This window comes from Alosa pseudoharengus, unplaced genomic scaffold (assembly GCF_046254945.1).
Source record: "Alosa pseudoharengus isolate Yale_2024_CS ecotype anadromous, Long Island Sound unplaced genomic scaffold, YU_APseudo_1.1 YU_APseudo_1.1_scf_6, whole genome shotgun sequence".
Lineage (NCBI taxonomy): Eukaryota > Metazoa > Chordata > Actinopteri > Clupeiformes > Clupeidae > Alosa > Alosa pseudoharengus.
The window spans coordinates 19084034-19150866 of NW_027468848.1; the positions used below are offsets into that span (position 1 = coordinate 19084034).

The 66833-nt window shown below is 44.1% G+C and overlaps 3 protein-coding genes across 6 annotated transcripts in view; all 3 read right to left on the minus strand.

The window, feature by feature from the left end:
• Positions 1 to 16728: 16728 nt before the first annotated feature.
• Positions 16729 to 32642, minus strand: hira (histone cell cycle regulator a). The gene is made up of 25 exons (XM_076270373.1): positions 32450 to 32642; positions 31593 to 31655; positions 31268 to 31378; positions 31008 to 31098; positions 30674 to 30768; positions 30453 to 30548; positions 29840 to 30000; positions 28983 to 29150; positions 28559 to 28672; positions 26982 to 27052; positions 26704 to 26809; positions 25951 to 26169; positions 25532 to 25617; positions 24531 to 24698; positions 24051 to 24215; positions 23626 to 23830; positions 23287 to 23418; positions 22139 to 22287; positions 20676 to 20837; positions 19918 to 19976; positions 19385 to 19490; positions 18682 to 18804; positions 18157 to 18320; positions 17817 to 17905; positions 16729 to 17310 (listed from the first exon to the last, which is right to left on the minus strand). The coding sequence occupies exons 1-25, from the start codon at positions 32484 to 32486 to the stop codon at positions 17194 to 17196; spliced, it is 3057 nt and encodes a 1018-aa protein (XP_076126488.1). The 5' UTR covers positions 32487 to 32642; the 3' UTR covers positions 16729 to 17193.
• A 1186-nt stretch (positions 32643 to 33828) lies between these two features.
• On the minus strand, positions 33829 to 59853 carry gak (cyclin G associated kinase). Of its 2 annotated transcripts, none has more exons than XM_076270910.1 (28): positions 59505 to 59853; positions 57264 to 57325; positions 57014 to 57073; positions 56797 to 56911; positions 56101 to 56243; positions 55280 to 55405; positions 54538 to 54627; positions 54101 to 54236; positions 51273 to 51385; positions 49309 to 49384; positions 48095 to 48218; positions 46250 to 46299; positions 45979 to 46127; positions 45283 to 45405; positions 44494 to 44627; positions 43041 to 43235; positions 42041 to 42158; positions 41845 to 41924; positions 40202 to 40395; positions 39841 to 40002; positions 39146 to 39589; positions 38759 to 38911; positions 38389 to 38532; positions 38129 to 38215; positions 37599 to 37853; positions 37282 to 37430; positions 36747 to 36923; positions 33829 to 36584 (listed from the first exon to the last, which is right to left on the minus strand). In XM_076270910.1, exons 1-28 carry the CDS (start codon positions 59644 to 59646, stop codon positions 36483 to 36485), a joined length of 3903 nt encoding a protein of 1300 aa, XP_076127025.1. In that variant the 5' UTR covers positions 59647 to 59853; the 3' UTR covers positions 33829 to 36482. The 2 variants fall into 2 exon arrangements, with proteins under 2 accessions (XP_076127025.1, XP_076127024.1); XM_076270909.1 differs by having other exon boundaries at positions 37590 to 37853.
• A 3331-nt stretch (positions 59854 to 63184) lies between these two features.
• The window catches only part of sh2b3 (SH2B adaptor protein 3), a 32923-nt gene continuing 29274 nt past the window's right edge, over positions 63185 to 66833 (minus strand). For all 3 annotated transcript variants that reach the window (XM_076271010.1, XM_076271009.1, XM_076271008.1), the window contains 2 exons: positions 65357 to 65528; positions 63185 to 64336 (listed from right to left, as the gene is read on the minus strand). In XM_076271010.1, the coding sequence (XP_076127125.1) occupies positions 63933 to 64336; positions 65357 to 65528 (576 nt within the window). In that variant the 3' untranslated portion in view covers positions 63185 to 63932. The remainder of the gene's footprint in view (positions 64337 to 65356; positions 65529 to 66833) is intronic.

A 66833-nucleotide genomic window follows, 5' to 3' on the forward strand; every position in this document is an offset into this window, starting at 1 on the left:
AATGCTTGGAAAACGAATGATTGAAGACCCACCAATTCTAGTACTACGTGGTGATTGAGAGAACCCAAAAGGTATCAAACTTGCATGTAACATCGTGTTAGTGCATTTTGACATTGTAAACGTTATTGATGAAGAGTGAAACGCAGTTTGCAGTAAAGCTACTATTCATTGGTTACATTTGGGTGCCTCCTCTGTCCTTTGGTGCCCAACGCAAAGTGCGTGATGCGCGTGGTGGGAGCGGTGGCACTGCCAGGCTACACAATCTTTTTCTGCATTTCTATCCCTTTATTCTCTTCAATTCAAGTTCACAGCACAAAGCTGGCATGCACAACAGCATAGTTTGTGTTTTATCAAGAATCAAAAAGATTAGCGTGGCACTACTTTAGATGTTTCATTAATTTACTTGTGCTATTTCGCGAGCTGAGAGATCTTTCGGTTTCGCGCACAAAGTGCACTAACTATTATGTTCTTCATAGCCTTGTCTCTGACAAGCTGAAAATAATGAGCGTAGGCTTATGTCCATCCAGCAAATAGAGTCCGCCTGCGAGTCTGCTGCAGCCACAGTCATATTCAACCAGTATCAGGAGATAACGTTCTACTATTTTGCGCGGATTTTTTCTCCTCTGTTGTTCTCGCGTGGTGTTTGCGAATATGTATCAAAACAAAACAAGCGCTTAATTTTGGGTTAAACTGCATTGTAACGCGCGTTACTGAAGTTTGTACCGAGTAAATATTACCCAATTTTTTTTTGTAATGCCTTACATTACCGCGTTACCGCAAACAGCAATATATTACAGTAATTACATTACTTTTGTAACGCATTACTCCCAACACTGGTTATAGGCTACTTACACCATAAGGCACTGTGCAAGATGCAAAAAAACAGAAAGACACAGGAATACACAATTGGGCTATAGAAGCATCAATATGTTGTTGGTTGATAATGTGTTGCACTGTGCTTCAAGCTATCTTTTACAGCATAAGAAAGCTTTTGTGACAATGTCACACCTCTCTCTCTCCACTGTTTAACTGTTTGCAATTCTCTGAGGACATCTGACCCAATGGCCACTGTGGTCAGTGGAGCCGAACTTCAAGTCAAAAGTATGAGCTGCAGCATGGCGTTAGAAATCAAACTTTATGACATAATCTATTAACGTAACATTCAATCACCTTCCTTTAATACATACCTTTGTAACTGAAACTACTCTTTGACATTCAGTGAGTGACAAAGGTGGCTTGGAAGGATTTCACCTTTTCTGAATGTAAATGGTGGATTAACTGTCCTCGCCTTTGCTGTCCACTTCACCAAAAAAACAGAATTATGCCTACAGGGCCACCGTACAGGACACCATGAACGGTGCTGCAGAGATGATAGGACAGGTGAGTAACACCTCTGACACTCAACAGCTGGATGCAAGGACTTTATATTGAATCAGCACAGTCAGAGGTGTAGTAGGACTCTATATGAATCAGCACAGTCAGAGGTGTAGTAGGTCTATACAGGCATGCCAAGTTAAACTGATTTGAGTTGACCTGTCTCAGACTTTGTGAAAGGTGGCTTTGAGTTTTTTTTTTTTTTTCATGCCCTGAAATTAGTTTTTAGTTCATGGTGGTACTTCGTTGGCATCCACTATGCCTGTGCATCCAACAGGGACTGAACCCCAAAACAGAACTATTAGTTGTGAATACATTAAATTAGTGTTGCTCCCTTTTCTAAAGTAAATATTAAATTCTCAATTTGCATCCTAATGTCGTCTCTCCTTTGCCAAGATTATATGGCTCTCTACCTCCCTCTTGTGCCAGGAAAATTCAATTTAAAAAATAATCCCGGTAATCTCAGGATGTTTTAGATTCTGACATATTTGTTTACCTCGTCGGAAAGAGATGATTTCATCTTAAAATGGAAGTGGATGTTTTTCTTCTCTGTCTTATAGTGTTACATTGTTTAGCTAAGTGCTACGAGCACAAAGGGAAAACATAGGCGTCTTAGCCTCACGCTATTGAACTGGAACTGATTGAATGTCGATCCTCTTCTCCGTACCTGTTTACTCCAGCCAAACATATTCGTCCTGCTGAATAAACCTGATGGGATAACCCGGCATTCGTGACCACTGACCGGAGAAATCTCACGACCTAAATCGAACAAGCAAGGTGATTAAAAGTGTTGGCTACAGAAATGAAATAGCCTATGAGTAGCCAACCAGAAACAAAACAGAAACTACAAAAGCTTTTAGATAGAATTGGAGAATATGAATGTAATCAGATGCTTTCATCCAATGCATGAATGAATGGGGGTAGGCTCTAGGCTATAGGCTACTTTTATCACCATGTGAACTTCTTTGGAATTTAATAGCCTACCTTACTTCTGCCAGTAGGCTATAGGACGCGTAAGTGTAGTTGAGCAACAGAGGCTAAACATATGTTTGTTTGTGTGTTTAGTCAGCAGTCTCCTAAACGACGTAAACATTTGTTTCACTGAAATGTCAGCGGTCAGCTCAGTTGACATTTAATAATGCTCAAGGACAGTTCCTACTTGGTGGAAATTGTGTTAAGAGAAGGTGTCAAATAGATACAGTATGATCGATTACCTAAATGTTAACAGAAAATGCTACAGGAGGACAATATTCCATCAACTAAAATGTTGTTCTACCTAAAAGCTCCCAACTGGATGCTTTGATGTTGGTATTAAAGGCCCCATTTTTATGTTTATGAACTCTCATCTCAGTGGAAGTTTTGACACTCCTTCTGAGGGTTTTCCGGCTTCTTTCCACACCAAAGTAGGCCTACCAATGTTTTATTCATTTTGATACTCAAGAGTGGTCTAAACGAAACAGCCTGACAGGCACGCATAACATTACAACCCCTAGTTTCCAACCTTATCGTCAGTGGCACCAAGCATCAACCTGTAGTTTCACAAGGTATCACGAGGCAGTCAAAAGACTCACTTAAACAGTTATAAAGAACAATTCAAATCAAACTGTGTGTGGTCTGAATGAAGGCCAAAACCCCAGACTCCTTCCAGCACCCTCCATTTGCCTTTGGTTTTCGGCGTAGAGGCCAACTCTTTACACACTGAGGCCATTTGCGCCTCTCTCTAGTCTGGGCTCCTTCCCTTGCCTCGGGCCCAGCACTGTCCACTGGAGAGCAGTGAAATGAAATGGCTCCTATAAGTATATTGTCTCCAGCTTAAGAAAATAGAGGTTCCTGTGGAAATCCAGTTAGCGGGATAAAGGTGCGATGGTGAGAGCCGCCCCCGCCCTCGGCCCCCCCTGCACGGACCCCTCGCTCCCCCGCCCCCAAATTAGAGCCTAAGAGGGTTTTACGTAACAGCACTTATATTGATTACCGCCATAGATTCTCCCAAGTCATTGCCAGAAGAGAATCTCGCATTCAATTACAGAAAACTTGTTTCATTGATTTTTCATCTGTGTCCCAGTCCAGCTGTGTGTGTCTCTCCCACTGTGTGTGTGTGTGTGTGTGTGGTTGAGTGTGTGTGTGTGTGTGTGGGTGGGTGGTTGAGTGTGTGTGTGTGTGAGTGTGTGTCTGTCCCCATTCCCCTGTCCTTGAAATGGAGAAGGCTCCACTAGTGTATACCTAACAAACAGATGGTCCTTAATAGGCCTTTCTTGTAGCAACGTGCAATTTACCGCGTGGCCATCAAGCACGTGTGTCACCCTCCATATCCACCATCATCAGGTGTCATGCGGATTGAATGAGGGGCATCAAATGTCCCAATCTCCCACTGCCCCCAGGTAACAGAAATGGAACTCATCTAACAGACTCTGCTGAGCTGTACAATTGAAGGATCCCTCGACAACAGTGTAATTTAATTCCAGAATTATTTCATTCAGTATTGTGTTGCATTTAAACAAGAGAGTGGGTGGTCCAGATGGAAGGATGGGTCAATAGATCTGCTTAACACAGAATAGCATTTTCTTTTTTAAACCGACCTTGGTATGAAATCCTACAGTAATAGTAGTAAGGACATGGAGACAGTTGTTTTCAGACTTTATTTTGTGTTTTGACTTCCTCATTCAGATCATTATTTAAGGTCAACATTCCTGTGTCCTGAAGAAAACTAATCATCATTGGGATATTATTTCAACAACCTTGGAATGGCATAACCTTTGAATTATATATATTTTTTTATGTTAATGCTTCCCCACCATATATTCTTCTAATATAATTGCTGAAAAATGTTCCATTTAGGCTGTAGTTAATTATTTGTTTAAGGAACTTGTTTACCTTCACCACTTGCACCAGATCTAGATTGATATGTAGATTCACACCCTGTAGGCTGCTAGTGATGCTACTATGCATTGGTTGCTACTCAGCTCACATTTTCTTCGTCTAGATTCAGATATGATGCGCTGTATGTAATCACTCCCCCCACTGAGAACTGAAACTTGTATCCAATATTTCAAATATTTCTTTTTACTTTCTAATTCCTGATACACAATCCGACAAGTGCTTTTGAGATACATTCTGAGATTAAAATTCAAATACTGGGTATACAGTATGTATATGTAAAATGCACTGATTTCTCCCTGGAAGAATTAATGTCACTGGATATTACATTAGTGGGGTAAAATATATTAAAAGTGCAAATCCCTTGAAATGCAAACAGAGGCAGAGCGTATTTAAAGACCTTGCACTGGGGCCCACATGCTATTCAGATTATATATTTCTTCATGCTTATTCTATTTAGACTCAGGCAAGGAAAAGCACCCCCCCCCCCTCCAAAACACATACACATGCACACACACTCCTCTCTCTCTCTCTCTCTCTCTCTCTCTCTCTCTCTCTACCTGTGGTCCTTCCCTTCTGTGCTGAATCACCAATGAGGCAAATGAAATGGCTGAGGCTTAGGGAGGAATCCTGCTGCACCTGGGCTTCGCCTGCTGCAGGGGATGCACCACTCTAGCAGACCTCACATCCAGAGGAAGACATTCTGTGTGGCTCAGTGAGTTACAGCCCAAGAACATGGCCTTCATGCCTTCATGCCTTCATGCCTTCATGTCTTAATGCCTTCATGTCTTCATGTCTTCATGCCTTCATGCCCCTCATGCCTTCATGCCTTCATGCCTTCATGCATTCCTGCCTTCATGCCTTCATGCCTTCATGCCTTCCTGTCTTCATGTCTTCATGCCTTCATGCCCCTCATGCCTTCATGCCTTCATGCCTTCCTGCCTTCATGCCTTCCTGCCTTCATGCCTTCATGCCTTCCTGCCTTCATGCCTTCATGTCTTCATGCCTTCATGCCCCTCATGCCTTCATGCCTTCATGCCCCTCATGCCTTCATGCCTTCATGCCCCTCATGCCTTCATGCCTTCATGCCTTCATGCCCCTCCTGTTGGACTGTTCTTGTTGTTGTTTATTTGTTTGTTGGTTTTATTGGGGAGGACTAGTGGACTGTTGCATCTGTATAGTTAGGTCATAGAGAGAGAAGAGAGGCACTAGAAAACAGCAGACCATGGCCATATCATTATGATCTCTCTCTCTCTCTCTCTCTCTCTCTCTCTCTCTCTCTGTATGTCTGCAGGGTTCTTCATTAATTTTATTCGTTGACTAATTAGCTGCTTTCAGACACATCCTCCACAGTATATGCGGATCTTTGTCATATATGGAGGTCAGACTCTTTGGGTGATTCAGATATAATGCTTACACAGAATCGCCGCGTGGTTGAAAAGGTTGAACGTGGTTGAACACGCACATGAACAAAATCTCCGCATGTTCTTCGCTTTGTTCAGACATGAGCTCATTTACATAATGTCCGTCGGAAATACTAAGAGGGGAGTAGTGTATAAGATCCGGCTAAGTTCAAAGTTCCAATTGTCCGTTATGTTGTTCAGATACACGGCCCAACCATTTGACATCCGCAGAACATGCGGACTTACACCTATGTCTGAAAGTGTGTGTCTGTGTGTGCCTTTTCCCTACTGAATGACATCTGTATGTTGGAAATCAATATGCTATCTATTTCTTTATATTAGACCATAGGACTGTATGTTGTGTGCAGCATAGTGGATTCATACATCCAACACCCAAGAGCTCACCTCAGATGTTTGTGAGCAGCATTCCATTAAAACACCCCTTTTTTCCCCTAGCATAATTTACTTCCTTTACTTGCAGCTGTTAAAAAAAAAGCAGGTCTTGTCGTAGACACTTCAATAGCAAATAAATAACGCTTTGATCACTGCGGCTCTTAGAAGATCAGGCTTATCAGTCTGTCTGCATGACTTCAGCGTGGAGGCCCAGCTCACCTGTTCCTCCTGTTTGCCTTTGGAGCAGCGGAGGAGTGACGCCCCAGGAGCATATTCAATTAGAAAGCCAAACTTTCTGTTTGCCTGGGGAGATGTGACACCCCGGGAGTCGGAGCAGCTTAAATCCGAAAGCCAAACTTTCTGCACACCGTGCAAGAGTGAGGATGGAGGTGCAGGCTATTTACAGGTTTTACTATTTACAGGTTTTATAGTGAAGCATATCAAAACAAAGAGGTACAAAATACAGCACCTCTATGATAAAAGTTTATTGCAATATGAGAATTCTTGTAGGCCTACTAGTGCACACAGTGATATAAGAGCAACAGTGGCAAGTTCCCCCCCAATTCCTATAACGCTGTTAATGTTTTTGTGACATGCAACTGTCTGCTATGTATCCTCTCTCAGTCCATCACCGGGGAAACCAACAAAAACAACCTCCAATGAGCCTGGTTCAAAATCACATCCACTACTCTGGGATTATTGCAGCACTGATTGTAAAGCACATGCAAAGCAGGCTTCGGGTCCATGGCGGGTCAGCGATTATACGCGCCGGACGCGAGATGTTTCCATTAAACTGAACAACACCGCTGGGGCCTGTGCAGTGTGAGAGAGAAGGGCAGTGGTGTGTGTGTGTGTGTGTGGTCAGAAGCTTGTGAATTCCCTGTGCAGACACTGGTAATTACTGCCATGGTAATTCTCCTGACAGTACATCATTATGGATGCTTAGCAGTCAGCGCATGATATTCAGAGAATAGAGATATTAGATTATGAAGTTATTGTTTTAATTGTTTGGTAAGTAATGTTTTTGGGCGATGTTGTTAACCCATGTTCGTCAGATGTGTTATGACTGGGAGTATCTGCATCAGCAGCTGCGCATGTCATTTATTTCCTTTGCCAGTAGGCCCATGCATCCTAGAGTTGATTTAGTTTTCCTTTATTTTTTTTTATTTTTTTTTTGGAAGAACAAAATGTCAGGCTGCTGCTTTCTAACCAAAGCACCTTCCTGGTTCTGTGATGAGGAGCCCAATTCCCCGCTGTAGCTATCCCCCTCACACTCACAAGCATCCACATGATGGATCTGTGCTCTCTCTGATTACTGATACTGTAGGTCTGCGCACCGTGCCACAGCGGAGCCTGAGCCGTAGCCTGAGCGGCGCAGACGGAGAGCCAGACAGACAGGGTGTCAACTGGCACTGTTTGTTTGTTGTGGGCTGGTGACTTAGATTGCTCATCAGCGAGTTCCAGCAGAACTCGGCACATGGGATAATTGAGTGTGATTGCATTTGAATGCACATCCTCCATTCTGCTGATTAGCTGCTGGGGAGTGTGTGTGTGGGGGGGGGGGGGGGGTAGTATGTGTTATGTGGGTGTGTGTCTGCCCACGGAGTTTGCCTCAGATGGGTGACTCATGTTTCTTTCTTTTCTCTTCTTTTTTTGAAATTCATTTGAGAAAGCTGATGACGGTGACAAGTGAACAGGGCTCCTTATGCATGAACTGGCAGTATACTGTGAGATATACATGTGTTCATACTGCTTTATGGAGGAGTGTGTGTTGGGGTGAGGGGTGAGTAGATATTGTTTTTACAATCTCACTATACTTGTTTTCCTGGATGGGAGGGCTCCGTCACCATAAAAAAGTTATTGGCATAATTGGTGAAAATGGCTTAATTTCTTCAGTGACTGACATGAAAAGGGGGGGGGGGGGCTGTTTCCACGGGTCATGGAATTTCTGGAATATCATGGAATTATCATGGAAAGTCAGGGAATTTTTGCATTTTTGGGCATGGAATATCAGGGAATTTTATTGTAGCAGTTTAAAATTGACTTGCCAAAATGCACTAATATGAATATATTTCCACTCAGAATCAGTGTATGTCTGGTTATTAGCTTTACTGCTTGCTCGAGTAGTTGTAGTTAATCCAACGTTTATTCAATGCCCATTTATTAAATCTCCCGCTCTAAAAAAGTAAAAGATTCTTGAAAATTACGTGGCTGCTCTGAAATATTTGCTCGGTCTATTGTACCATTCATTATAAGTCATGGAAATTCATTTTTTTGTCATGGAAAGTCAGAGAAAAGCCATGGAGTTTTAGATTTGCCTTAGAGTGAGAGCCCTGTGATATTTCATGTGCCAACATTGGCACAATTGTTCAAAAGTCAGAGAGTCCCAAATAGTCTCTGCTTTCAAATGTTATGTTTGATCAGAGGCTGCTGCTTTACCATTCTAGACACGCAGGGGGGAAAAAACGTGTATAATTTCTCAATATTCCAGGATGCAAATTGTATAAAAAGATAAATTGGCAGGCGTAATAGGACTCAGGGAATGATGATTTGCAATGAATATTGCATATCTGAGTAGTAACACAAGCGCCTTCAAAACTCACCATTAGCTGGTCTTCCAACAGATGACAAGGGCCAGGCGAGCCTGCCCAGCACAGAGAGAAGAGCAGCCCTCTGTGCACTTGATGAGGTTTTCATATGTACTGATTGCCGCCATGTAATCACAGTATATTCATTTTAACAAGTGAGATTGCCCCATCACAGTATACAGTACATGACTACTTAATTACTTTAACAATAAATGTACATATGAAACAAAAATGCATAGAATATAACAGCTTGCATCTTTCATTCTCAAATTCATCTAAATCACAAACCTATCTATCTCTATTTTTTATTTCTTTTTTTGGGGGGGAGGGGGTAAAATCATGGGTGAATTGGTGCAAAATCAAATTTTTCCCTAATTACTCCAGTTTTCATTTCTTAATTCTTTTCTTGTCTAATGAAATATGGCACCAAGCTTAAGTCCCCTGGAACACATCTGCCAAAATGGTGGCCACAACTGACAACAGAAAGCTGCGTCCCCCACCTCCACACACACACACACACACACACACACACACACACACACATCCCGACTGAGCAGACTGGCACCCAGATTGTGCGAGCCTGTGCTGTGCGTCGCCCGGGCTGCTGACGGACAGACGAGCAGACGCACCCAGACGGACAGACACACTTCACAGATCCTAGTTTGTATTTACACTTGGAGGTCTCTGGAGCATCAGTGGCCACCCACACTCCCTCTGCAAAAGGAACGTTCCGGAAAAATCGCAGCTTTTCTGCTCTAGACCACAATCCCTGCCTGGAAACAGGACTTGGAACGGCATCCTCGGCAGGCTCTGTCCACTCCAGCTTAACTGGGAAAGCTGCGGGATTAGCCGTCAAATGGGATGGCGATGGAAGTAATGCCGTTGTTCATGTTTTGATGAATGCCTGCGACAAGACTGTGTCCTGTTGTTTGATTTCATTTGGTTGGCAAGGTCCCATTAGATGTGGCTCAATAGCCTTCACACACTTTGCAATCCCCAAACAACACACACACACACACAGAGGCTCCTCTGATAGCCATTGTGTGTTATGTAGTCCTGTCAGAGGACAGTTGTGTGTATGTGTGTCTGCAGTGGGGGTGATGTTGAAGCTGTTTTCCCTGAGGCATCGGCTGTGCGATATATCCAACCTAAATCATTTCCCTCAGAGAATTTACAGTGTCACAACCGCCACTGACAATGCTGAGAGGGGAAAAAAAAACCTCTCTTGTTTTCAACCTTGAGAAGGATGTCATTGCTTGGCTCTTATCTTCTGAGGGGATGGTGGAACAAACAGAAAATCACTTTAATAGTGATGGACTGGGACGCGTGTCATCCATTTCAGATTCAAGGTTCACCGGTCTCCATTCATAGCACACACCCTAAAGTTCCCCCTCACATGGCATTAGTTGCATTGTAGCTAACATCAAGTCTTGTGCCAAATGAAAACAAAAGTGTTCAGATGATTCAAATGTCTTAACAACTCAAGACTGACTCTAGCCTATCTGAGAGACAGAGCAGGTGTATTATCCTAACACATTGCAAAATGACTGATTATAAGTTTATGATAGAGCAGGTATATTATACTATAATATATTGCCTGCACATTTGTTTTTAAGTGCCAAATTTCACTTCCAGGGTGAAATACGGGAGGCACTGTGCACCCCAGCTTGTTTGAACTGCCTGAAGCTGTTCCATTTCCAAACTGAAAAAACAGATAATTAGGTGGGCCTGGCTATGAATTGTATATCACTTGACTACATGACAATTATTCTACAATCATCCCATCACTGTGCCTAATAGTGAAATGTGTAGGTAGGAACAGTGGAAACTATACTTGGCAAAACATATTTCGGCACATTTGCCTGTTTTAATGTTGACAGGCACCTGGTCATATAAATTCGTATTTAAATATGATTAGCTTGATCTGCTTCTATCTGGCATTGAATATATCACTATCACCTATACTATCAATTATATATGCCATTAACATATACCATTACTTGAACAAAAATTAGAAATACACTTTCTGTGGTATTATTTGTGTTACAAAATGCCACAAGGTGACAACAAGTATACAATTTAAACAAAACTATGAATTATTATATTAACTACGAATTGTTATGTGTAGACTGTCAATATCAGTTGCACATCCGAGCTAATTTTTATTTTATTTTCAAGCTTCTTAGTTTAATCAGAATTCATCAGGCCAGGAATACTGCCTTGTTAATGATAAAAAGATCACTCTAGTCCTTTCATAAAGGTGTACTGTGACAAGAGCTTCCCAAACAAGCTTCCTTACATCCTTAATCAATATCACAGTTGTCAGATATCTGTCCCATGCATTTGTTCAGATCGGTCTTAGTTTTGAGACTTGATGACAGCATTTTTCTAAGCCTCGCAAAAGTGTGATAACTGTAGATAGTCTAGAACGCCTTCATTACAGACCCAGATGGTTTTGAATTGATCACCATCCAGGTTGGAAGGCTTCAGTCACAACAAATCTTTCAAACAAATCAGCAAATTCACAAGCTGTTTCAATTTCTAAAGTTGTCCTCCGAAAAACAGCAGATATAATTTCCTTCTGCATAGGGACAGTCAGGCACAGTCTGCATGTCCTGGTTAAGCAAGATTGGTAAATAAAAAGATTAAAACAGTGTTAAACATTGGTCATTATACAAATGGTATTGGGCTTACAGTATGACCTTTAGGCAAGGTTAAACAGGTCAAGCAATCATGCGTGTGTTTCATTTCATGACATAATCAAGATTGAAATCATTGCAACACTGATAGGGGTGGTACAACTGTATCACAAACATTGCTCACACATAGACTGAAAATATGTAAGATGGTTTTCCCTTAGGTGGGGAAGGGTGGGGGGAAAACTGTAAAAAATGTTGTAAAACCACCGGGAAATTAAAAGTTGAAATGTTGTGTTATAATTATGATTATGGTGTCACAATATGGTTGCGAGCTGCTCTTTAATGGAAATGGCCCAAGGCGTTGCGGGGCAGCAAATGATTGAGACAATTTGTTACCAAATTAAAAGGGCGCAGATTGGTGCTAAGCAAGCTGCACATCACATTTCCGTACAGCCCCAAACACACGTCGAAACGACCTACAGGCGCTGTTGGGTGAGTAGTGAGCACGACAGAAAGTCACACAACAGGCTGCACAGTTAGGCAATCTTTGGAACATGGCAGAAATCCAGAACTCATGTTACAGTCGAGTGTTGTGGCATGTGTTCTGGATTTCTGCCATGTTCCAAAGATTGCCTAACTGTGCAGTCTGTTGTGTGACTTTCTGCCTCTGTCTCATTTCAGTCACAACCACATTCATTGAAAACAATTGTGAAATATGTGAAGCTATACACTCTCATACCTGCAGAGATGCATGCACTTGTATTCATGTAGAACAAAGTCAGCTAGATTGTGTCTGAGGTTGTTTCTATCTTTCTTTCTTTCTTTCTTGTGCGCCTTCTATCTTTCTTCCCTTTCTTTCCTTCTTCCTTTTTTTCTTCCAATCTTCTTTCTTTCAGTTTTACCACACTTGTTTCCTTGACAACACGTCTGTTGTATGAGTGAGTGAGCTGTCACTGTGGCCCTCATCAATCCGCTGAGAGGACAAATGGAGAGGGACACCGACTGCAAATAGAGAAGCTTTTGTGTGTGTGTGTGTGTGTGTGTGTGTGTGTGTGTGTGTGTGTAGGTTTGGTTGAAATGCATGGGTGTTTGTATGCCTTCATGAGTAAATGTGTGTGTGTGCTTTTGGCTGAAATATGCAAGTGTGTTGGTATGCCTTTATGAGTGAGTGTGTGTGTGCGCGTGTGTGTGAGTGTGTGTACTGTAGATAGAGGCCGTAGGCGGGTAAATTAGGCTGTGCAGACTGCCAGTCATGGTGAGCCATCACTGGGTGTCCCATCCATTTGTACGCCTGTCTCTTGTTTTCTGCTCCCTTTCTCCCTCGCTTCTTTCTCTTTTTCACCCCTCATTCTCTTTCTTTCTCTTTTTTCCGTCTTTCTGTCATAGTCAGCACACATCATCACCCACACAGGTACATTATTCTCCTCCAACTTTGCAGTCAGCTATCTTATGTCAACTCCTTCCGTCACAACGGACTAGATTATTACGTTCCGTGAAGATACACAACAATCAACAATCTATCAAACCCATTATGGCAAAAATTCAGGAAAAAGGAGTTGATATGGCAAATAGCAATGTGAATCAGAGAGGGGGGGGCTATCAGGAGTCATTTTTATTGTTGATGAGGGGAGGTGTGAGGTTTGCACATTAAACATATCCAGGCTGGATAGAGAATGACTGTCTAAAGCTCATCTTCCTCGCTTGAGTGGAAACTGTGGAACTCAAAAGCAATCCTTGCATCATCTTGTCAAATGGCCATTCACACGCACATCAATATCCTCCACGACACTGGCCTGACAGTCTTAATGGTCCATACCCGAAACGAGAGAGAGAGGGGAGAGAGAGAGAGAGAATAGGAAAAGGAAATGGAGAATGAGAGATAGATGGAGAGATAGACAGAGAGAGAGAGAGATAAAGAGAGGGAGAGAGAGAGCCTTCTGTACAACACAGCAGTGTCTCAGTGGATGCCTGAGCCTAAATAAAGGCAAGGTAAAAAAAAAAAAAAGAGAAATAAAATAAAGGCGAATGTGGTTACAGCAGCTGTGTCTCACCTCCAGGCAATCCCATCTTCCCCTCTCCTGCTCAGTTGGAGCGCGAGAGAGAACCCCCAGAGACGGCGCGGGGCAGGCCATGTGATCTCACGCCTGTCGGGGCCGTTTTTCCGCGCTCTGAAGAGGCCGCGGAGAGGTGTCCAGGTGCTCAGCCGCCGGTGGATGAGGTGACGCCGCCACGCTGCGCTGGCTTTTGGGAACAGTTGTTCCTGACAACGGAGGTGAAGTCATTCACACTTCAACATTCAAGAGAAGTAGGGGAGAATGTTGGAATTCACAACCACTAGTCATCAACACAGGAAATGTTGCAAGGCAGAACAGATTACACACACGATAAATGAAATGTATAAACATACATTCTGTTTGTAAACATACATTTTACCATTTCAATCCACTTGAGTGATTGGATTTGGATTTTTCATTTTGTAAAAATAAAATAAATATTCTGAATACATTCTTTTTCTGTCGACTGTGTGGACATGGTCAAATGCAGATATGTTAGAGATCTGCGCCATTTGAGGGCTGAGAATGGGATCCTCAGACAGGGGCAGGTCCTCAGTAGACCGCAGAGTGTGCAGAAGGCAGCTGGCTTTGCTAATCAAATAGTGATTACACAGAGCTGCTCTCGTGTCACACAGAGCACTGCTGCCCGCGGAAAAGTTTCCTGTATCACTTACTCACCTCACTCTGTCCACCCTGGGGGGTGGGGGGGCATCTAATGGACCTGCATGGACAAAATGGAAAGTCCACCGCCACAGACCAAATAGATTCAAAGATATGCATCTTATTTGGGGGGGGGGGGGGGTGGGTCAACTGGTCACAGTCAAATTTGTTTCCTGGTGTTTTCATTGTTCGAAACAGATTTAGCATCAGACTCCAAATCCACCAAATCTCTGCTCCTTGCATAGAACCACATAAACCCTATATTTAGCAGTCAGCAACATTCTCTAATGTAATGCAGATGGACTACAGTCTAATGACTTCACGTCTGAAATTTGTAAAGACCACCCCCCCACCCCCATTTTAATATCAAGGTATTTAGCTCTTCGTTTCTCCCCCCCATGTCCGAATTTACAAAGCTAAGGATTGTCCTTTTTATTGTTGGATGGAGAAACATACTCTACTTCTTTTTATGTAACAATCTATTTTTATAGCAAAGTCTGCATTTGGTCCTTATTGATCCGTTGGGATGCCTGCGCTGTTTCAGATAAGTGTGTGTGTGTGTGTGTGTGTTGGTGTTGAGGAATGATTCAGGTGGTGGGTCTGCTATTGTTGCTATTGTATTTGCTATTGTATTCTGATAGTAAATAATATAGGGAATATATACTCGGGTTGTAGTACAACTGTGATAATAATGATTAAGTCAGCTCTCTGGGGTGTCGACCACACATGGTCAGAGAGTGTACGAGATATTAAAATGGTCAGTCCTCTTAAATAATTAACCGCAGCCCAGAATGTTAAGGCAAAATCCTTTTTTATCATTTTTGAAGATTAAAATTCTGATGGTTGAGCAGAAGTCGCTGCCTAATTTCCAGACGAGGTTATTTTTAGTAGTTCGGGAGGATGAATAATTCAAAGAACTGCAATCGCTGCAGGTGTTCCGGAAAACAGTAGCACTCACCCTCGCGCATACACTGGCTCCCACGTTATTGACAGGTGAGCCAGCGTTTACTGACCTTGTCATGGAGTCCTTGCCAGAGTGTAGGAAGGCTCAGCTCTGTCTTGGGCAGCTCAATGCATCCCCAGTACCAGCATGGCTCTCTACTGCCCTCCTGTGGTCATCAGTGACACTCAGCCTGAATAGACTGACTGAATACACAGAATTGATAACAGGGTATAGAAATCAAAGTGGCCTCAAATAATGACTATTACTATTACTACTAGCTACTATTTCAAATGGTCATATAAAAAAGGAAAATGTTGGGACTTAATTGTATGTTTCTCCAACGTTGATGCCATAGAAGCTCATGAATCACCACATAATCATATTTTGTATCACTAGACATCTCTTCTTCTACCGTTTGGATGACTCAGATTAACAGGGGGAGGAAATGAGAGGTACATTAATCTGAGGGTAAGACACAACAAATCCCAGTGATTGAACACCTGCATGGTGCAAGCACTAAAGAAATTAATCAGTTTTATTAAGTAGAACTATAGCGATGTGGGCAGGCCTATGTGGATAATAGTGTTGCCTCCTGTCTGTTGGTGTCTTCGCACCTCTTACCCTCATTCAGAGTTTCCATACAACAATCATATGACTCTAAAGGGAGGAGCACATTTTAGTAAACATTTGTGGAAACGAGGCATGACACTGTTTTAGCAGGCAACACCACCTGGCCAATCAAGCAGCTCTGTGTCCAGTCTTCACAGACAATCAGCCAACAACCATCATCCCTTGAAATCCTGCACTGAACTAGTGCTGTCCTGTCCACTCCACTGATGTACAGCCCACATGGACAGCATGTTGTGTTTTTGGGTTAAAACATTGAAAAAAATACCAAGAAATAGCAACAGAATGAGAAGGCAACCATTTTGACAATGTCAATAAGGCCTATGCTCTGGTGCCCAGATACCCACCTAAGTTAGCTTGATAATTTGGCAACGATGGGCCGTATCTCTTGTAATACTATTTGTACATCAGTGGAGCTGTATTATCAGCTACAGCTACATGCTAATCAGCTACAAACATGCTATAACCAGCAGGACTCCCGCCATTCTGTTGAACGGTCTCTCGTGGAATACGCTAGGAATGGAAGCTGAACTGAACTCCATGAAGAGCACCACGGAGCTGTCTCAACTCCTGACGTGATATGAAGTGACGCACACACAGAGTGTCTTCAAAGCACAGGCCATAACATTGGTCAATTGTTTATTTTTTTTTTTCTAACTGTTGCTTTGCCCCCATTTCATAGAAAACTGGAAAAAAACAAAGAAAAACAAAGAAAATGTCTTATACAAACATTTACAAATGTCTAACAGAGAGAAGCTGTACAAAGAGGAGAGGGTTAGGGCAAGAGTGGAGCAAAGGGCATAGTCTGTAGACTCCAGGGAACAAGTCCCACCCCCACAGCCACCCTTTAGTGCGGTCACGAGTGTCCAACAGTGTCCCGTCCTGGCACTTCGAGCTCTTCTCATGGGGCAGGAAAATGGGGGGGGGGTCCTTTCTGGCCCGGCAGGAGGCGATGGCTCAGAACACCTCCTGGAGCTCCGCTTGGACTCCCCCCACCACCTCTAATCGCTTCCATGTCGGCGCCCGAGCGTTTCCGTGGGGGCATCTTAACCAGGGTCTGATCGTCTGTGTGTGGGGGGGCAGAGCTGCATGGGGGTGATGGTGTGGATGTGAGTGTGAGGGTAGGGATGGGGGCGTTCGGGCAGGCAGAGGGGTGACTGATGACGAGGGGGGGGGGGGGGGGGGGTCTTAGCAGAGTCTGCTCAGTACAACTTATACAGGGATCATCATCTGTCAATTCTATACATCATTGGCACCATTTTCTTTGTACACATTTTATTAGACAATAAAAAAAGAAGAAAAATGACCATAGTTTAGTATTATCACCATTATCATTATTCTTATTATTAATAATAATATCCTCATTATTACTATTCAGAGAAATAATTTGAACCAGGTTCATCACCATCCTATGGACAGTGCTTTCCTTTGGGTCAGGGAGGCTGGATGGGAGTAGGGGAGAGGGGGGACGAGGCACATATCCCAGGAGAGAGCACCAAACGCGAGCGGGTCTGCCGGCTAACGGGCCCAGGCTGTCAAACGCGTGGGGGGGTGGGGGGGGACAGGTTTCTTTTTTTTTTTTTCTTCTCCAAGACTCTTCAGAGGAGAGACGGCACGACGGAGGAGAAGAAAAAAGTGCTATTTGTTCCGGAGCAGCTCCAGCTGGTCCTGGTACTCGGTGAAGAGCCTCTGGAAGCGCAGGTTCTGGCCGATGACGGGGAGAACCTCGTGTAGGAGATCCCTCTTCCGCTGGCCCTGAGGGGGGGGGGGGGGGCGCACAGGAGGAACACACAGGGGAAAGAGCAGTTCAGTTTTAGCCCACCGCAACACACAACAGTAAACACACAGAGCATCAAAAGCATCAAAGGGCATCAGTGGCTCAGCTGGGATGTCCTTCCGAATGTGCGGAGAGTCCAGCACTCACACATTTGGGATTCAGAACAATGCATTCTAACAACCCACCTAAGGCAGATCCAGAGAAACACCAGCAATGAAATGCTTGGCATTTTGTGACAAGTAGCACAAGTAAGAGAATTATGTGGCTTGTTGTTTGTCGTTTTTTTTTTTGAGGAAAAGCTTCAAGCGGAAATTCCACTTGCGGCGTTGACGATGCATGACGCCGCTGAATATGAAAGAATATTACCAGAGAAATAAAGGACCTGGCAAACAAAGATTGGCCCTTTGTATTTCACGCTTTGTAAAGGAAACCGTGACTTGAAAGGCGCGAGGAGAAGAGGAAGGGAGAAGTGTGTGGTTATTACCAGAATAGTGGGCTCCCAGGAGCTGCCAGTGGATTTGTGGACTGGTCCCAAAAGGTCTTTACACAGCTCACGCAACCGCTGCTCATAGCCTGAAATTCACAATAGACAGGAATTACACATGTTGAAATATATCCGATATCTCGTCCGCCCGCCCGCCCGTCCGTCCAACACACACAAACTTAAGCACTCGAGGTTTAAAGTATATTCTCTATTTTAAGTCTGACCTCCATTTTTTTTTTTTTTAAAGTGACAATCTTTTTCACTGTATACTGGCGATCAAACCCAACGATGGCGTTCCACCACGGCCCAAATCTGTGCACAGGAGGCACTTCCGACTCACCCTCGTTGACGAGGAAGCGTGTGTAGACGATGAGCCAGTGGCGGTACTCGGTCGCGGAGGCGAGCGTGAGGGCCGACGCCAGCTGGTTCTCCAGGAAGGCCAGGGTCATGCCCTGCTGCAGGTGATGGGGAGTGGACGACAGTCTGGAGGCCAGGCGACCAGCGCTGCAGACGGGTAACACACAGACACACACACACACACATTACAATGTCAATAAGTCAAACAGGTTGGCGGAAACAGAATCGGAGACAGACACACACTGCCAAAAAGCACATGACCCAGAAGTCCCTATGCAATGAGACCAGGACCAAGGAAGCCCTGTAACCTGAACATGAATATGGACTTTAAAAGGATTTACTTGCGTTTGCAGAGAGACACAAAAACTCATATATGCATATCTGTATACACACACACACACAAACATACATTGCAAAGACAACAGAAGGGCATGTAAACCTATGTACACATGCAGATACATGAGTCTGGCTGCATATGGCAGAGATATGGGGCTGAGGAGGCGTGTACCTGATATTGCGGCCCTGCATGATGGCCAAGGGTCCCGTGGAGCCCAGAGCATCCTGGGAAGTCAGACAGTTCCTGAAGTCGGCACACTGTACCAACGAGTCCTGCTTGTCAGCAATCAGATTCCTGAGAGGGAACACATAGTGTGTTAGTGTGTGTGACTCTGATTGTGTGTGTCAAAGAGAGAGGGAGAGAGAAAAAGAGAGAGAGTGTGAGAGAGAGAGAGAGTGAGAGAGAGAGAGAGAGCAAGAGAGAGACATTTGGTATTCTAACCCACCACCTAAAGCAAGTCCGAAGCAACAACATAAATGAAATGTTTGCTACGTTGTGACAACTAGTCCAAGTAATAAAACGTGGCTTGCTTTGGTAATTCTATTTATCTAGGAGGTGCCTCGAGACGCCATTCCGCTTGCAGCATCGATGGCGCATGATATTGAGTAAGGAAACAATATTACAAACAGAATTACAGATTCTTGCAAATGAAGAGTGTACTCGCTCAAGGCTACCACAGACAGCTAAACACAACACACATTTCACCCCTGTCTCCCCGCTCCCTTCCAGTCATGTTTCATCACAGTGACTATTAACAGTACATGCTCACAGGGTTTCATTTTCAACCTCCCCCTCCCATCATCTTTAATTAAATGCTGTATCGGGGGAAGTGGTGTGTGTGTGTGTTGCGTATACTCGGCGGTGCGAGCCTTACCAGGTCCCCAGGGAGGAGCTGAAGCAGTAGGACTTCCCGTTAGAGAGGCCGATCACAGGAACGCCCTGCTGGGTGAGCAGGGACTGGGTGACACTGGTGCCTGAGCCTGCAGGGAGCACGGTGGACAGGAGGATGAGGGGGAGGAAGAGGAGGAGGAGAATAGGGAGGAAGAGGACAAAGAGGAGAACAGGGACAAAGAGGAGGAGGGGAACGAGGAGGAATGAGAAGAAAAATAAAAACGTGGGATGAAGAAAATGACACGAGGGAATCAATCCAATTCCTCCAAAACCACCTTGTGAGCAGCACCCACCTCCAAAACAAGCCTGTCTTAAGAGGGGATTAGACTACTTGGCGTGCCATGCCAGGGATAACACATCCACGCCAGCTAGCAGCTAAATATATATCTGGGGCCCTTCCACTACCCAGAAGCCAGCTATGGACTTACCCCAAATGAAGACGAATTGCATTTGGACAAAAGAAAAACACACACACCACCAGTGATGTAAATTCTCGGTTTCTGGACGATCACTCACCTGAGAGGATGGTGTGCAGAGATTCGTTTTTGACAAGTGCCATCTGTTTTTGCACATCCCTGTATTAAACAGAACACACAGCCAGACAGGCAGACTGTGAGAGAGTACAAACTGCACAGCACATACCGTCTGATGGTCCTTTCAAGGACAAAAAACGATTAATGAAACCGCCGTCTGTCAATAAACATGACTACCATGACGGCAGCGTTAAATAAACTAGGACATTTACAAAATGCAATTTATTTTGAAAGCGTGTAAACAAGAATCCCTTTCAACTAGTAGTATAGTACTAGAACATAATGAAATCATGCACATGTAAATATCATTTGATACACATTTCTAAGAATACAGACATATTTTGTAAATAAATCCTCAGACTCTAGCACTCTGTAAAGCGTTATGTGACGTGTAATGTTTTGGCGCTCTATAAGTGAAATTAAATTGAAGTTGAATTTGATACACATTTCTAAGAATACAGACATATTTTGTAAATAAATCCTCAGACTCTAACACTCTGTAAAGCATTATGTGACGTGTAATGTTTTGGCGCTCTATAAGTGAAATTAAATTGAAGTTGAATTTGATACACATTTCTAAGAATACAGACATATTTTGTAAATAAATCCTCAGACTCTAACACTCTGTAAAGCGTTATGTGACATGTGTAATGTTTTGGCGCTCTATAAGTGAAATTAAATTGAAGTTGAAATTGAGACTCTTTCGTCGTGCGGCGATGGCGGTGGTGGTGTGTTCCTCACCAGACGGAGAGCGTGGCGGCGGCCGTCAGCGCCATGGCGAACCAGCCGGAGCAGTGCAGGGCGGAGATGGGGGCCGGCAGCAGGATGGACGGGATGAGCCGCCGGCCACACGACGAGAAGATGGACAGCGTGCGGTCCTCGCATGCAACCGCCACCACCTCACTGGACACAGCGATGGGGAGGAAGGGAGGAAGGGCAGAGAGAGAGAGAGAGAGAGAGAGAGAGAGAGAGAGAGAGAGAGAGAGAAAAGGGAGAGAAGAAGGAGAGAGGGAAAGGATTACCCAGGTGATTTATAATGCAGAAGTAAATGGGGGAAAAAACGATCAGGAAGTAAAGTTGATCATGATCATCATCATCATCACCACCATCATCATCATCATCATCACCACCATCATCATCCATATAAACAGCTCCACCCAAGTGTAAGTGTGGAGGGCTCTCTAATGGCACTCATTTCATATGAACTCAGGGGTGACGTCCTCCGTCTAGCCCAGAGGCTGCTGCATGGCCTCTCATTGGAGAGCTGCCTTGTGCATCAGGTCCCTCACTTGAAGCTGCGCTTCCTTAATCTCTCTCCTCTGAGCAAGGAGGCAATCTCCTTCAGCCGCCTCAACAAATCAGTCATTCGCCATCTCCTCTGAATGCAATTACGCCCGTTTTACCCACGTATTAAGACTAATTAAAGCGAGGGGACCGGCTGCTCTAAAGCACGTTCCTGGTCGCGTCGGAGTAACAGGGTAGCACAATCAGGCCTTTGCAGTCTTGCAGTTCATTTCCTGGCTAATTAATTGTCGATTCATTACTGGCAATTAAGCTGAGATTATGTTAGGGCTTTTAGTGACACCTTGAGTTTGCAGAGTTCTTAAGAGACATTAGGCAGTTATCAGGCCTCTGTGATGTTCCAACCCTACATCTCTCCAACCCTACACCTCAGAGGCCAAGCACAACTGATTTATGAAAATGTCTCCATCAATGAGAGTAATGACTGATTTGTTCATTTAGTAAAGAACAGTAGCATGTTGATGATGATGATGATGATGATGTAACTCTAATCTGCACAAAGGGAACTTTTAGGTCTCCAAGGCAGTGGCACACAGCTAAACAGCTGGTGAGGGTTCCCTTACAGCACAGCCTGCTATTGGTCTCTATCTGAGAGAGAGAGAGATTCATAGCAAATCTGAAGTATAGTATTTACCTTAACATACAAAGAAATCTATAATTAAAATCACTATCATAACCACATCCAACACAAATCTGGAACAGTTTGCCGGTATAGGGAGCAACTTAACTTAACAAATGATCATGAGAAAGTCTATCAGCAGTGTTGGGTCCTGATACACGAGGTAACGTCATCTATTAAATTATAATAATTTACTACCTCCATTAATTAACATCACATAATAATTGAGCTAGTGGTCATGTGTGGACATCACCCCCCCCCTCCCTCCCTGCGGGATGCTCACAGGCTGCCGCTGGCGATGAGGATGCGGCTGGGCAGCAGACCTTCCCACTCACGGCCGTCTCTGGTGCAGCGCACCTGGCTGAGCCGCGCCCCGGCAACCGACGACACCTCGTTCTCCACCTCCAGGTACACGGAGGGGTCCGCACTCACCTGCGCTCAGGACAGAGAGGGAGCGAGCGAGAGAGACAGAGAGAGAGAGAGAGAGAGAGAGAGAGACAGACACAGACACACACGCACTTTAGCTGAGAACAGCTGAGTTCTGTACTTCTGTTTTGAACATATTAATGACATAGTTTATGTAAAGATTTAGACTTCAAAATAAGAAGCAAAAGCTTAGTTAAACTTTTCCATTTTACAAAAGATTAAATTTCATCCGTCTAGTCATCTAAATAAGCACATTTCAGCTACTCTATGTGTCGGTAACTATGTACTTAGCATAAATGCACACCCATCTCAAATTTTCAAGAATGATCTCAATCCATGAAGCCGTCTTTACTTTTCACTGCGGAGAGCTACTGGGGCAGAGTGCTTAGCCCACCATGTGCAAATGGACTGAAAAAGTAATTCCATGGAAATGCATGGATTCCAGTTGCTGCTACTGGAAACAACTGGAATCCATGCATTTCCACGGAATTATTTTTGGAATCTGATCCCTTATCATACCTGTTAATTCGTACTCGTCGCTCGACTTATCGTGACTAAATTCAAGATGGCGGCGAAACGGTAAACTTCCTGAAGGTACTGTCTGTATAAATCGTCTTGTAAATAAACTACCAGTGCTTTTTCAAAGTTCTCAATGACTCGTTTTAAATGTCAAGGCCCTCGGAAGTCTACCAATGAAGTATGAAGCTACTTTGAGCCTCGTAAATGGTGTAAAACAGTGATTTATTTGCATGGCTAGGCCGATGCCCGAGGCACCCCCATCGAAAACCTGTTGGTAGCATCGGCTAACTAGCGCCAGATTTCGGAGTGCAGGGGACAAGCCAAGATGAGCTATGGGACAAAAGTTCACACTCGGTATCATGTTTCAACACACTTTAGGTCAATATCACACCGAACATCTCCTTTAAGTGTGTGAGACAGAACAGACAGTTCCTCCATGTGTGGAGGCAGAGAGCAGGATGCCCATGTCAGGGCCCATGAGCTGACCTGATGGGTGAAAGACTTCTGTGCTGACGGGGTGGTGAGTTTCAGCAGCACAGCGGGCGGAGCGGCTACTGCTGCTGCTGCTACTCCTGCTGTTGCTGCTCGAGCCGGCTCCTTCTCCACCGCCACAGGAGTCTGTGGGCAGAACAAGCAGACATAACCAATCGGGCAAGGCCAATATATCCAGCCACATCAGGCAACCTAACATACTCAAGGTAGTTTGTGGCTCTGGGCCACAAAGGGAATCAAAGTGTTTATGAGAAGATAAGAAACTCAGGCCATATAACTCTACTAGTTTACAACTGTAGCTGTAGTTAAGGATGCTGGGCTATGCCACACTACCTGTGGGAATGGCTGAGACAGGGGCATCATCATCTTGGTGTCTTTCCTGGGCCGGCCCTTCTTCCTCTTCTCCACCACCTCCCCTCCTTCCATCTCCACCTTCCTCTTGGGCGCCGAGAACGACTTCATGGCCATCTTCTCCTCACTGTCACTGCTCGTGTCGTCCTTCAGCTTGGAGTCCTTCAAAGTGCTGCTGTCTTTAGCTCTGAACACACACACACACACAACTTAAAGTGTCAATGTGTGAGGTGTTCACTGTTTAACAGTAATGAATACCAACCTGTATAATGGCATCTAACACACACACACACACACACACACACACACACACACACACACACACACACACGCGCACACGCGCACACACGCACACACGCACACACGCACACACGCACACACGCAGACACGCACACACGCACACACACCTGTCCAGTGGGGTCATGCCTACAGGAGTGGAGGTGATTGTGAGCCCTGGCGTGGCCTTTGACCTTTCGGTGAACCTTGAGTCCAGAGCCTTCATGGGCTCCATCTTGGTGGCGGGGGGGAACAGGCCGGCCTTCATGCCGATGGAATTAGTAGCCAGGGGGGCACTGCAGGGAAAGTGAGGAGACAAGCAAGAAGAGCTATGGTTTACACAGTTTCCATTCATGAGCAGGAGTATTTATCTTCATATACAAGATGACGGTACACAGTGTTTGTCCAATCCTTCTCCTGTACGCTTCCGGCTTTAAAAAAACGTTCGAGCCTCTTGATTAGCTGAACATGTTTGATTTGTCTAATCAAAAGCATTCTAATGACCCTGACCAGGTGAGCTTGGAGCAGCGGCCGACAGGCTGACGATATGCAGGGCTAGGTGGGCTCCAGGTGCGGCCCTGTGGTTTCAGCTGGCCAGCGTGGGCACTCACCCATCTTTGTTGTCCTCGGCGCCCTTCCCCGGCGACGTGTCCTGGAGCGGGCGCAGGCCCAGGGAGTTGGAGGCGTTGGACTCGGACGAGAGCTGCGGGGTCAGCTGGTTGGACATGCTGGAGCCGGGCAGGATGGGCGCGCTGTTGAACAGGGCCGGAGAGAAATCCCTGAGCAGAGGAACACATGGACAAAAGATGTCAGGCTGACGCTCAGAAGGCAGAGCAGGACGAGCAATGGGGTTGTAGCCAGGCCAATGTGCACGTGAGGAGTGCCGTCCTAGTGGCTCATAGGTATGTAAACATATGAACGTCCTCACAGGCTTATCACTCAGCATCCATTTTGTTACTACCCCTCCGCAGTTTTCTGGGTAAACAATATCAGGCTCCTTCACAAATGGTGAGATATAGCTACTCGCCTCTGAATGGTTACAGACATTGAAAGTACATCACATGAATCCGTGTATGAAGTGGACAAATATTTTTGAGGCCAAAAATTATTTATGAATCGTGTTTAATTTTGCTGGACTTCCAGTTCCAAATCCGCTATATTTAGTATTACAGACTCCCTGTACATTTTACCAACACTGATTTGTGTCCGCCCTTATAATCTGTCAGAGCATATTTATGGAATAAATTATGGAACTGATGGATGTCAAGGTGAATGGACAAAACAAACTGATTCATCTATAAGTAACACAGCAGGCAAAACTGGCTCTTAACTAAATAAAACCCTTAAACAGAAATTGGGGAGCTTCATACTCTTCTAAAAACAAATCATTCTATGCTATCTATTTCAAAGAACATCACCAATGTTTACTGAAGAGGGATCATACTATGATTGGCACCTTTTAATGGTATATACACTGACATATGTGCCATAACAAGGGTAGTCCTTAATACTCTACTAAGGTGGCCTGTCTAAACTATTTAATCCTGTCTCAGTAGGTATGTGTGTATGTGTGTGTGTGTGTGTCCCACCCTCTAAAAAGCAGAAGTTTTACCCTGTGTCAAGCTGTGCGATGCACAAGGGGGTAATCCTTCGCCGGCCATCTGCTGTCCTGGTCTCCACTTGCTTCTTCAGCAGATTCTGTCAACAAAACACGACACGACAGAACTTTGGGTGCAAGCTCAAGGTGGTTTCATTTAAATGTTTGTTCTGTCCTTCTGCTGTCTCACTGTTAGCCATTTCTAAACTAAAGCATATATAAAAAAATAAAATAAAAAAAAACATTAAAGTAATGTACAACTGATGTCAAAACTATGTTGAGATATTGGTTTTATAATGATGTATTGTACATCAGATGGTAATTCGTCTGATCAACTTCTTGCTTTATGGACAAAGTATGAACAACACCTCTGCAGCTGTTCAAGGTCACTTCAACAGCTAGCATCCTAAAGCATCACTGGAGTCATATCTCACCTTACGGATGTCTTCGAGGGACTCTCCGTTGACCACATTGGTGAGCTTGGGAGTCTGGTTCTCGTGGCCGACGCTTGGGACCGCGCTGGCCCGCTCGCCCCCTTGTCTGTCGGGCTGGTACTTCAGCATCTCGGGGTTCTCTATGATGGTGGTGGAGAGCTGGGCCTCAGTATTGGTGATGGCTAGGCTCTTACCGTAGATGTTCTGATGAATGGAGTTCTGCATAACAACACATGGATATAAAAGTTGTAAGAAATGATTCAGATTTATGAACAAGGGAACAGTCACATCACATAGGGTTTGCTGATCAAGAATAGCAAGTGTCCAGTTCACATTTAAGTGGGGATTTAGGCTAAACCTTTAACATGTACGGTAAAATGTAAATGTAAATCAGGTTTCTTGGCCAAGTATACTTGCGTATACAAGGAATTTGGTCTCTGCATTTATCCCATCTGTAAATTAGTGAACACGCAGAGCACACAGTGAACACACAGTGAGGTGAAGCACACACTAAACCAGAGCAGTGAGCTGCCTTGCTACAGCGGTGCTCGGGGACCAGTGAGGGGTTAGGTGCCTTGCTCAAGGGCACTTCAGCCGTTCCTACTGGTCGGGGATCAAACCGGCAACCCTCCGGTTACAAGCCCGAAGCCCTAACCAGTAGGCCACGACTGCCCTCATCTTATGTCAGAATAGAAGTTAAAATCATTGTATCAATTATTAAGTATGACATTGCAGGCCAAATGTTGGTCATACCTTCTCCTCTTCATTGAGGGGGTCTCCAAGCTCATCCAGGTTGAAATCTAGGAATGCTACAGTGCCATCCATGGAGCACACCAGGATTCCCATGCCATTCAATGTCCTACACAACAGCAGAAATTACATCACATATATATATATATATCATTTTCAGGAAGGGGGAGACTAATAGAAGAATGTAATGTAAGAAGATACAAAATAGAAGAATATACTTGCCATGTACTTTCCAGCAAATTATCATGTTACACACAAGTATTTACACACGGGTAACTCACCATGTAATATCCATGATAGATTTGTCAAACAGGTCATGGATCACAACCAAGGGCCGTTTCAGTGATGTCAACTGAAAACCATGAAAACATACACACACACACCAAGGTGATTAATTTACTTCAGAGACATGATTCATTCCTCAATTCTGACAGTAAGTAAGCCACGTCACATCAAGCCTGATTCATTTCATCATCTGGCCATTGAGAAAATAACAGGATGACTTGAAAACAATACAGCCAAACTCCTTAGCCAGTGAGTTTTTATATATTTGCTAAGCTTTATGGACTCCACCACCCTGGAGACCGGAGAACATCATCGTGCAGGTAAGCAGAGAGGCAAAGGAGAAAGACCAAACTCAACGTCTGTTATCTGTATGAGATATAAAACCTGCCTTGTCAACTTCAACAAGGTAAATAGAAATGCAGGACTGAATTTCTTCTCAGAGCTGATATCAAGACATTATCAAGCAATACCATGATACTTTTCTCAACTACTGGATCTAATCTACACACAGAAAGACCCTTATTAATAACCTTCATCTCAGTGTGTTTTTTGACCCTGATGTGAGCAGAGTCACACATTAGTGATATTGCCAATAATGCCTTTATCCCAAGACATATTGCACAAGTGCAGCCTTTTCTCTCAAGGGCAGCTACTGAGAGGTCAGTTCATGCATTGTTATAAACAGACTAGATTGCTGCAATGCTGCAAAAATCTATCAACCGGTTACAAGCCATTCAAAATACAACAGCCCACAAAAAGGGTTTGGCATCCCTTTAATTTTCTCTCTTTAGTTAGCATTTGAATTGTTTTTAAAAACATGTATCAACACATCATTGCTTTAACCTTTTTACTTCCTTTTTTGTCATTTTACTGTTCTAACCTTGTGTTACAGTCCTTGTATGAAAGTCGCTATAAAGACTGATTGACTGATTGAAAAAGGGCCACTAGTTTATACATGGTGAAATAGGCTTAATAGTCCTAATGTGCGTTGGTAATATAAACATGCAGTCAAGCCCAGTTCTCATTTTCAATTCCATCTGAAACCAACCATGCAGTGCTGGTTCAGGAGATGTTTTGTAAGTCTGTACATGTCTAACTGCAGTGAAAATACTGCAGATAGCAAGTTCAATACTAGACTGAATTTGTGTATCAAATTATACAGTGTGTGTGTGTGTGTGTGTGTGTGTGTGTGTGTGTGTGTGTGATGGGGTCAGAGCATAAGAGAGTGCGCGAGAGAGAGAGAGAGAGAGAGAGAGAGCAATAACAATGTCAATTGTTATTATTATTATTATTATTATTATTATTATTATTTGCAATTGTTTTGATGCTAACCACTGCTTTGGCAACATTGTAACACTTACAGTCATGCCAATAAAGCTCATTGAATTGAAATTGAATTGAATTGAATTGAATTGAATTGAGAGGGAGAGGGAGAGAGAGAGAGAGAGAGAGAGAGAGAGAGAGAGAGAGAGAGAGAGAGATGCAAGATATATAACTGGTCTTTATAAGGCCCATTGGTATGTTAATGACTGGTCTATGTAAACATCCATATGTCTGCATGTTCCTTCCTTACCCATACGGAGAGGGAGCGGTCTTTGCTCCCCACAGCACAGCAGCAGTAGGGCCCGCTGCCCTTCTGAGAGCTCCCATTCTTCTGTTTCTTTTTAAAGATCTTGGGATTGAATTTCTGCAAGAGAAAAAGGAGCTGCACGTTCAGGCTTCACATAAACAAGGAGGCTCGGCTGGCTGGCTAACTAAAAAGAAAAGAAAGTCTGACTTCAGCATCAGTCTGTATCTAAGAACAATATTTCTCTTTTTAAATTTAGACAGCTGTGAGCACCTAAGAGGTGATTTACAGAGCAGCCCTGGCCTTCAGTGCGCTAAACTGAAACTAGGGTCAGCTCAAGTGAAACACTGCTTACATGGTTGGTGAGGCTTACACGAGACCGAGGGTAGAGTAAAGAACAGAGGGCCGAAAAGCATCACTAGTTGCTTACCACAACAGTGACGGCCTTCCTGTGTCCGACAAAGTCCATGTTGGTCTTCCAGCCGTCCCTCTCAACGATCTGAGCGGTGGGGCCGGAGTTGTTCATGGCGTGAGCGGACACCAGGTACTGTCCGTCGGGAGACCAGCTGAGACGGAGCACGTGAGTGGTCCCACCGCACTGCAAAGAGAGGCACAAGGAGAGACCACGGGGGGCATTTAATCACAGTGTCCTAACAGGAGAAGTTAGGAGATGTTACATTTTTTATACTAACTAATTACTAAATTTGCTAACGATACAAATCACAAGAGACACCATGGCAAATGCTCTTTTGCCCAGAGAGGAGCAATGGTGATTTAAAGCAATTCAATTATACTATAAAACCCAAGCAAACAAACCCAGCACATAGATATACATGCCGTGACACACTGTACTTCACAGACCAACTTCCAACTGGAATAGACCATTGACCTTGTAGCGCAGCAAACACAAAGGTGTCAGCCATGTTATACCGAAGTACTTTTAGGCAAGTCCCTCCACTCGGCAGCCAACGATTATCGCACTTATCGGGCATCTTTTTCGGCAGAAATGCGCGTGCGCAAGGCTTCACGACACCAACCTTGCTCCAGTGGCGAGATCAGTATCATCGAGTATTTTGAATGACCTCATTACCAGTACTGAAAAGAAATGCATGCCCAACTCCCCTTTCAAAGCTATTATACATGGCAGCACCACACACACACACACACACACACACACACACACACACACACACACACACACACACACAGCCACATCAACTCCAACACCATTGTTATGCAAAGCGATGACACATGAGAGCCCTTGCACCCTCTGGCCTTGTGCCTCACCTCGTTGAAGGGCTTGGTGATATTAGTTTCCAGCTGCCAGTCCATGGTCCTCCACACTTTAAGGCTGCGGTCGTCTGCCTGAGAGGCGATGTACTTCCCCACAGGATCCCACGTGAGGCCCTTCACCAGACCAGTGTGACCCTTCAGCGAAGTTATAATCTCTGGGGAGGAGACGAGGGACAAAAACACGTTTCAAGTCATTGCAGGAGATATATTGTGCGCCTCTGTTGTCGTGTTATCTTGGTTATCACCAATGGCTCATTTATCTATAGCAATTTAGCTTTTTTTCTGTGTCAACATTTTTCACCAATAAAACAGATTTAAAGATTCAGATTCTAAATTGTATTTTTTAACCAAGTGTATTCATTATCTCCAAACTTTTTACAGAGTTTTGAGCAGGCTTAAGGGCTTAAAGATCCAGCTCCCTTCCAGCATTTTTCATGGAGCGGTTTCAAAGGGAATACACTCTGCATGCATCTACTATCTCTATACCAGCTATCCAAACTTCGTGAACACCCGAAAAAGGTTCTTAGAGAGGTTTTGAATAAGGACCTCAACTACACTAATCACAAAAACAAAATGTAGCTAATAAGTATCACTTCTGTGAACCCACCTGGAAATTTGCGTGCATTCCAGATGACAATGGTGTTGTCCACACTGCAGGAGGCCAACCACACATCATGTGGGGACCATGCCACATCCATTACATCTGAAAAATACACCAAAAAAAACGGTACATTGACAATACAAATGCAAATTCATATCTGATCATTGTCTTTGGAATATTTTGTAATGTAATGCATCGTTTCAATTTGTTCGTATAGACTTGCTCACCTCCGGTATGATTTCTCAGAATGGTTACGCATCGCCACTGTTCCACATTGGCAAGCTTACTGCTGGATCCAAAGACCGTGCTGGGGCCAATGAACCTGTTCAAATGAATGAACAAATTAGCACACAATTTTATATTTAACTGGATGATACTAAGGATATTACCTCTCCAGATTTATCATATGCTTTTCATGACCATTCATATAATAACAAAAAACACACCCTTAGATATGATCATTTTTCCAGCTGCTGAAATTAGAATGTGGAAATATGGTATACATGCGAAGCATACGTGTGTCTGTGTCTGTGTGCGTACATGCACATGTGTGTCACTTACGCTGCTCGTTTCCACACCATAACCAATTTGTCGTCTCCACCTGAGGCAAGGTACAGGCCATTGTTGGACCAGCGGACGCAATTTACACAAGCTGCAGACAGGAGAAGACAAAAACACAACGAGTTTAGTGATCACGTCCTGTGCGCACATTATGTACCTCACATCAAATGTGCTTCAGCAACCAATGCCCTTATAAGCCACTGCCAAGAACACCATGTGAATGGCTAAATAAGAAGCCCATTTGAATGGCTAAATGAGACCTAGATGATTGTCCATCTGGCAGAGCATCTTGGGAATGTTCTCATTCTTCTCATCCTCCTCCCGGAGGACTGGCGCCATGTTCCAAATGACCACCTTCCCAGAGTCCTCCCCTGTTCAATTACAAAGAGCTGCCATGAGTAATCCAATCACTTCAAATGATAGCTTACCCTGTTCTGATTGATAAATATGGCCAAGGCTGAATTTACATCTAAAAAAGCCTTGACAACATCACAATATTTTTTTTGTCATTTCGCCATTAAATGCAGTTCACTGTAATATGTTGGATTCTCAACAGGTCTCAACAGTATGTAGTCGTTACTTTACCTTGGCCACCAGTAGCAAACTTGGTTCCATCAGGATGGATATCGACTGAAAATATTGGTTTTCCTGCAAAAGTGCAATCACAGTGGATGTAATATGTCAAGTAAAATGCTGGAGTCAGCTCCATATACAACATATGACAGCCTTACAGTATGGATATGGATAACTAAACTAAACAGTTGCAGCAACAATGCATGCTGATTCTGCATACAATGTTTACAGTTCAGATTATGTATAAAATGTTGCAAAAGATGGTGAATACAAATCTGCAACCATGGAAATTGCACTAAAATCTATGAATTTGCCATAACAACCCAGAGAGTAAAATGTGCGGGAGCCTTGCGAGTTTTCTATATCTTTGTTATTTACTTGACAGGCGTGCTCTCCTTACCGTTACATGATTGGTAACCAGTGTAACATGTAGCCTAGGCATTCATTCACAAAGCCAACAGAAACAATGACCAAATCCATAAATTCGTAGCTGCTAAAGTAAGTGTTGACGTTAGCTGTAATATGTGAGCTTTACAGATAAAACAGATGCACGACCCTGTGCTCTAGCAGCATTGTAATTCAAGACATGCCGCCACTCGATTTAGTTGCCTTTGCAACTTCCAAAATGGGTCCCGGTGACTGCTGGAGTAATATGTAACCATTTAATCCAAATTCTTAAAAAATAACTCGTAAAAACATCGTACTCTCGAGGATAAGCACGTAGAACTAAGCGCAGGTGTTTACAGAAAGCTGCATCCTGGCTGATGGCAAGCCTATCGTCATCTTGGCTCGGGTAAGCTTGCCCCAAAAAACAACAAAAGCCCAACTTGAACCTCGGATTCCAGCACAACCGCGATTCAGACACTTACCATTGTGACTGACCCAACTTGGTTTCAGCAGCTTCATCTCAAGCCAGTCACCTTGAAAATAATCTGTTTCGCAACTTGATGTAGCTTCAACCGAATCTCTTCGTTGTATCCTTTTTGGGTTGAAGTCTGTCCGTTACTTTAGTCTTCACTGAAACTCCATTTCTCTCCCCCTCCGCGCATCTCTAGGTCAGTAACCGCAGCAGCAGCAACACAGGAAGTATCCGCTCTTTCCCAGTCCCTCGAAAAACACATGCCCAAGGAGAGTTCAGATCCGCATCCAGTTTATTATTTGACTCTTTATGGGGAGTTACCTCGGTCCTCAAATGACAATTGCATGAGTTAACTAATGACCATCGACAAAAAAACCTGCCAAGAATGTTCGTTTTGTGCATTTAAAATGCCAAGGCACAATGTAGCGAATTTACCGGCAAGCTATGAAATGCATCAAGAGGAATTAACTTTTGTTGATTTTATGTCTTCTAAATCGAATAATGTAAATATATAATTGTTCAAAGGGTCATTTAGTGTCGTTTAAAGGTTGCATCATAATAATTTACTCTAATAAAATAACAAAGTATTGTTTTGACATCACCGGAAGTGTCATGTATTTTGACATAATGCCATGCTGCCGGAAGATACGACACTGTTCAAAATCTATGGGCGCTTATCTGTCATTGTCAAAATCTAACTTACACATTTTTCTTCGCACGCAGTAAGTGTGCAGGAAGTGAAAATGTTAGTTATAAGTATATTTTATTGTTTTCACTTTGATGACATCGTAGTCCAGGAAAAGTCTGGCAGGGACATCTAACCAGACGGGCTCTGATCTAACTCACAGGTGGCCATATTTTCCCCATATCGCAGCACCTAATTGGAGAACAGATTCGTTCCATCCGTTATGCAACGTGTTCAAAAAGGACACCAAATCTGACTCCCCATACAGTCTATGATGGCTCCCTTAGCCTAGGCGGGGCCTACTTCATTTGACCATCTGCATCAGTCAAGATTTTGTTTGTTTGCTGTATTGTAAATTCATACATTTGGATGAACCTGAAATAATAATAATAATAATAAAAATATAGACTCCACCGGATTTTCTACCTCCTCAAACAACTGACCACATGAAATGTGTTCTCCTGAAACATGCATGCCTTTTAAGATCATTAGAACTCGACCCTAATGACACCTGAGTCGGCTATTAGGCCTGAGACATATGAAATATGGGAATCACATTGTAGGGCCTACACAGGCTTTGGTCTCTGGTTTGAAGTGTGGCCATCCCTCACACTAGTTCATCAACACACACAGCCTAAGAATACTTAACTGGGAAATTTGTGGAAACCAGCAGAATTGGAAAGACAGTCCAAAAGAAAACACAATAACAACTGTTTTTTTTTTATTATTATTATTGTCACATACAGAATGGAAAATGAAATTTAAAAAAAGAAAAATACACAAGGTGAACAGAGATAAGAACGGAAAGCATAACTTCACTTGTCTCACTTAGCAGACGCAACAGGCATACAAAAACATACAGCACACACACAAGATGAGCACTGAGCATCACAAGGTTTAGTAATAGTTGTACTAACTAAAGAGCAAAAGAAGTAAATCCCAATGCCCTGAATATTTTGGTCACAATGGAATCCATTTATTACTCTCCTTCCAAAAAAAAAAAACACTGCATCCACTCGCTTGAATCATTCTCAACATGTTTGCTGCTACGTGAAGTCCTTTAATTGAAATTCTTCCACATCTCAACTTAGAACGCCAGTGACCAATATCAAAGAGACACCTCACTGACACATCCTGTCACTCTTATTGCATGACAGTGCAACTTTGCAACAAAGCACAGTGACATCAGTCAGTAAAGTTGTATAAAGAAAAAAGCACACACTGAAAACTCCCCTCTTGCGGTAAATAATGAGATGTGGTGTTTGGAATGTGTCACCCACTCCAATCAGGCATTATCGTTTTCTTCAAAAAAAAACACAAAATACTTTTCAAGCACCCACAAGCACATGGGAGCAATGTTTTTTATCTTCATTTGAACCACTTCTTCAGCATTTACACTAAAAAGTGCACACTACACAGCCAATGCCACAAATGGATGGTGGGTGATGAAAACTGTGTAGAATCTGTAAGCATGCTCAATTACACATGGAGTTGTAAAAAACAGGAAGTACAGTTTAAGGCTTTTATCAAGATCAATGATTTTTAAGCACTTATTAAATGCCAGTGCTGTATCTCAAGGGTATGATCAAATAATGTCTCTGTTTTTCACAATCCAGCACTTAGACACACAATGTGACAATTCTGAATATTTTGAATGCCATACATCTTTGATTGGTTATGCTTTACAAATAAAAGCAATGCAACATTTTAGGTAATTGAAACTGCAATTGTCTACATTATTTTCAGTTCTTTCTATCGGACTCATCACTCTGGTGAGTAAATAACTGAAAATAACATTCATCCTAGAAAATCAGATTTTGGTTAAGCTTTTTTTTCCCCTATCACTGTGCAGGCATTAAATCAGATGCTAGTCCATAGCTTAATTTGAGAAAAGGGCAAAGTGGGTTGCTGGTCAGCCACAATGACAGTGGGGCATGGTTGAAAATACTGTACTGTTGAATGGACTGTAAAGGAATGGACAAACGATTTGTAAAGAGTTTAGCATGAACATACATTCCACACAGACTTTATAAAAAGCACATTCAGGTTAGTGGATGCTTTGGAATGCCTGCTAAAATGACTGGCTCACAAAGTTAGGTTAGCCTCCATGAAAAGACATTCAATTTATATATTATGATTCTTTGTTAATATTTAATTGTCATGTATACGTATGCTCCCTTCAAAATAATAAATAAGAAAATAGAAGTCTGTGGTCCATGAGGTACAGATAAGGAAGGAAGGAAGGGGGGGAAAATCAAATGTTGAGTTTACGTAATTCGGTAAATACCTCCCCCGCTTACGTACACATAATAACAGTGAATGAGTTGGGTGGCAAAAAACAGTACAGGCCCAAAGTGGATATGAGGGCCAATAATCACAAAAACAAAGACATGATGGGAGCAAGTCTTAGAAGGTGTCAATTCAGTGCACCCCCTCCATTCATTCATTCATTCACTCATTCACTCACTCATTCACTCACTCACTCATTCAGTCATCATGTATTCATTCATACAATGCTTAATATCAATATGCACCCACATCACCCCATCCACACAAACAGTATTTACAATGAAGCAATAGAAAACTAGCACTCATATTTCCTAGCAGAAATTAAATGAACAACAAAAGGTTTCTTGCAAAGCTCCAAACAGCATGGTGAAATTACCCCTCTCTTTTTTGTTCAACATCCTCCTACGTCAGATGTCTCATAATGGGTTTGCAGTGTCAGACACCGGCTGCAGGCTACTGTGCCAGGCTCAGAGCATACTGGGTGGGTGTGTGGGTGCGTGTGTGTGTGTGTGTGTGTGTGTGTGTGTGTGTGTGTGTGTGTGTGTGTGTGTGTGTGTGTGTGTGTGTGTGTTTAACCTGTGACACATCGCCGTGACACAGTGTAGTCACTGGAGAAGATTGAGAAGGAGAGCTGCCCAGCCTGGCATTCACAATCCCAGGAATGTGATGGAGTTGTTTGCAGTCTGTTGCCAGACGTGACATGACCCGATGTGCGCGGTCGACCAGCATTTCAAAATTCACATTTGCACTGCTGAGGATGAGTGAAGTCTGTTCAAATCCATTCAATCATTCTCTTTCTCTATTTTTGTTGTTTTTTTGTTTTTTTTTGTGATTGTCTCAGACTGAACCCTCGCAGGCGTGGAGCCTGTGTTCACCTCCCTCCTGCAGTCTGTGCCCAGAGGAGCTGGCAGTGTCTGGTACTTGAGAAGGCTAAAGAGGTGATGTGTGTGGAGGGTGAGAAGTGTGGACACTGGCCACCATATCCCATCTCCCACCACTAGAGGGAGCCCACACGCCTGGGAGGAGTGGCTGCCCGCAGTGTGCAGTGGCCAGAGAGAGAGAGAGAAAATCAGAAGAGGGCCTTGGATCCTTGGTTCTCAAACTCAGACCAGGCGTCGTTCAGCTCCATAAAGATCATTTTAGCATATTCTTCGTAAGGCTGACCTGTGGCCTAGAAAATGTTGATAAAAGAATGTCATGTTTTTTTAATTTTCTCAAAATATATTTTTGATGAAGCCAAGAAATTAATCATGGAACTCCACACCAGTGATAAAAATGAGAAAAAAGCAGAAGCAATTCTATTGCAGTTAATGAAACGAGTAAGGGTTTTCACCTTGTCGGGATGCACCACAAGCACAGCTTTCCTGTAAGCCTTCTTGACCTGATCGGGGGTCACCAGGTCGGCCATGCCCATTGGCCTCCATTTGGTCTCTCCCTCCCACAAGACCGTATGAAGGGTGGAGATCAGGGCCCGGATGTTCCGCTCCTTCCCCTCGATCCAGTCCAGGATCTGAGCAGGTTCAGGGAACAAGAGAGGGGGACATTCAGACACGGCGATGACCACATCTGATCACACACCACCATGACCATCCTCATGAGCAGCAGTAATCCACAACCACTCACAAGCTTTCACATAAGCATAAGCATAACTAAACGGTCATTCCACATTAAATCAACCGGACTCTCTCACTACACTTTGATGAAGTTAAATGTGTGTGTGTGTGTGTGGGGGGGGGGGGGGGGCGGGAAAGTTTCCTTATTTGGCCTCACCCTAACACAAGTCTAGCCTAAAGAGAACATTAAAGACGCTAAATCAAAGATTCTTATCCAACCAACTCCTGAAGGATTTAGAGATTAGGATGTTGAACCTGGAGTTTCAAAGGATCCATGTCTCTGGACAGCTCCTGTCTCCTCATCTCAGCGATGGTTCGGGGCCCTCTCCTATCTGGCTTGGACGAAAAGCCCTGAGTGGACAGCAGGTCCCCAAAGTCATCCTCCTTCACTTTCGGTTTTGGGCCTAAAAGAAAATAAGACAAAAAAGACAAAAGAACTAAATAACAAGTCGTCACAGTAAAATAACACAATTAGTTCTCCTTTCTCTTAATGATCATGAGACAAAACACAAATAAGATAGGATACATTTTTGTCCCTTTTCCCAAAGACTATTTTCACTTGCCGCTCTCACCAAAGCCCGGGCCCCTGATGCCCCTCTCCTCCCGTCCCCCGATCACACTGAAGTTGACGTTGTAGTTTGGTTTGCCGGACTGGGGGGCAGATTTGGGTGGCTGGGGCTTTGAGGCCGAAGCAGGGGGCATCCAGCCTTTACCTGCCCCTGCCTGAGAGCCACCAGCCGGCCACTGTTGGCCTCCGCTTTTGGGGGCAGCTGAGGGCCCTGACTTCATGCTGAACCCAGAGCCAGAGAAGCCCCCGCTGGAGGAACCTGTCAATATAAACAGCAGGGAAGTTAGAACAGTCTGGTGGAGACCTCAGGGGTGAAGGGGTCTTTCTGCTGATGGACCCAGGGCTGTGACGGTATGATTATTTCTTAATGCAGTTTTAGCTAAATAAGGATTCTAGTGTTAAGATTTCCAATCTCACACAATATAACTAACTTTCAAAGGACAAATACAAGAAAAAATGAGGTAATGACCTCAACCCTGTGGTAGGAATCACATGACTGCGCTATTATGGTGATGCGTTGAGGCATGACCTTACCTGGTAATGTGGCTCCCAGGTTTCCAAGATCAGCAAAGGGATCAAAGCTCTGTGACTTGGTCTTGGAGATGGATGCCACACCCGGCGCTGGAAGTTTACGAAAAATACTGTTACATTTCTGTTTTTTTATGTTATGCATGTATTTGTGTGTGTGTTTATGTAGGAACAAGGACAGGAATGAAACACAGCCTATCAGCTGCCTTAGTTTGTCTGCCTTCCCACAGACATGCTGGGTGGTTCCCTGAGGTGGTGTTATTTACCGGGGAAGGAGGGTTTTTTGGGCATGGCGTTCATGCTGGCTGCTGCAGCGGGTCCACCGCTTTTCGCCCAGCTGTCCCATCCTCCAAGCAAGTCTGGCTGGCTAGCGGACGAGGTCATTTTGGGAGGCTCGTTGGTCAGCTTATCTGAGAAACGAACAACAGACAGACAGACTTCATTATCTGCAACTTCACACATATTCTGCATCTTCAGACTGGTAAATCATCACTTCACCATTCCGGTCTAAATCGGAGACTGACAACAACTACTTTGAAAGTGTTATTAGCATGCAAGGTTGGTGATAATGGAGTGAAGGGAGAACGCAGACATGCATGAGAGAGAGAGAGAGAGAGAGAGAGAGAGGTCACTCACTGAGGTCAAAGAGGCTGGAGTTGGAGGCTGGAGGTGGGTTGGAGTTGCTGGAGGCTCCCTCTGAGCCAAGGAGGTCCCCAAACAGGTCAGGCTCTGACTGCTGGTGTGCAGACGGACCTGATCCCATTCCGAATGGGTCAAAGAAGTCATTCACTGCGGAGGGAACAAAAAGGACACGCTAAAGCCAACCAGTTCACTCCTGATTAAGAAAACAGTCGTCACGAGCCAGGCTGCTAGGCAACATGTTGCAAGTATCCAATCAGAACACTAGGAATCAGTCATGTGATTGCCATGCAACATTGCTCAAAAAGTTAGCCCATGTATCATTACATTTAGATGTGAATTGTTATGCTATGGCCATATAACAAAACAAACACTTGATCTTACATTTGGGAGGCTGGGCTGCAGCCGTGGTATTGCTAGGCGCATTGTTAAAGAACAGGTCCTGGTCCGCTTGGTCTCCAATCAAGTCGTTGCTGCTGTCTTGTCGCACACCGATCCCGGGTGGGGCAAAGAGATCGTTCAGGAGGTCACTGTTGCTGGAGGAGGCCTTCATGCCACCTTCTGTGCTGGTCTGTGGAGGAGCCGGCGGGCCGGGAGCGTCCGAGTTCAGGCCCAGCAGGTCTACAGTGTCGCTGGGCTGGGGCTCTGGAGGCTGGGTCGGAGACTGGAAGTCCGTGTCGAACAAGGGCTCGCTGGCATCGCGGGACAGTGGTTCGCCCGGCGGGCCCGAGTAGGAGTAGGACTCGTCTTCCGAGGCATCGCTCAGGTTGTCCTGGTCGTCCATGGGACCAGACAAGCTGTCCGGCCCATCGTGTTGACCACTAACATCTGAATAAGACAAGGTGGCATCTTAGAGTTGAGCTAAGCTATTATGGCTTTATAACGTCATGGTCTTCATTTAACATATAAATACCTAAACAGGTAACTATGCTAAAACAAAACAAAACAAAACAAAACAAAACAAAACAAAACAAAACAAAACAAAACAAAACAAAACAAAACTTAATCATCTAGGAGGTGTCCGGTCATCACACAATGTGAAAAATGTTAGAGCAGTAAAAATAATAGTGGTTGCTTACCCTGCCAGTCAAGGGTCTGAAAGAAGTTGTTGGCGTTGGGGTCGTTGTCCTGGGGGGACTCGGACTCGGATCTGTTGGAGCCATCAGGCGTTTGCTCCGTCTGGGGCGATTCAGCGTCATAGAAGGCCGTGGAGCCTGGTTGCCGTGGGAGCTCAGGCTTGCCTGGGTGGGCAGGAGGTAGAACAAGCAATCGGTCAAAACAGAGATTTACCCCGTAAGTAGTGCTGTGTGAGTGATGAAGAAACACAGAATGTGTAACTGACAGAAAGTCCATGATGTACAAGAAATGTCTAGAGTTGACAGCCTTGATCAAAACACTTCCATAGGCACACACAGAGGCAGAGTGGTCTTAATGACCTACCAAACTTAGAGAGAATCTCCTGTTGCTCGTCACGGCTGGAGAAGAGGATCTTGGGATTGAGGCCTTTGGTGGCAAAGTTGTCCCACGGTGGAGATTTGTTGCTTGGGCGATCCTGAGGCTCCACCTCCACGTTCAGGTTGGCCTGGAAGAGGTCGGGATACTTCTCCTGGATGTCACAGGCGTCTAAATCATACCTGAGCAGCAGACAGAAAGCACCCTTATAACTCAGATCTGTGTTCTATTAGGGCTGCACGATATTAGGAAAACATGCGATATGCGATAACATTATTGAGTATTGCGATAACGATATAACTTGCGATATTTAAATATTTAATGTTTTTCTCTATTCTACTTGCTGCTAACATATACTGTAGGGTTGGGGGGAGGGGGGGGTAAATGTATAATTACAGAAATAAATGTATAATTTTCTACATAAACAATATAAATATACTGCTCAAAAGAATTAAAGAGACACTGGATTGGTGCTCTGACACTGGTTCTGAGCACAAGAAAAACTTTTAAGGCGAGTGTTTTATTTTGCAAGAACTGTCAGACATTCTGTGAATGTAGTTTGAGAATGGAGAGAAGGGTGTAAGGTTTCAAAAAATGGGTTTTAACAATTGTGAAAAACTGTAAGTGTTCCTTTAATTTTTTTGAGCAGTATATTATGTAGCCTAGGCTTCATATGGCCTGATGAAAGTGGACAGCTAAGATACCTACTGACTAGGCTATGGAAGTTGTGTGGAAGATGTGCTCCAAGAAAATCCTCGTAAAAGGCGGATAGACAGCCAATCTGAATACTTGTGCACCAACCAGCGGAATATTCCACATTGCCGCGGCGGTCACTCATCTAAAATCTTAAGTAGCCCAGTCTAACCTCATACGCTGCGCATCCCACGTTATTAGGCTACCGTCATGCCGACTACGAGGGCAGCGGAAAGTGAAAGTAAGTGGCTGCGATCGCACAGTCCAGGCTAACGAAGTAGGCTAAACAACTTTTACAAATAACGAATCCTGATTACCTCTCTGCTGCTGTCTGGGGCTTTTGCTAAATGCAAATCATGAAATACAAGCCTTACAGTGAAAATAGATAGGCTATCTTCTGATCCTATAACAACAACGAAAGAAATTGTTTATTTTAACACGGTGGAGAAGGACGCATTTGGCGCTGTGTTTGTAATACGTCGTCCTTTATAAAACCAAAAGCCATCACGACTTAGCTCTTGCCTCAACACCTAAAACACCACACACCTAAACTGGTAGGGGACGGGCTTCTAGGGCTGCATGACAGCATCGGTTTGGTAAAATATGTTGACATTCAGAATGTGAATACATCATAGACTGTAGGCAATGGAATGCGCACGGCACAGAAAATGTATCAAAATTTATCGAAAATTAAGTAATCTTTGCGGTATGTCCATCGCAAGCGTTGATATCGCGATAACGATAGATTTTAGATATATCGTGCAGCCCTATGTTCTATCATAATATAATACGACTTTCAAAACTTTTGATACCAGAGAGACAGTGTGGACATGGGTGAGTGTATGACAAGAGACCAAATGTCCAGTTTCAGGATCCAGTACTGGACTAAACTCAAAGGAAAAGCCAAAACCCTACACTTTCGGTAACATCAGACTTACTTTGCAAACTTGACTGTGGTAGCATTTCGCGGCACAAAGCCTGTGTGGAACTGGATCTGGAACATCTTCATGGAGGCCATCTACAATCACAAGACAGGATCAGACCATAGCATATGACAGTAGAGAATGAAAGTTAGTTTAAACTCTTCTGTATTAAAGACTAACAGCAGGGTGTTTCCTAGTGGTCAGTGTGTACCTTGGCTTGAAGACGGCCACCCAATGTGGAGCGGGCGTGATAGATGACGATGAGCACGTCCCCCTGCACTGTGATGTCAAGAGGAATCTCAGCACGTCCATCCTCTGATTTAAAGTCCCTGCAAACAAGGCAGACATCAGTCCACAGATTCTAGGGATCCCTTAATGAGGTGCTGTTTAAAGAAACAGTCTGTAGCTCTGCCCAAAGGTTGTTGATATCTGAACTCAACAGACAATCGAATTACACGCCTCCCTCCCTTTTGTTATCCTGAAACAATATGTTAATTTGCTGGAATTGTTTATGGCTTAGCCTCAATCACACACTGCACGTTTAAGTCATTAAGCAGACAGCCTTTAATAGCTAACAATACCACACTTCCAATTTGGCCGTCCTTGGGTTGAAATGTTTACTTGCACATAAGTCACCACTGTGATTTTTACGCGACATGTCTACTTCACTGGGGGCTTTCCTGTTCGACTGTGCTGGTGCTTGTCAAGAACGCTTGGCCTCATTCTCCTCCACATGAGCTCTACGAATACCCGGGCCAAATCGGTATGACAACCGAGTGCTGTTGTTCAGCGCCTAAGACAACGCCCTTGCATAGAACACTTATCACATTACATGCCCAGTGCCATCGTGAGGAGCACACGCAGCCGAGAGCTTCCTCAGCATTACCAGACTGATGACAACAGTATAAACGCCATGTCACGGTGCGCTGCCTTTATAATGTGCTATAAAACGCTGCAAGTACAAACAGACCTCTGATCCTTTAGAGAAATTGCATGCAATAGAACTTAAGGCTTTTTCTTCCCAAAGGCCAGCCCTGGAGACGTTCTAGTAAGCCACTGTGGCACAGACGTGTCCCACTTACAGATCAAATTCAACTGACGGCCAGATGCAAGTACACATCTACTGCAGCTCCCCTGTTTATCTCATTATACTTTGGTGTATGTGTGTGTGATAAACAGCGCCCTCTGCAGGGCGTTTTGGGTGGGCTTACTTCATCCTGTCGTACTCCTGGGAGGTGGTGGCCACGCGCTCGTCGCCCACGTACACCTCGCAGAAGGGCCGGCAGCCGTTGCGCTGCTTGTTGAAGAGGGGCACGGGCGTCATGGCGATGGAGCGGATGAGCAGGGGCTTGCTGTGAGGGATGATGGGCTCCTCGGCCATCATGTCACACATGTACTCGATGTACCTGCACAGGACACACACACACACACACACACACACACACACACACACACACACACACACACACACACACACACACACACACACAGTGACTCAGTGCTACTCATTACACAATACATAGTGTATGAGTCAGCACACACTAACGCTTCTGAGGCAAAGTGGGCCAGCTCTCTGAGTAAGCAAGGCCATGAGAACAATGCCAAACATCAATGAGTGCTCATGGCTGGGAGCTGATGCTGTTTGTCTTCTCTACTCCTCATTATAGATAACACACACTGCACTGCACTGAGTTTAAACGGGATTAAAGCTCTTTTACAGCATAAAGCTTTTCAATAGGCATATAGTGTCAGATCACTGAATCATCAGTGCATCTCAGTGATGCACTGCAACTCTATATGTAGTTCACCTGCTTTGCTGTCTAGTAGGTGATATGTAGGGGATAAGGATCTAGTGGCACAGATGTGTCCCACTTTCAGATTCAAATCACCTGATCAGTGAACTGAAGACCTGGCATGTTCACACACCAACTGCAGTTCTTCTGTTTACTTCCTCAGAAACTGGCACACAATTCTAATCAGATCAAGCTGTCAATTTGCCAAATCCAAATCCAATTTCACCCATTTCAATTTGATATCTTCTTAACTTCAAATACCTCTTGACATCATGTGTTTTATGATGTATGAGTGGTCTTCAACTCTGCTATCGGAGTCCAAGCAGGTGGCTTATTGGACTATACTAAAGCTGAACTGAACTACACTGAACTGAACATTGTCCTTATGATTAGGACAGCAGAAAGCTTCAAGACAACCCAAACATTGCAAAGAATGCAACTCATTGTTACCAGCTGCATTAGAAGGCTGGAGTGTTTGAGTGCTAATTCTTTTCCTAACTGAACTGAGTGAACATAAAAATAGTGATCATTTCACTATTAATTTCCCTCAAGTCTTAATGAGGAGCAATCTTACACACTAACCTTACCAATGTTACTGATACATTTATAACATATAACAGACTTACAAGATCAACAGTAATCTTTATCTTATGGATTAATCTCACTGATTCACTTGTGAGAAATTATCACAAAGTCACCATGTGTTCAATACCTGCCATGTAAACATACTACCTCTCACTCTAAAATGGTGAAGTTCTATTTGTGTGTGTGTGTGTGTGTGTGTGTGTGTGTGTGTGTGTGTGTGTGAGAAAGAGAGAGAGAAAAAAAGGGAGAGAGAGAGAGAGAGAGAGGAGAGAGATGCCCTCAGTACCTTTTGTGTGAGGGGGCAATACCCGGCGGGCAGCGTTTCATGCTGAACATGTAGACGGCCGCCTCAGCTGTGGTGAAGAGACGGCAGAAGCACAGGAAGGAGCACACGGCCACCGCGGAGGCTGCACGCCCGTCCTACCGGTCAGCGAGAGGGACAACGCCAACAATGATTAGTTCTAAAACTGATAGTTCCGGTCCTTGATTGTGACTGGCTGAATTGTGTTCGATGCCGTTGTAAAATGCAGCATAAACATACACCTTTACCGCATTTCGTTCTATATTACTGAATTAAGAATGGTTATCTATGAATAAATCGTTACATTTCTCTTTGCTGTACCTTTACTTTATGAAACTTTGCCAGGAATTTATAGTAACAGTTTTACAAAAGCAATAAGCGACTCGAGTCCGTAGGTTACACTGATTTTACAACAGTTAAGGGGGGTTTTAGGCATTCCGCTAGCACATCGTGCCTAACAACACCCCTTAGCTGTTGTAGAATCAGTGTAACCTACGGCCTCTCGGGGCTTATTGCTTCAATAGAGTACAACACACATTAAAGTACATGTCATAGAAAAGTGATGCATCTTGGCACATCACAGATACTGAAAAATATATCAATCAAATTTCAGAAAATATCCTTTACATTCTATAGCAAAAGTGCTGTTAAAGTGGGCTACACTGGCATAGCACTTAAATCAGACCTCTAAAAAGACCTCTAAGCAGTTTGGGTAAGTTGGCTAACACAAACTATGATATAAATGGCATTATAGAACATAACAGCGGTTCTCACCAGACAGTGCACCACGCAGATGTTCCTCTGGTCCTGTTTGAGCCACTGGTGCATGTTCTTGCAGATGCTGTAGAGGTTCCTCAGGTTGGGGGCCCGCCTCGCCTGCCACCCACACTCAAACACCTGCTCAAGAACACACTCAGGTTTAGACACCTGCTCAAGAACACACTCGGGTTTAGACACCTGCTCAAGAACACACTCAAACACCTGCTCAAGAACACACTCGGGTTTAGACACCTGCTCAAGAACACACTCGGGTTTAGACACCTGCTGAAGAACACACTCAAACACCTGCTCAAGAACACACTCGGGTTTAGACACCTGCTCAAGAACACACTCAGACACCTGCTCAAGAACACACTCAGGTTTAGACACCTGCTCAAGAACACACTCAGGTTTAGACACCTGCTCAAGAACACACTCAGACACCTGCTCAAGAACACACTCAGACACCTGCTCAAGAACACACTCAGACACCTGCTCAAGAACACACTCAGGTTTAGACACCTGCTCAAGAACACACTCAGACACCTGCTCAAGAACACACTCAGACACCTGCTCAAGAACACACTCAGGTTTAGACACCTGGAGCTTTCAACACACCAAATATGCTCACTGAACAACAATAACAAACACACTAAAATGTACAGTAGCCTCAGTAAATATACATATCAGTGGATCGGCAGACTAGCGTACCCTGTTGTGGAATCGGGAGGGTCGGTAAGAGCGCTTGGAGAGGTTGTAAATGGCATAGTGACCCGGGTGGCGCGAGTCCAGGAACAACCGCACGTCCTCTATGCTGTTCTTAATTGCAGACTCAACTCCTTCAGCTGGGAAGGACATCACTGTGCAGACAGAAATTAAGACATAAAACCTCGTAATTCTTTTAAAGATTTTAATAGATGAGAACTTCCTAATCGTAACTGCTTGAGATGGGTTTTTAACAATCTTTAAAAAGGTGGCATACCTGCTATTCTGGAGGTGATGTAAGAAATGTCGAGGTCTCCTTTTGCATAGCTGTCGGGTAAAACAAAGTCAAGATGAGCGATCAAAGGCAACCAAGCCCTGGATATGGTTGTGGTCATGCATCAAACCACACTCTAAATCTAAGATCATTTTTAATTCATGTCAGTGCACACAAATACACACAATGTAGACAGCTGAACATTACAGTCCATTAGACTAATAATCTACGGTCAGTTTACAAAGATATCGAATGAGAGAAAAGTCACAATGCACAAAAGGTGTGCTTTCCAAAGACTGATTTTAGTGGACAAGGTATCATCTAAAGAACTATCTACTTCTACACGATTTATGGGATGCAGGCTGGAAAACAGATGCAGACAAACAGAACAAACAAAACAAAAAAACACACACACACACACACACACACACAAACACGGTGTGGCACAACTCAAATCACAAACAGAATGCATGTGGTATCCCATAATTACCTGGGGCTAGTGGGCGGAGAGATACGACCACAAGATGAGAGTCGGGAACAGAATGAACGACATTAACATAAAGAAACAGAACAAAAATATGGGCAAAAACAGATTGACCAAAAATGCACAACTGATGAGTGGGAGATGAGTGGGAGCTGGGGGTTTGGGCATGGATGGGAGATGGAGATGAGGACAGCAATGGCTTCACAAAATCCATTCAAATTCATCAGTCTCGTGATGCTACTATACCCCAGCCCCTACCAAAAGAATCAAGCGCAAACGGAGCTGAGCGATTCATAGAGGTCCTCATCTCTGTGGAGGCAACTTCTGAGCTCTCAGAAAACCGTGCAACTGCACGGGCTAGCAAATTAGCTTTTAGGTTTCTCAGCACCCTCTCAGAAAACAGCACAATTGCATGGGCTAGCAAGTTAGGTTTTAAGTTTCTCCTCCCTTCCCCAAAAGAAGCAAGCTCAAAGTTTGCAGGGCAGATTCATAGAGGTCTTCATGACCTCTGGGGATGTTCCCTTCTGGGCTCTCAGAAAACAGCACAATTGCATTGGCTAGATAGTTAGCTAGATAATTCCAATCCAGGAAGAGAGGAGCAGCTATACAGTAGTGGTAGGCAGTACACCGGTACCAGGTATATGTTTTTGTATGCCGTCATACCATAGTTGAAACAACAGGTATATCGGAACGTTAAAAAATACTGTGACAACTCTCTGGTCATACTGCCTAGCACTACTGAAGGTGTTGAAACTCCGCTTAGAGCTCGTGTTCATACTGAACACACATACCTGTGCAGAGAAGCTAAGTGAGTAATACAACATAACAATCAATGCAAAGCAATTTCTCGCAACTCTGGAAGATCCAGATATGGACGCAAACTGTTAGATTGAACACTGAATTCAAATAAAGGGTTTTAGAGATCCAGTAAAATAAATGAATGACCCCACAGATTAAACTACAAGTAGGAGCTGCTCACTAAACAGAAGTGTGAACAGCAGGAGGCCAGATAAATCCATTTGGAGCAGATAATCTGCCACTATATCTCAGTCTTGCGCTCTATTGACCTTCCCAAGGCAGATGGTTCATTTACCATTCACTAAAGTTAACCCTCAACCAACTAAACCAGACACAATCTACTAACCCTACATCACCCAAAAAGTAAGAGTGGACAATGACATGAGTGAGCAGACCTACTGAAATGACCTCACACTAACACTGTAGATGGCGATAAAATAATGGCATGAGACTGCTATTCACTATTGAATACCTTACTTACAATAGGTGCTGCACAATATAGGCCACTGGACCCCTGGTGAATGTCCTCTTGGCTGACTCAGCCTTTGACCTCTGAACTCACTCACCTGGCCACAGACTGGATGACCTTTGAGGAGGTGTCTTTGATGTTGGTCAGGAAGCGTTCAGTCCCTCCCTTGAGGATGTCCAGGAAGCCACTGCCTGATTGGTCAGGATCAGCCCCATACATCCCTAAGCAGAGCACACACAAACCAAACATTTGTCACTGATGGATCAATAGAGGCGATTGGTCACATTTGCTGTTTGTGTTGTCAACAAGTTAAATGTTCTGCACTGAAAATTAGCATTTTTGAAGCAATCATGGTGAAAACACAGCGGACACAAAAGTTAGGATGAAGTTCATCAATATTTAATTTAATGTCACAGAGGGGAAACTCAATCAGACCCACACTATACTAGTTTCATGTAGGTAACAAAATTGTTAATGAACACCCAACTCTACCATTTTGAAACACAATACATGGCATCTCAATACACTGACCACAGCTGTAAAGACCGCCCGCTCGCCCACCCACACACACACATACACACAAAGGCAGCACAACCACGGTTGAATATAACGTCCTTCCATAAACCCATGCAACAGGTGTCACGGCCATTAGACTATTGCCTGATGCACAAGGCACAGCACAGTGCACCTGCACTCTAATGGGACTGCCATGACGGTGGCCGTCACTTTCCTGCCCACTCACTCATCTGAGCCACTTCTCGTTCTCAGCAGATGGTGGGCTGCTCAGAAACAGCAATCCTCTTACAAGACGGCACGGAGCCCCTGGAGAAATTTAGGAGGTGCAACAGTGCAACAGAGCAGTTTGCATGAATACTCTCTGCAGAAAGCACAAAAGTAGTGCCAAATGGTTTTGAATGGGTTATACGGGTTGTTAGCAAAAGGCTAGATTTGATGAGAGGTTGGAAAATGAGAGTGTAGCCATTAGGCAGTGACAGAGCTGCAGAGAATAAAGAACAATCTAGAACCTGGTTTTATGATGGCTTTATGACCAGGCTCGGGTGCTGACCCCACGTTTAACCAACTACACTCAGTTTTTAAGCATCAGTCTAGAACTCATACTAGGAATTAAATGTACAAAAGAATGAACCCACACACACACATAAATCAGACAATGAATTATATAGAGAAGTGAATTCAGCAGTGTGCTTGCCACATAAAACACACACACACACACACACACACGCACACACGCACACACGCACACACGCACACACACACACACAGAAATAGAGATATTCCCCCAGCACTCACCTGCATTGTGGATGTTGTTGATCTGCGCTGGCAGTTGGGCTCCGTTGTTTCCGTAGCCTCCGTTCTGCTCCAGGAGCTGCAGAGATTCATAGCCATCGTAATTGGGCTTCAGGCAATAGTAGGGGCTCAGCAGACTCATCGGGACAAAGGTCACAGACTCAAATTAACAACAACACCAACAACAACAACAACAGGGCTCCCGGACACCAGTACAGACACACTGATGCACTGACGAGTGGCTGAGAAGAACTGGAGCTTTTTTCAGACGCCGGAGCTGTGATCGTTTACATCTCCCGCAGCCACGACTGCCGGTGTGAGCAGCACAAGAAAGCCTTCGCCACGTCAGCCGACGCAAAAAAACCCTGTCCAGTACCGCAGCCAGCCAGACCTGGTCTGGCCTCTCCTATCTCTATCTCTCCCTCCCTCCCTCTCTCTCTCTCTCTTTCTCTCTCTCTCTAGAGGTAGTGAGCTGCGTAATCCACAGGGAAACCCCAGCTTAACCCAGATCAGCTGGGTTTTAAAAATCTGCCCTCGCAGACGTGCGGCCGGACGGCCAGCAGGCTGGTCTCTCCAGGCAGGGGGCGACCCCCACCCCTGCTACCCCACTATAATGACCGCCCGCCTGCCTGCCGTAGTCACTCACCCCACACACACACACACACACACACACACACACACACACACACACACACACACACACACACACACACACACACACACACACACACACAGGCCAGTCGGGCTCAAGTCACAACTCTACTCCCAATACGATAAACAAACCCCACAGGACTGAGTGAGATCTATAAACAGAGACTGCAATACAGCCACTGTTGAGACTAGAAAAAAAACAAAAAAAAAACAATGACTAGACAAGACAATAACCTACACTCTGTTACCCAACAACAGGCAACACATAGCTTAGTTCGAGCATGTTCAGGTAGCAAACTCACAGCCCTAGACCCTGCCACCAGTCACAAACAACGCAAGCCAAAGCCAGTTTGTCAACATCTGACGTTTGGTCTTCTTCAGAATCCCCAACATACTGGTGTTTTCTGCTTTTTCCTTGTCTCCCTTACTACAAGATCTCTCTATCCACATATGTCCCTCCTTCCGCTCTGTGACATCACATGCCATTAGGCTGGGCACAGAGGAGGAGATCAGAAGCTCCTTTGTCTGAGCGACGGCAGAGAGGGGAGGGGAGGAGGAGGAAGAGAAGAAGGGAAGCAGTCTTCCAGCGGCGCTTCAGAAGAATGCTTTGACTACAAACGGGGGGACTAGTTCCTGTTTACGCTCGAGGATCCGGGGGTGTTTACAGACAGCCCTGGAGAACTGAGAAGACCTTGCCTTGAACGTGAGCCAAGTTTCACCATCTCTCTGCACTGATCTGACTTGAGTATATGACCACCACATTAATTATTCACTATAACTATTCATGCATTTAGTTGACACTCTTACAGAGTCCAATTACAGGGACAGTCCTCCTGAAGCATGTCAGGGTTGAGTGCGTTGCACACACAACGGTGGCAGCTTGGAGTCGAACCCACGACTCACTTCTGATTTTTCTAGATATCAACGTTACACTATTACATTGTAGATATATTGCAGCAGCACATGGACATCACGTTCCACTCTGTGTTGAGATTGGAGCGAGGTTGCACAGCTTGCAGAACATTCCATCCAAAGCAGCAGACACTTCATGTGCTAAAGGAGCAGCCTGTTATTTCCATTTAAAACTATCTAGATGTGCTCTATGACTTGATCTTTGAACGTATAATGATATTTGAAAGTATAAACAATGAGTGAGGCTAGCTCAAAACATGATAGCTCTACACACTGCTCCCCCACTTTCCCAGCATGGTCCGCTGTCAAATACCCAGGTGACCACACAAAGCTTTCTGTGCGACCGCACAAAAGTGAGTTACCGTCAGTGCTGTGCTGGGCTGTGCAGGGCTAGGCTGACTCACCTCTGTGATGGGGGACTTGGGATTGACGTTCCTAGCAGCAGCAACCTCCTGCAGCTGGTTCACCAGCTCGTTGATGGACAAACGCTCCTCTGGGTTGATCTTCAGCATGGACCCTGCAAGACAATCAACAATGTCCTTAAGGGAGGGTGCATGCACACACACAACAATAACAAACTGCCACTCAAAGACTGATTCTTATCAAAGTATTATAGAACAAAGGAGAACAAATCTCAAAGGAAGCTATTTATATATTCTACAAACATAACAGTAATCTATGTATACTCAACAAATAACAAAGAGCGCAACATTTTGTATGATGCCAAAACATCCATAGATTCATAAAATGTGTTGAATGCATGGGGTTTCTTAGACAGATGCTCATTAAGGAGGTAATGGGCACTGCATTTTCACTCATATGAGAATGTGATGGCCAATATGGCCCAAGCAAGTCCTCAGTGATTATTTACACTCAAGAACTTAAAAAGGGACAGCTTAGGAACATACAGGAATAACCATAGGCCACTGGTAGATAGATAGATAGATAGATAGATAGATACTCTATTGATCCCCAGGGGAAATTTAAGGTCTCAGCAGCATACATACAACACAAACACATTCTTTAACAGCAGAAAGAGTAATTAAAGTATATAATATAAAAACACAACTAAGCAGTAAGGACAGTAGAAGATAAAGAATATGCTAAATATACTAAAATACAAATTACAAAAATACAAATTATACTAACTAACACTTAATCTAAATCAATTCTAAAAACAGTATCCACATAGTGGTGATTAATAAATCAGAGGCGCTTGCAATGACTGAGGCAGGGACTGAGCCTGTGATTCTCTGTGCATAGTAAGGTGCTCTAAAGGCTCTGGCATGGTCGTGTGTCACATTTGCGCGTGTCCAAGACGTGCGTCATTTTTGCCGTGGACGTGAAGCATACTCCAAATTCTGCTGTCCTGAATGCACGTTAAATCGTTAAGGTTAGCGCCTGCGCACTACGGCTTAACTGTGATACTCTGCCCCACCAACTGGGGGCGGTACGTCGAGCCTGAAAGTAGGACACAACCACCAAAGAAGCCTGAAACGCCTGAAGAAAAGAATAACGTGGGATGTGCGAGCACTGAACGAAGGAAGAGCTGATGAAGGAAAAAGCACCACGAGTATGTTCGCCTGTCTGCTGGGAAGTTTGATAAGCTGGCCCATCGCATCGCTCCATTTATCATCCACCAGAACACACACAGCACACCTGTTGGTATTTGGTATAGCTGAGAGACTAGCCTAGCCTACTTGCTTATTAGGCTACTTAGGCTACAAGCCTATAGCTAAGTGACTCGGTGCTGCGAGGGCAGCAATAATTGGGACATTTTTCTAAACACAGCATGGTAAGAACAAGTTGTGCGTACATATGTCCTCAGTTAAATTTGTATTGAGTCTTCACACCTGCCTCATACCAAAAAGTATGAACCAAAAACCTGTAAATATGACGTGTCAATAAAAGTTTTGAAGTAACTATTTGTGTTCATAATGTATAATGTCTCACTGTGATAATGGGTGTATTTAGAGCGAGAGGTAGCCTAGGTTATTCCTTCAATTATTATTATGATAATGCATATCCGGTGTTGACAGGCGAGATTCGAGATTTGAGTTCAGCATTGTTCAGGAGCTAGGTGATAATGATTGCACCTGGGAGAGGTAGCCTAGGCTACATTCCCTTTATTATTATAATCACTATTGATAACGCATTATATACGGAACAGGCGAGAATGCATCTCGATCAGCAAGTGTTACTTGGTTTCGCCTGAGCGTTGTAGATAGATACCTTTATATGGCTCTGGGTTTCGCGATTTGATTTCAGCATTGTTCAGTAATAGGTGCTAGGCTACGCTCATTTTTAAAAGATGCATTTAATCCGAAGTCATGTCAGCTCTCTATGCAGGGAGTAGGGCTGTCACTTTTTATTTGAACATGATGTGAAATATCCGTAGTCAAACTATAAATAAACTATTCGGTTTTTAGTGCTGTGTAGCGCATTTCTACAGTCTATGATTAGTTTTATTTTATTGTTTGCCATCTCATTCGGTGCTACATGATCCAGGGCTCATGACCAAAGCAAGCCAATATAATAGCCAGTAGCCACAATGAGCCATACAGCCACCCTGTTTCGACAATCAGGAACGGCCAGCAGACAGATAATTACGTCCCCAACTCATCTAAAATGTGGTGTCTTGAAATACTTTGGGTTCTACAACATAAAGTGACTGTTAAATATAATGTTAAAGAATGTATCTGTGGATAATTGTGGCTTTAATCGGTCGAAGTTGACTCCATGTCGTGGTGTCTCACGTAACTCAAAGCCAGGCAAGCTGAGGACAGGCGCTCTCTCTGCTCCATCGTCGTTATGGTAACCAAACAAGTCTTCTTCTGTCTAGGTTTGTTTGTAGGTTTAAGTGTTGTTCTTCTATGTAGTCCACCTACTGGAGGGGAGTGTTTACAGCAGTTCCGTTTCACACATGCGCAGTCTACGCGTCACTTTGACGCGCGGTCTTAAAATTCGGTCGACTCAAAGACGCGACGCATGCTGTAAAAATGACGCAATTCTCGTCGCGCGCTCACCAGTGCCGCGTGCGCGGGACGCAGACGCGGGAGCGTACCATAGGCTTAAGGTGCTCTGTGTGAATGAGTGTCATGGTGGTAGTGCAATGGTGATAGTGCAAATGAGTAAGTCAACAGTGCAACAATGCAGAAATGCACCTCTCCACACCTTTCCAACACATCTCAGGTATGTAGTCCCCACCCCAGCCAGAGGCAGAGATACTCACGGATGAGCTCGTGAAAGACAGTGTACTTGACGTCATTCTGCGGGATGGAGTATTTCCCATTCACAATCTGCAGCTTTGCACCCTCCTCAAACGGGTGCTGTTTAAAGCAGAGCAGAAAGAGGATGCATCCTAGGGCCTGCGGAGAGGGCAGAGGAAGTGGTTAAAGCAAGAGCAGGGTTGGGCTCCATGGCAGCACTAGCAGATGTCACTTAGCACAGGAAAATAACTGCACGGCCATTTTTTCACTGCTGCGAGAAGTGCAGAGCGTTTTCTTATTGTCAGTTATTCTGTTTGTTTTATCTCTCAACAACCAAATCTCCTAAAAACAAACAATTAACGTTGCTTCTGATACAACCACAGGAAGAGGCAAAATTATGTATTATTTGACAAGACAGAATGTCATTCTACTGAGTTCAACAGAGTTCCTTTGCCCTCACCCAGATGTCCTGCTTCTCATTGATGGGGAAATTAGAGTACATGTCGATCATCTCAGGCGTACGGTAAGCAGGAGTAGTGTTTCTGGTGATCTGGTTGGGAGTAGGAGGGAACACAACATTAACATTGAGGAAATCACATACATTACACACATAATAACAAGTAACTCACTTAAACAAAACATTAATCCAATCAACACAGTGGGAAGCAGGCAATGACCGAGAGGAAATGCAAAATTAGATATGAATTCATTTCTATGACGACTACCTGCAGAACAACGGGGCTGTTAGGTCGCCGGTGCGCTCATGAGGGCATGAAACAAACCAGAGTGACCTGATTCAATTAATCATTACATGGCCCAGGAAACAAACAGCCTGCTAAATACAATTCCTCTAAGCTCCTTCAGGAATTATGATCCTGACAACAACAGCAATGTGAGAGGTCAACACAGATTCATGATTCTATTTCTGTAGCTGTGTATGTATATGTTAAATAAAAAATAAAAAAAAGGATCTTTCAAATCGCACCTAACAAACAAGCCTGGGGATATTTTCCACACAGAACTGAGTGATTGCAAGTGACAGCCAAGAAAGACAGGTGAGCAAGAGGCATTCACCTGAAAGCACTGCACAACCCATCGGACCAGACATCTGACATATCCAAATATGCATTATACTACATGATGCATGAAAACCAAGACACATAAACAACGGTGAAGAAAACGCAGCATATATGTGGTCGTACCTCATCCTCCACCATGGACCTCTTCTGAGCAGACCAGCTGTAGTCAGGGTAGTGGGCGATTGTGGTGGAACTGCCAAAGTCACACAGCTTAACGGTGCCCTGTTGGCTGATCAGCAGGTTCTCAATCTGGAACACAAACATAAGGCATCATGATGAGATGGCTGAGAACACATTAGCATCATCCATCAGCAACACGTGTGAACTAGATCACCATCCATCAGTCAGACGTGAATAAGAACAGTGCATATGAAAACATTTCACACATGCCAATCTAAACTACTGAAGACTGTAAACAGAACACACATGTCAATCCAAACTACTGAGGACTGAAAACAAAACACAAACCAACCAACAGTAGACATAATGTAGTTCAGTTAAGTAGAATAGGATGTTGTAGGTAAAAGAGAACAGGCAACAATATTATTTTCACCACCAGTTGTTACTTTACATTAGTAATCAATGTGAGAGAGTATTATCCATTGCATAAATGAGAGCAGCACCCATCATTGACAAGTGCAGATGCTGTGAGCAGCACCCATCATTGACAAGTGCAGATGCTGTGAGCAGCACCCATCATTGACAAGTGCAGATGCTGTGCGTGCAGCACCCATCATTGACAAATGCAGATGCTGTGAGCAGCACCCATCATTGACAAGTGCAGATGCTGTGAGCAGCACCCATCATTGACAAGTGCAGATGCTGTGCGTGCACGGGGCGTCACGATGCTGTGCGTGCACGGGGCGTCACGATGCTGTGCGTGCACGGGGCAGATGCTGTGCGTGCACGGGGCGTCACGATGCTGTGCGTGCACGGGGCGTCACCTTGAGGTCGCGGTGGATGACGGGAGGTTTCTGCTTGTGCATGTGCTGCACGGCCCGGCAGGACTGGTAGAAGATCTTGAGGATCGTGTCACATGATATGGAGCCCTTCTGCTCCACCCGCTTGATGAAGTCCACCAGCTGACCTGCAAGACAACCCAGGGGAGAGGAGGACAGGGGAAGGAGGGTGGAGAGGTTGAGACAGAGGAAGCAGACGTTTGAGACCGGATGTGTGTGACAAGAGGGCTGCTGCTGACTCCAGGGCGGGAATGCTCACTACACGATCTGCATGCTCGGCATTCTGACGCTGAGACAAACGTTTATGAGTTCCCATTCAGATGTGTGGAAATCTCACATTTTTTGAGGTGGTGCAGACAGGAAGTGGATGGTATTGCGCGATAACAAAAGGGCTCTTTAATACTTCAGACTAGAACACTCTGTTGATGTACGAAACACAAAAGCATTTTATATATTGTATTCACAATCCACTCTGTGTGTGGAAGAGACACAATAGAACAATTGTAGGCAACAATATTAACTGACAATCTGTAAATCTCTGCCAGCATAACCAACGTTTTCAGTTACAGTCTCTAATTGGAAAGTGTGTATTAGGCCCTATGTGTCTGAACATAGAGAACTTGATGGATGTCTGTGTCAGCTCTGGCATACTGAGTGTGGGAGAGGACGAGGACACTGTACCTTTACACAGTTCTGTTAAGATAAGGAACTCCGCTTGACCCGTGTCTGACTCCTCTTTCCCTATAGAAGCAGCTGAGCAGAACTGCACAACATTCGGGTGGCCAGACAGCTTTTTCTGATGGATAACACAAACGGAAGTTTTAGTATGTCACAATATGTGTAGCATTAAGCATACATAACACGTGTAGTACCATAAAGCAAAAATAACATGTTATACCATGAAACAGACTTCTTGGATGATTTCTTTGTTCTTCTCCTCCTCATGGGACAGGAGTCGCTAGAGAGAGAAATACGTATTGAGAAAAAAACATTCAAATGGTAGGCTTGCCTACTACTGGCAATAGTGTATGCAAATCCATTATCCGACTGGCGTTGCATGTTATGTACAATATATTCTGATAAGCAATTTTGATTGAACGGTGTCAAACATGGATAATCAAGAGGCTGGAAATAAGAAAATCACATACCTTGAGGGCATATTCTTTGCTGCTACCTAAATCCTGTGCTTCATACACAAAGGCAAATCCCCCTACAAGAGCAAAAAAAAAAAAACATTTGAAGTCTAGAATAATATCAACAAAATAGTTTTTGTTACATTCACATTCTTATTATGTAGAAACAATACCAATAAGTGTACACATTTCAGAGGGAAACAAAATAGAGCAGCAGGATGCATTCCAGGAAGAGGTCCATTTAAGAATTAGTCATCTGGTGGTTCAGTGAGTCAGCATACAAGTTTGCAAATTCTCTCCGGCACTCTGTGAGACAATCCAACTTCACTCAACTAAATGACCAGTCCTTCTAAAGTTTGTATAGTATAGTCATATTACTCTGGGATGGTATTCTATAAGTAAAGCAATAGGCCTAGTCACAACTATGTCGGGCAATTGTGATTAATACTAAACCTACACACAAAGAATGTTTTTATTGAACAAGGTCAACAGAACAAGGGCATAAAAAGGCATTTTTACATCTCTTTTCACCCTATTGAATTTTTCATCTCTCCACAGTTAAAGGTTATGCACAAACTCCCATATATGTTACGTTGCTTGCGTTGGTATACATTACTTTAAGTAGGTTGTGCTTTATGGTTTGCCTATTATCCTACAACCCTCTAAAGACCCAAAACAAAATCTGCACCAAATGGCACAACACAAAAGAGGTTTCGGTATGCAGTGTGGCCAATGAAATCCTCAGCTCAGCAAACAAAGACAGACATAGTTCAAACACTATGTGTAGTCCTATCGGGCTTCCACCACTTGAATAGTAGCAACAGCTGAGGCTGTGGAACCAGTTTGTGTACAGTTTCAAGACACTAGATACCTGGCACAACAGTCTGAAAAGAAGGGAACAGAAAATGGCCAGTCAGGTGGCTTCAATGTCTTGGTCACCATGGAAACTAGTAAATCAGTGGCAAGTGCCTTTCTGTGCCCTGGTCTCCTGGAATGAAAAGGCCTTTAAACGTTCACGCTTCCCAGTTGTATATGGACTATCTACATGCTGAACAACAACATCTTGACAAAGTTGAAAGAGAGCAGAGGGGCACACCAAAGAGGCATTGAATTAGAGACACTCCATTCATACACCAGAGACTCATTTCCATTAATTTAGCCAAGGGATTTTACTGCCAACATGCCATGTCTTCAAGCATTTTATTTTTCAAATAAACATGTAGGCCTGCCATGTGTAGGACTGCATTCACAACTAGGTTTCTTTCAGAAAAACTGTAAGGATAAAATCATATGAAGCTGACCATTGCCCAAGCCATCCAGTGGGCTCACAAATACAAACTGCTGAGTTTAATAACTTAGGAAGTGATACATTTCCTTTCCCACAAACTTCCCTTGCTCTTCATCTGTGTGCATCAGGAAAGGGAATGGTGGATTTAAGCATAAGATAATATGACAATAAAACCACTTGCAAACAAAGTAGCTTAGAGAACCCTCTGTCTAATTCTACACAGGAGCTTTTTACAGATATCAGCTGTAAAACGCCATAGTTATGCAATGTTTCGTCACACTGGGTGTTAAATTACACAACTAGCTATCTTGTGATAATTTACAAGTTAAGAGAAAATGTTTCAGATTATCAGATTAAGCATAACGTTACTTGGTACTGTTGCCTAACATTCTAAGCAATCATTACAAGGCATACAATTTTTCAGAGGGATAACGTTAGTGCATATCATTAAAATGAAAAGTGCTTGACAGGGAAAAACACTCCCTTAAGTTAGTTAGCCAAGGAGCTAAACTAACTAACGTGACTAATTGTGCAAATACAAAAAATTGCGATAGAATTTATCTTAGCTAGCTATCAATACTTGATGCAAGACAGGGGCTCATTAACGTTGCGTTAACGTTAGCTTAACTAGCTCCGGATATTAGCTCAATGAAGTTTACTGATCGATAATGATTAGCTTAGCGTTCAACAGCAGAGCTGTCAGCACCGAATATATCAACTAAAGTTATACACCAAGAACATCGAACGACACTACAAGCGACTGGCATACTAAGCTTAGAGTTGGAGTGTTTGTTATATGGGGTGTTTGTCAAGCTAAAGCTAACGAGATAGCTTGCTTGCTACGTGACATTGCTAACTGACACGTCAAACGAATGGAAGTTGCTAGCTTGTACTAGCTCATAGCAGTCAATTGCTAGTTAGCTAATACAACAGAATAGAATAACAAGTAAGGTTAAGTGTTCGTTTACCTTCTGCAATAACTCTTTTAATTCTAAGTTTCATATCACCAAGCTCGACAATCTGCCCAACAAAGTCATTATGGTCCCGACTAGCAGCTCCTGCCGAACCGGGCCCAGCGAGGAAATCAATTGCGGACTGGAAGAGGGACATTTTGTCCGGCGTCCCTCCGTCGAACACCTTATGTTATCCAAACGTACAAGGGCAATTTTTGCGAAATATAATGCCTTTTGAAATGAATAACGACACTCTCCTCAGCCGAATTCCAAAATGACTAGTTGAACATATGATCTTGGATTTAGCTAAACATTATCGTCCCAATGGTTTAAGACGACTATATTTTCACTGTATTTCCGTAAGGTCCTGACGTAGGCATGATGTCATGCACGTTACTTCCACTTGAGTACATCAGGTACCTGAGACTGCTTTACTTCCACAGTTGTCTGTTGTTTTTGTTACATATGTTTGGCATACATGGATATACAAGCTTAACCTTAAATATTTCTTCTAGAATAACTACTCTAGCAGGTCGTTTTCTTCCTAAGGGTAATGTTTTTAGCTGAAGTCCATCTGCTATAAATGGTTTAGTCCACAGAGACACTGCAATGTAACAGCTCTTTCAAATTCTTAAAGCAAGAAGGACAATTCAACAGTGGCCAGGCAACATACTCAAGATAAACTGTCATATTCAGTTGGAAATGGAAAGTCAGTGTGATGGGCATTACAACGTTTAGCGTTTAACTTTCTTCTTCAATTTAAATGTACACCCAATCAAGAACAACTTCCTGCACACTATCAATGGGAGTAATGTTTTCAACTTTTCATAGAAAACATTAAGTTTGGCATGGTCTTATAATTTCAAGCCACACAACATAACATCATACGACATTCCCTCCCTCACAAGAGAACATCTCAGAGGTATTTCAAGTAGGCTACGAGGTTTAGTTACAAATACTGGTAAATTGGTAAAGTAAACCTCCTAATAGAAGGATGCTGTGGCTTTTTGCTAGGAGGATGAGGATCTACCACCAAGTTAACTTACTCAGGTTTTGTCACTAAACCACATACTTAGAATATCCCCCTGGTGTTTACCTTGATGTTGTGGGATAGAAATATAAAATTCACAGTAGCCTTAAATACATGCTGAATGACTGAATTGGGTTATGTAATCAGAAAACTCAGGCAGGAAATGTCAATGCCTCAAAATGATATCCTATATTTTCACCCACAAGAGGTCAGCATTGACCTTGTTTGATAAGATCAGACACTTTCAGGTCTTCAGCAACCACTCATTGGACCGATTTCAGTTTTAGCAATAACATTTATTTTTTTAAAAATCATAAAAAATGAAGCACAAATATACAGTTGGTATAATTTAAATGCATAGAACTACATGAAAAGTAAGATTGAAATATAACTAATAGGTTTAACAGGAAGATGTTTTCTGGTTAAATAAGCTAAGAGGGTACAGGGGCCCTAAAGGGACATGGTGGGAATTTATTCTCACTATGGAGGGAATACGTTTTTTTGAGCTCCTATTGAGTTCCCTCACAATAGTTTTGCGTTCTCTCGCAATACGTTTTGTGTTCCCTCACAAAGACAAAAGTATAGCAAGGGAATGCAAAACTATTGCTAAGGAACGCAAAGGTATTGCAAGGGAATGCCAAGCAGGGAATGCAAATCTATTGCGAGGGAATGCAAAAGACAACTCAAAAGTTGCTCAAAAAATAAATTCCACCCTTATATACAAATTTTCCACCATGACCCTTCGGGTGCTCTGTGGGAGGGTGAGCAGGACAAGAGGATTTTACAGTGGTCTTCTAGAATCAACAGTATAGAGAAGGTATACATTCATTGTGTTTGACCTTTCAGGGAGACTGGCTTTCAGACTTAGAGAGCGAGAGTAGAACTCCACCAAGGGACACTTCTTTGACAAGATGACAAGACAGCTCCAAAGAAGCATCAGTAATGAATACTGAAGTGAATCTGTTCCTGGACATTAATGTCAATAATAAGACACTGTGGAGGTGATGGGTCATTATTCTCTGTACAAATTCTCTTCATAAAAACACCATGACCAATGGGCTTTTTTTTTTTAGGATAAAAAAATAAGTGTTTTGTTTTTGATAGAAGAGACATTCTGGGTCTATTGCAGCGTGTGCTGGAATGCTAATGCTGCCAACATATCTGGATGTGAGAGTGGGTTCTTAAGTGCAGCGTTCCAACATTGCAACGGACCCTTTGTGTCAAAAAAATAAAGGAAAAAAATATATATATATGAATGTGATGAATGCTGATTCACCGGTTTCCCACTTCAAAGTGTGGGTCCATGGTGCTGAGCAATCTGGAAATTTTATGAACGAGGTAGTAATACACCGGTACAGTTTGCATTTCTATTTCTGTAACAGCTGCAAACACATGTTAATGCAAAAAATAGACTGGGGCTTTGCAAGTGATTCACACAACGTGCTAGTCCAAAGACAGGGGCAAAAGGCGCACGCGGTCTGAACAGAGGAGTCTCAATACAGTACTCCTCTATTTTGGCTGTACTACACGGCCATGCAGTGCTGCTGGTGTGGCAATGGTGCAAAAGTTCCAAGATAATTCACCACACAATGCTTAAAATAAAAAAAATAAAAAATTAGCAAGAACAAATTTATATTTAAGTTTGTAGGAGTGGCAGGGGTCACAAAGACTACCGTTGCATTTTTTTTTGTGTGTGCACAAGACAAAAGCTCTCTTAACAGCAAGAGATGGGGAGGAATGCCACTTATGTGCTTTTGGCTGTGCGTAGTTTATTATAGCAGATTTAAGAGTCAATAAAAAGCATTCTGCTTAAGGTATTTGATCTACAACAGCTTAATCAGATTTGGAGCCAACTATGGCAGAAGATCAATGTGCATGAAAAAACCCATGGGTTAAAACCCATGGGTCATAATACCAGACGGAGGGAAGTGAAACGTGACGAGGCACGTTGGCTTTCTTCCTACTGGATGGGCCCAACAAATAATAAGAGTCAATCTTGTTAAGGCATTAACTGCGCTCGTCTGTGTGAACTATTTCTTCGAAACGTTCTGATATTTAAAACAGAAACATTTTAACAAAACTTTGACATTGGCACAATATTTGTTGCCCGTGATGTGTATGGATTTGTTTGTACATTTCTCAGCTATGTTAGTGTTAAGCGACAGACAGACAGACATTTACTGTTAATATGAGAATGGAAGACAACTAGTGCTTGAACACTGAAGCAACATTTTGGTTAGGCTATACGAAAGAAGAATGTTTAAATCAACAATAAACCAAAACAGTAGCTTACATGAACTATGGAGTCTGGATGTGATGGCATTTGTTCAATACTCTAACACGTAAACCATCTAAATATTTCAAATATACATCAATTTTAATGGGTATAATGGTGTATAATTGTTCAAAGCTGACAGGTTTTGATTACCCTGGAGAGCCTGAAATTGGGAAGCATGAGCGCACCTCTAGGTGGCGCTACAGGCCCATACTGTTCCTGCTTGTTTGGATATTAATGCTTATTGCTATTAGCTGTGCCATCTTGCAATAATCATTTGCAGATATAATAATCCCTGAACTGACCCATGCTAATGACATTTTGTTATTGCTTGAATGAACTTCAAAAAGAGTATGCCTCTATTTTTTTTTGGTATGCATTTGTGTGTGTGTGTGTGTGTGTGTGTGTGTGTGTGTGTGTGTGTGTGTGTGTGTGTGTGTTTGTGTGTCAGAGGAGTTGGATTATTGAAGACTGTGGGACTCTCATCTGTGTCAGGCCTCGAGGCCTCACTCTATTTCCACGTCCTCAGAATGCAAGCACATCCCTTGCTGTCTTGCAGTGAAATTATAGCATTGGCAAAGATCGACTGCAATAGTAAAAAAAAAAAAAAAAAAAAAGAAATACATTCATGGAGGACACGCAAATGTCAATATGAGACGCAGGTGGAATCCTGAGTCAAGTCTGGCAATCGCTCACTCAAACACTGCATACACATCGCACACAAACACGTGTATGCACTCAAAAACACACACACACACACACACCAATGGTGTGCATCTACTTTTGTGTGTCAACAGAGCCTACGCCACAACAGTGTGGTGCGCTGCTCAAGTCTCATGGCGCCCGCTCCACGCTCAGTAGCTCCCCGTCAGTTGGGAGGGGAACTGACCGCCGAGGGGTCCCTTGCATCCCCCTTTGTCTGTGGTACTGTGTGTTGATGCCTCACCAGAGACATCCTGTTAAGGGGCCAAGGGGCAATGCGCCTTGGCCTTTTTGCCACCACCGCAACACCCCCACCTTCTCTCTTTCAACTCCACTCTACTCGTGCTAGGGTGTAGATGGTGTGGCTTTGATGTATGTGGTGGGGGGGGTGAGAACGAACTCGACGTGCTGTGAATGCCTTTCCACGGTTTGGCCCTCAAAGGAACATGTACTGGTTGTCGATGGCCCGCTTGTGGCTCCTGCTCGGGGGCTCCAGTTCGTAGTCCGAGTCCCGCTGGGGCAGCAGGGGGGGCAGGGGGTTGGGGTGGCGCTGGAGCATCGGCCGCCGGCCCACCGACTCGCTCCGCCGGAGGGGTGGCGGGGCTGGCCGGTCGGGGAGGGCCGGGGGCCGCTGCGGGAGTGAGGGGTGCTGGTGCTGCTGGTGGTGCTGGTGGTGGTGGTGCGGGGACGTCCCCGACGGAGCCAGGCCGGACGTGGGGGAGAGGGAGTTGGCCGAGGGGGAGAGGCAGGAGCGGCTGGGCGGCGTGCAGAGCGCCAAGCTGGGCTCCGAGCTCCAGCGGTGCAGGGAGAAGGGCACCAGCACGGCCGGGGAGTTCTGACCTGTGGGCGGATGGAACGCACACGCACACACACACACAGACACACACACAGACACACACACGCACACGCGCACACCCACACACACACACACACACACACACACACACACACATAAGAGACAGGGTTTAAGTGATAAGGCAGGTGTGCCGTTTGTGTGTGTGTATCGGTGAAATGTGTGTGTGCACGAGATATTACTATAAGAATAGATAACATAGATAACAATAGGGAGCGAGAGCCAAGAGTGCACAGGTTGTGCAATTGTGTGTGTTTTTGAGTGTGTGTGTGTGTGTGTGTGTATGCGTGTTCTGCATGAATTCTCAGAAGTGCTCAGTTGCTGTCTCGACCACATGACAGAAGTGGGAATCCTGCCCTTGCCGTCAGTCTAGCCCTACTCTGTCACAGACCATCTGTTCGAGAGTCTCTCAGACACACACACACACACACACACACACGAACACACACACACACACACACACGAACACACACGAACACACACGAACACACACGAACGAACACGAACGAACACACACACACACACACACACACACACGAACACTTCAGAAAACAACGGAAGCGCCCCATTCCAGTTCTCATGAACAGCCCTACATATCTGTAGTTTCACTTTCAGCCATCAGGTTCACCGGATAGGTGACACAATCTGACACAATCTGTGCTGTTAGCCTAGATATGGGCTCTTGGGGCTCTGGGATCTGTGCATTTGTTGTAGCCTTTTAAAGACTGTGGCATTATACAATATATGGAAATGAGGGGTGTATACGAGTGTAGTGGCAGTACATCGTATACACACCCACATGAGTACCTTTATCTTTTGTGACTTTGAGCACCTGAGGCATGCTCTATGTGTGTGTGTGTGTGTGTGTGTAAAAAGATCCGTAAATGGCATGTGCGCGTGTGTGTGTGTGTGTGTGTGTGTGTGTGTAAAAAGATCCGTAAATGGCATGTGTGTGTTTGTGTGTAACTAGATCCGTAAATGGCATGTGCGCCTGTGTGTGAGTGTACCTGCTGAGGTGGCACTGGCCACTACGTAGCTGGACAGCGTGACGTCGCAGGCGGCCCCACACTCCAGGGGGATGGGGTAGAGGCGGAAGTGACTGAGCATGTCCATGACGGAGGGGAAGCGCAGATGCTGCACGCGACACTGACCCCACTCCGTCAGCGACAGGCGCAGGTGCTGCGGAGAGGAAGGAGGGAAAGGAGAGTGAGTGAGAGAAAGCGAGAGAGAGAGAGAGACGGAAAGAGGGAGAGAACGGGACAGAAGAGTGGTGACAGGCACCAAATGCCGTATCTCGCAACTGTAGCAAAAGTGGGACAACGTTTTCTGAGGCGCCCGGCGAGTTCACTTAAGGGGGTTTTCCCTGGCCTCTGCTGCAACTTTTCACCAAATTTCATGTGAATTGGCCTGTGCAGTTTTTGCATAATCCTGCTCACAGACAGACCACACAAAAACACATAGACTCTGTGGTGGAGGCAATAATGAAGGAGTGAGCAGGAAAGAGAGAGAGTGAGTGGGTGGAGGGGTGGTGGAAGGAGAGGTTACAGAGGACATTTCACCGAGAGGTAAGACAGGAAATGACTTCTCTAAACATTGCCGGATTAAACTATGCAAACCACGCATCCCAAGTGGGTCCCAGTACTGCGGCGGTGCTTGAGCTCCTTCAACCGGGGGAGCGCGGTGCCGACAACACCAAGGTCACTCTGTAGGTGCAGGTCCATGGGACCATGAGCACTTCTCCATGTGTGCCTCTAGAGTGCTTTTCAATGCATCTGATATATATGTTGATATGTGTACAACTACGAATCCTTGAATATTTGGTAGAGTCTCAGGTGTTTTTTCAGGTGTTTTTTCTTTAGGTCAAGTTGTCCGAAAGTTGTGGACTAAGAGGTAAGACAAGCTTATAAGCAGTTGGTTTCTGATGTATAAAAGGGTGATTAATGAACCCGATGCTGGAAAAAAAAAGTGTTCACGTAAGCACATGCTAGAAAAACAAGGGAGGGGGACATGAAATATATGTAATTATCTGTGTCCTAGTGATGTGTCCCTGTCTTCAGGTTTTCATAAAATACGGCTGGAGTGGACTGTGCAGTTGCAGGATGGCCGCAGGGGCAGAGGGAGAGTTTGTGTTGTCTCATCCGGTCAGATTTATGTTGTGTTTTGTTTTGCCAGAAAGGATGTATTTGAGGATCTGGAGGCCTAGGCCGGAGTACTGTTAAATCTTCTTCAGATCTGGAAGGAGATAGCATGTCCAAACTAATGGAACCCCATTCAGTTCAACTTGGGACAAATGAAAATGTATGCTACACTGAAAGTCTAGTAAATGAATGTGCAGCCAGTTGTAAAATAGCAACTGTTTTTGAGATATAATTCATCCACAATTCTGCCAAAAAGTTGTCGCTGTTTGAGCTCAACAGCCAATCAAACTACAACCCTTCTTTCCGTGCTCCTAACGTAACGTGTTCATTGGCTGGGATCATTTAT

Coding starts and splice junctions, on each gene's coding strand:
- hira (XM_076270373.1), bottom strand. CDS start 32,486: ATGAAGCTGCTGAAACCAAGTTGGGTCAGTCACAATG. Junction 26,810..26,981: donor TCTATCATGGATATTACATG/GTGAGTTACCCG, acceptor GCTGTTGTGTAG/GACATTGAATGGCATGGGAA. Junction 17,906..18,156: donor ACGCTTCCTCGTCAACGAGG/GTGAGTCGGAAG, acceptor TGTGAATTTCAG/GCTATGAGCAGCGGTTGCGT.
- gak (XM_076270909.1), bottom strand. CDS start 59,646: ATGTCCCTCTTCCAGTCCGCAATTGATTTCCTCGCTGGGCCCGGTTCG. Junction 55,406..56,100: donor TCATCCACCGCGACCTCAAG/GTGACGCCCCGT, acceptor TTTGTGTTCCAG/ATTGAGAACCTGCTGATCAG. Junction 38,912..39,145: donor TGCAGCCCAGCCTCCCAAAT/GTAAGATCAAGT, acceptor TTCCCTCCGCAG/TGAATGACTTCTTTGACCCA.